General features: G+C 35.2%; 9 protein-coding genes across 11 annotated transcripts; 5 read left to right on the top strand and 4 right to left on the bottom strand.

The window, feature by feature from the left end:
- Positions 1 to 622: 622 nt before the first annotated feature.
- On the top strand, positions 623 to 1,496 carry LOC125196380. Its single transcript, XM_048094871.1, has one exon. The coding sequence runs from the start codon at positions 739 to 741 to the stop codon at positions 1,306 to 1,308; it is 570 nt and encodes a 189-aa protein (XP_047950828.1). The 5' UTR covers positions 623 to 738; the 3' UTR covers positions 1,309 to 1,496.
- A 2,830-nt stretch (positions 1,497 to 4,326) lies between these two features.
- Positions 4,327 to 5,771, top strand: LOC125193770 (protein RGF1 INDUCIBLE TRANSCRIPTION FACTOR 1-like). Of its 2 annotated transcripts, none has more exons than XM_048091645.1 (4): positions 4,327 to 4,485; positions 4,590 to 4,778; positions 4,860 to 5,075; positions 5,176 to 5,771. In XM_048091645.1, the coding sequence occupies exons 1-4, from the start codon at positions 4,432 to 4,434 to the stop codon at positions 5,392 to 5,394; spliced, it is 678 nt and encodes a 225-aa protein (XP_047947602.1). In that variant the 5' UTR covers positions 4,327 to 4,431; the 3' UTR covers positions 5,395 to 5,771. The 2 variants fall into 2 exon arrangements, with proteins under 2 accessions (XP_047947602.1, XP_047947601.1); XM_048091644.1 differs by having other exon boundaries at positions 4,336 to 4,500.
- A 3,647-nt stretch (positions 5,772 to 9,418) lies between these two features.
- Positions 9,419 to 13,379, top strand: LOC125193769 (29 kDa ribonucleoprotein A, chloroplastic). The gene is made up of 4 exons (XM_048091643.1): positions 9,419 to 9,817; positions 9,922 to 10,020; positions 11,254 to 11,550; positions 13,088 to 13,379. The coding sequence occupies exons 1-4, from the start codon at positions 9,434 to 9,436 to the stop codon at positions 13,220 to 13,222; spliced, it is 915 nt and encodes a 304-aa protein (XP_047947600.1). The 5' UTR covers positions 9,419 to 9,433; the 3' UTR covers positions 13,223 to 13,379.
- Positions 13,380 to 15,131: 1,752 nt separating this feature from the next.
- On the top strand, positions 15,132 to 21,578 carry LOC125194121 (ABC transporter B family member 2-like). Its single transcript, XM_048092171.1, has 9 exons — positions 15,132 to 15,184; positions 15,289 to 15,464; positions 17,125 to 17,585; positions 18,230 to 19,150; positions 19,244 to 19,683; positions 19,759 to 20,000; positions 20,083 to 20,330; positions 20,394 to 20,806; positions 20,880 to 21,578. The coding sequence occupies exons 2-9, from the start codon at positions 15,303 to 15,305 to the stop codon at positions 21,422 to 21,424; spliced, it is 3,432 nt and encodes a 1,143-aa protein (XP_047948128.1). The 5' UTR covers positions 15,132 to 15,184; positions 15,289 to 15,302; the 3' UTR covers positions 21,425 to 21,578.
- LOC125194123 lies at positions 21,530 to 24,978 on the bottom strand. Of its 2 annotated transcripts, XM_048092172.1 has the most exons (7): positions 24,820 to 24,978; positions 24,658 to 24,747; positions 24,400 to 24,554; positions 23,535 to 23,655; positions 22,122 to 22,241; positions 21,971 to 22,041; positions 21,530 to 21,899 (listed from the first exon to the last, which is right to left on the bottom strand). In XM_048092172.1, the coding sequence occupies exons 1-7, from the start codon at positions 24,925 to 24,927 to the stop codon at positions 21,650 to 21,652; spliced, it is 915 nt and encodes a 304-aa protein (XP_047948129.1). In that variant the 5' UTR covers positions 24,928 to 24,978; the 3' UTR covers positions 21,530 to 21,649. The 2 variants fall into 2 exon arrangements, with proteins under 2 accessions (XP_047948129.1, XP_047948130.1); XM_048092173.1 differs by lacking the exon at positions 24,820 to 24,978 and having other exon boundaries at positions 24,400 to 24,463; positions 24,658 to 24,710.
- Positions 24,979 to 26,182: 1,204 nt separating this feature from the next.
- Positions 26,183 to 28,843, top strand: LOC125193922 (plastoglobulin-1, chloroplastic). The gene is made up of 3 exons (XM_048091863.1): positions 26,183 to 26,720; positions 27,975 to 28,170; positions 28,268 to 28,843. The coding sequence occupies exons 1-3, from the start codon at positions 26,236 to 26,238 to the stop codon at positions 28,574 to 28,576; spliced, it is 990 nt and encodes a 329-aa protein (XP_047947820.1). The 5' UTR covers positions 26,183 to 26,235; the 3' UTR covers positions 28,577 to 28,843.
- Positions 28,844 to 29,070: 227 nt separating this feature from the next.
- Positions 29,071 to 35,378, bottom strand: LOC125193921 (lysine-specific demethylase JMJ706-like). The gene is made up of 11 exons (XM_048091862.1): positions 34,986 to 35,378; positions 33,570 to 33,945; positions 33,097 to 33,253; positions 32,795 to 33,014; positions 32,235 to 32,288; positions 32,076 to 32,155; positions 31,719 to 31,996; positions 31,200 to 31,595; positions 30,751 to 31,109; positions 30,394 to 30,657; positions 29,071 to 29,817 (listed from the first exon to the last, which is right to left on the bottom strand). Exons 1-11 carry the CDS (start codon positions 34,986 to 34,988, stop codon positions 29,458 to 29,460), a joined length of 2,547 nt encoding a protein of 848 aa, XP_047947819.1. The 5' UTR covers positions 34,989 to 35,378; the 3' UTR covers positions 29,071 to 29,457.
- A 1,736-nt stretch (positions 35,379 to 37,114) lies between these two features.
- Positions 37,115 to 37,661, bottom strand: LOC125191938 (syntaxin-22-like). Its single transcript, XM_048089375.1, has 3 exons — positions 37,580 to 37,661; positions 37,409 to 37,509; positions 37,115 to 37,325 (listed from the first exon to the last, which is right to left on the bottom strand). The coding sequence occupies exons 1-3, from the start codon at positions 37,659 to 37,661 to the stop codon at positions 37,260 to 37,262; spliced, it is 249 nt and encodes an 82-aa protein (XP_047945332.1). The 3' UTR covers positions 37,115 to 37,259.
- A 356-nt stretch (positions 37,662 to 38,017) lies between these two features.
- LOC125193708 (receptor like protein 22-like) lies at positions 38,018 to 48,423 on the bottom strand. Its single transcript, XM_048091575.1, has 8 exons — positions 47,955 to 48,423; positions 47,592 to 47,651; positions 46,468 to 46,830; positions 45,869 to 46,081; positions 45,519 to 45,740; positions 43,240 to 44,706; positions 39,227 to 39,467; positions 38,018 to 38,468 (listed from the first exon to the last, which is right to left on the bottom strand). The coding sequence occupies exons 1-8, from the start codon at positions 48,415 to 48,417 to the stop codon at positions 38,018 to 38,020; spliced, it is 3,480 nt and encodes a 1,159-aa protein (XP_047947532.1). The 5' UTR covers positions 48,418 to 48,423.
- Between the last annotated feature and the right edge of the window lie 5,386 nt (positions 48,424 to 53,809).

Raw genomic sequence — 53,809 nt, 5'->3', positions numbered from 1 at the left:
AAAAACTGTCTGCCATGTCAGCATTAGCCTTTCCCATTTCACTAGGACTTCCCACTAGGACTTCCTGCAATAAAATTAATAAATTCACAATTAAAATTAAAATTTACGGAATTAAAATTTCGACACGAGCCGTATTTATAGATTTTTTTTTTCAAAAAAAATTTAATTTTCGGTGGGACGTCCGAGTGGGACATCCTACCCACGCCACAGTGGTGGACGTCAGATAGGATGTCGGGTTGAGGGGCGAGGCCATCCGATGAGCACTCGGGATGGGCGTGGGCGCCCTTCCCGCTCCCTACGGCGGACGTCTGGTCGGACGTCGCCGACGAGCGACCGGAAGGGGCGCCGGTGGAGATACCCTAAATTATCTCGTGAACTAAACACACTACATGTTTATTCTTGGATACAATCTTGAGTAACCATGAATAATACTACTACATGATTCTGCATTATTTTTATATTGTTGTAAACTTAATGACGTGGAAACAATTTTTCTGTATGGAATTATAAAATTAAAAAAGAATAAAACGGTAACGCGTCGTTTAATGCACTACCAGAATTTAGAGTGGACAAAAAATCCTCCTATATATATATACCACACAAATACTTTCACAACAGTTAAACAAAGGGAAACAAACATATACATACAACCTCTTTTTTTTTTTCAAAAAAAAATTAACAACAACAAAAAAAAGAAATCCATTGATTGATTCATCATTTCCTTGACAGATACAATCAATGGCGGCGGCGGCTGCGTATCGCGTGGAGGAGGAGCAGGTCTGGAAATGCCCCAAGCACCCAACCAAGCGGCGGCGCCACGGCGTCTGCCCCACCTGCCTCCGCGACCGCCTCATCACCCTCTGCCCCAATTGCGGCAACGTCCGCCCCTGCCCCTGCTCCGCCGCCCCCTCCTCCTCCTTCTCCGCCTCCTCCTCCTCCTCCTCCTCCTCCTCCTTCGCCGCCGAGCCCTCCTTCACCCGCTCCCGCTCCCTCGCCATCCCCTTCTTCCTCCGCTCCAACCCTAGCCGCCTCCATTCCGCCTCCTTCCTCTCCGTTTTCAGGCGAAAGGGGAAGAAGCCCGGCGACGCCAAAAGCAGCGCCGGAGACGCCGATTCGGAGAGCCACGATAAAATTGAGGATTTCGCGAGGATGATTTCGCGGTCGAGGTCGGTCGGGGTGGGCTCGTCGGCGGCAATTGGCGACGGCAGCCCCTCGTCGGGAAAGGGGAAATTCTGGAATGTGAAGGCGTTTCGGAGCTCTTCGAAGAATCACAAGGCCGCTGATATTTCCGCGTTAAACAAAGGGTGATTATTATCTTTTTTTTATTATTTTTATTTTTCCTAACTTCATTTTTTATTTGTGTGGCATACGAATTTACTATGCTGAATTTTTTGTTTTTGTTTTTGTTTTGTTTTATTTTATGTGAATGTAAATATGAGTCGATGTAAATTTGTTTGCTGGCACTATTTAATTAGTTAAGGTGTATTTTACTTCTATTAAATTTTATTTTTTAGCGCACGAATAGTTATAATGGTATAAAGTAAAATATACAGATAATTTATAACCGGAGGGAAATAGTGTACTTAATTTGTACTTATAGCCTAAAATCAAGATATAGTCTATGTACCACTTAAATTTAAACTCCCACAAAAATTTATTGTCTAGATTAGATTAGGTTACCTATAATGGACATCTAATAAAAAATACAGATAATTTATAATCGGATGGAGAGAGATTAATTTGAACTAATACTTACCTCCAAGAATCAAGATATAGTCTATATTCAAGATATAGTCTATCTGTGGAGTGTTATATTGCTAACTCATAATTTAATTGATAACTATAATTAAATAATAGCCATTAGATATCTAAATTAAGGGTTTAGATCATTAATCCCTAAATGTTAATACGATCAACAAAAAACGTCAATAAGGCCATATGATTAATTCCAAAAAATATCAATAGGGATATTAATGTCAATTAACTACGTATTTAGTTATAACTAACTTTTAAAAGATATCCCAAAACTTGAAATTCATAAAACATGTATCAAATTAAAGATAATTTCATAAGGATTCCAACGATATCATACATGCATATGTTCCAACGTCAAAATTTGAAAAAAAAAATTATTTTTTTTTAATTTTTTCGTACAAGCAGAAATGTCAACATACTATATAAAATATGTCAATATAAGCGAATGGGTTAACATTCTTAAAACATCAAGTGTTGACATTCTCAAAGCATTGATTTGATATTTTCGAACACTATATTGATATTTTCATCCAAAACCTAATTTTGAGTTTGTTTTTATCTTTTTCGATTTAATTAATAAAAACGAAAATTACACGTGGCAAATTGTAGACCACATGTTTTCTAAAATCATATGGCCTTAAATTAGTTATAGTTAACAATTAAATGATGAGTTAGCAATTAACTATAATATATACCATCAAAATTTATTATCTAGATTCAGTGCAATTAATTTATTGGTTTACTTTGTTATTTAAACAAATACAACAATGTCTTTTCGAAATTCATTATAAATTAGCTCATAAAAAATACTCCCCAATATTCAAGTATAAGCCTATAAGGGCATGATTTTGTGATTGGGCCTATGTTACTATTTGTCGTGCATAATATGGATCGAGTAAATCGAAATCAATCTTCTTTGAGCTACACAAAATATTACTGGGCTTTAAAAATAATATAAATCAGAAATGAGTTAGGAAGGCCCAGGGAGGATGATATGATTAATAATCTTAAGTTGGAATTCAACCTGTATAATTATGGGATTTTAGATCACGAGATGAGATCAATTTAGATCTCATTTAGATTTGGAAATAAAAAGATACAATATGCACATTTAGAAGCAATGCAAATCACTCCATTTTGTCTCCATTTTACTTAAACTTGTTAATACTTTGTTTTTTTAATTAATATTCAGAATTATATGGAATTATCACATGACAATACTCATTTTAATTAATAACTTTCTAAGCACTTTTATAAATTATGTCACGGACTCATGAGACAAATAGCCCCGAATTAATTACTGAACTCAAATACGTCATGAACCAAAGTATACATGATTTTTTTTTTATAAATGATTCGTTATTTTTTATGTAATTTTAAAATATTTAGTTGTTGAAGTGATTTAAAATTGAATTGCCAATTCATCACACAATAATGTGCACAAGGCATGTAATTTTTTAAATGGTTTAGTCATTTAGTTAACATGTTTGTAAAACTAATGTGTCAACATAAATTATGCATGTGTGAGTGTGTAGAATACCACTAGTAGAAATTGTAATTTAGAAGAGGCCAAGATGGAAAGATTGCACCTCATAGTCAAAAGTTATTCTATAAGAATTCATAATTTACATATATTGTGATGATCATCATTTAGAAGAGGAAAGTATTGCACCTTTTTAACAAATCCGACGTCGTTTAACATGTCATTGTTCTTTTTAAGGGGAATTTATCAAAAGTATTATGTAACTTGTGTGGAATAACACAAATCTAAACAAAAAAAGGTCATATTTCACTACATTTGTTTCTTATATGCGATATTTTTTGTCTCAAAAAGAAGTAAAACCAAATGAAATTGGATACAAATTCATCGACATTGATTTGTAGATATCGGTTGACTCCAAACTTTTCCCTACCATAGTCTTCTCACACACACACTTTCCACCATTGACCCAACACCCCAATACACACGGACTGAAAATAAAATAATATTTTAAAATATGAATAAATATAAAGCATAATAAAATGGATGGACATTGTTCTCTCCTATAACTAAAAAACATAAAAACTTAGGCACTACCAATAATGCATGGAATCGGAACAATGTACCAACTCAATTATCTTTTTCCTCAATTAACAAATTCCCATTCAAGTGAAGGAAATTAAATAAAATCTAAAAAGGTAACGAATTTCCTCATAGATTCTTTTACAATTTACCACATTAGTAAAACGAGATTTAAATTTTTTCACATATAAAATTTTGTCATACGGCAAATCCCCATTAATTAATCATTGCTATATCCAAATTTATCTACTGTAGAGCACTCATAAAATAAAGACAAAACGAAAGACGCATTAGTTTGATTAAAAATAATAATTGTGCGATAAGACCGAAGCAAGAATGTGTAGCACATGATAATGAAAGGCAATAAAGAAAGTATTAGGAAAGTTAATATAATTAAGATGAAAAAGAAAAAGGAAAGAAGGAGGTCGGTTCCTTGCAGCCAACGTATCTCCAGGTTCAGCCTCGGAGCTAGGTTCGGACTTTGTTTATGTAAGAAGATAATCACGAACCTCCTCACCATTTACAATTTCAGTACAATTACAAACGAGTCTCTCTCTTCTCTTCTCTTCTCACCGCCTCCACTCTCTCTCTCACAGCCACCTTTCAATTGATCAATGGCGATTGATAATCAAGAAGCTGCTGCTCGTGAAATCAAGCCGAAGAAGATGGTACTAAAGCTGAATGTTTGTATCGACTTTTCGCCTTTTTGTTTGATTCCACATTTTGTTTGTGAAAAAGATTGGCTTTTTAACGATTCTTTTTGTTTTTTTAGGGGCCGAATGAGGAGAAAAATGTGTGGCCGCCATGGCTGAAGTCGCTGCTGAAGGAGAATTTCTTCGTCCAATGCGAATTCCACGCGGATTCTCACAAGAGCGAATGCAATATGTATTGCTTGGATTGTATGAATGGCCCTCTCTGTTCCCTCTGTCTGAATTCTCACAAGGATCATCGCGTGATTCAGGTTGGTTTTCTTTTTTTTTCCTAATTGGTTTTTCAATTCAATGGCGGAATTGGATTTTTAACGGCGGAATTGGATTTGCAGATTAGGAGATCGTCGTATCATGATGTGATCAGAGTGTCGGAGATTCAAATGTATTTGGACATCAGCTCGGTTCAGACATACGTAATCAACAGCGCGAAAGTTGTTTTCTTGAACGAGAGGCCTCAGCCGCGGCCGGGAAAGGGCGTCACCAACACCTGCCACGTCTGCCACCGCAGCCTCCTCGATTCCTTCAAATTCTGCTCTCTTGGTTGCAAGGTACTACTAAATTATTGAATTTGAATTGAATTTGGGTTTAATTTGAATTTGATGTGTGATTGGTTACTGAATTTGGATTTTAATTTTTAATTTTTTGTAGATTGTTGGGACGACGTCGTTGAGGAAGAACAAGCAGTGGCCGGGGAAGAGGATTAGCGCGGCCGCGGCGGTGTCGGAATCGGATGAGTCGAGCAGCAGCCACGGCCAGAGCTTTACGCCGTCGACGCCGCCGCCATCCGCCGTCAATTACCGGAATGCGAAGCGGAGGAAGGGAATTCCCCATAGAGCCCCTATGGGTGGAGTCACTATGGAGATGTAGTGGAATAATAATGCTCTTTTAGTATGTGAATGGTTAAAGTTAAAACCCTCCAAAAATAAATAAGGTACCAAAAAAAAGAGGGGTTATGGTTATCTGATTAATCATGATCTAATGCAATTACTGAAATAGTCTCTTGCCTGCATTGTAATTTGTTCATAGAAGCAGGTTGCATATAGGGGGAAATGGGAAATAATTAGAAGGGTAGAATTGGAAGAGATGCATATTTTGTATACTCTAGTTTTGTTTTTGGCTTTGGTTTTATAATGTGGTTTTGAAGTTTCCTATGTTTTCTACTCCTCTCTTTGTGTTTCTTGGAAGTCATGTGCAAAATTGTATATATGCCTATATTGAGTTAAACTAATGTAATTTTGGCGTTAGATTTTCCCTATTCCTTTTTAGTAATTCACATGATTTCAAGTGGCAAAATGTGAATGGGCAAGCATGGTCATTCTCATTGTAATTTCAAAGAGTCAAAGTCGCAATTGAAAAGCAATAATTCAAGAATGAATGAATAAAAAATTAATTGGGCAACCAGATTTGATCTTTGCAATGGTGGTTATCTAGGAATGAATGTTTTGACTAAAATTAAAAGGGAGTGGGGCAATGGCCGGCCGAGTTTGAAGAGGTCAGACCAATGGAGTTTCCACGGTGGGTCTGGTGTCGTTTTGGAATCAGTGGGATTCTTTCTTGGTGGAGGGGTTGGGCTACCTGTGGGGCTATGGCGTTTCTAGACCGTTTGATTGATTTCAACGGCGGAGATGGAATTGGTAGGCTTCTTTGCCTACTTTTATCTTTGTTTCGTGTTTCTCTTTCACATATTTAATTCTTTGTCTAACACATTGACAATGCGTTAAACGAGTTGCTCCAATTTCGTCTCGAAGAAATTTTGGTTTGATTTCCATCGAGATATGGCTATATTTACATTTTGAGGCTCTATTCTTTCATCAATGCACATTTGTAGTTTTTATATTTTAAAATGCATATTTCTCGTCTTTATACTTTGCAGCTTGCTCGTTTAAACTATTTTTGCACTTTTCGAACGCTTTTTTTTTTGACAAAAATGCCTTTGAATCTAAGGGACATTTTTGTATATTTCTTCTCTATTTACAGCCATTTTCATGATTTTGATTCTTTTTCTACCCTTTTGCGTTTGAAATTTTTGGGATTTTAAATTTATTATTTATTGATTTTTGCTTTTTTATCACTTCAAAAGAAACGGATAACTATATTTTGGTGGTGGGGATAGACATAATTTGATTTTATTGTTTTGTTAGCATGAATTTTTTATTGAATCATATAGTAGTATTTAATTCATGGTGTTATGAGATTTTTATTTATTTATTTTTATGGGAAAAGTTATAATAAGTGGGGTAGTGCTTATCTACTCATCGATTCCCATTTTAAGAAGTTACTGGCATTGTTTCACATTATGTGAATAAAAATAATATATACCACTCCAGTTTTTTTTTCTTTTTTTTTTTATGACGAAATAGATATGAAACACAATCTGCAGCGCATGAATTTGACGATGAATTTTTTTCATTGAGCAATATAATGATCGGGAGAAAAGTAGGAAAAATAAATCGAAATATGAGGAGATATTTATACATATGATTATAATTTTGGAGTATTAATGAAGAACCATTCCACTTATTTTTGGAGTATCTAATCCTTTGATTTTTGGCTCTACTTTTACAAAAATACATCAACTTCAAATAAAATTAATCACTCTACTGATAAAAAAAAGCACTACGGTTAATAAAGAATATATTGATCACAAAAATGTCAACTCTAAAAATGTTTGGAACGAATCGATTTGGAGATAACATCATTGAAGGGAATATACAAAAATGTTCCTTATAAATTTGGGGGAATTTTTATCAAAAAAGTACTATTGAAAAAGAGCAAAAGCACCTTAAATGAACTAAGTGTAAAATATATAGATCACAAATGTGCATCACTAAAATTATATGGCCTTAAAATGTACACAAGGCTAAGTTTGATACTCCATTTAACATGAAAAAGGCTGTAATAGTAAACTGAATATAAGAAACATGGATCCAAAAAAGACAATGATTTTTAGAACTCTCTCTAATAACTTTTAAAGTTGGATCAATTATAGTTCCACATCTATCTCCCACCCCATAATAATTCGAACCTTTGTCTTAGTGGTTGAGGGGAAACATGAACCTTTAACATATTCGTCAGAGCATCTCCAAGGAGAAAATGTATATTGAGAAGGTATATTTTTCTTTTACCTTCTCAAAAAAGTTATTATACCTTTTTAAAAAGCAATGGACTCCAAGGAAATAAGGTAAATTTAAAAGGCAAATAAAAATAACTAATTTTTTACCTTTTCTATCAAGAAGAGGTAAAGATACATTCTCAAAACGAAAGACGGTATAATACCTCTTCCAATACCTCTTCCCTTGGAGTAGTACATTTTTATGTAGAAAAGGTAAATATGGTAGTTATGTCCATTTACCTTTCCATTTACCCTTCCCCTTGGAGATGCTCTTAGAGGAGAAACGTCTTACCAACTGAGTTGCACTTCCGTCCCCAATTACTTAATGCACTTCCTCTCATCTTGAAATTTAAGAAAATTCATACTCCATTCGTCCTAAAATAGGAATTCTATTTAATTATGCACGAGTTTTAAAAAATGTAAAGAAAAGTGAGATGAATAAGCTAGTAGAATATGAGTCCCACTTATATATAGTTTTATACTATAATGTGAGTGGAATAAGTTGGTGGAATGTGAGGTCTACTTACTATTTATAGTAAAAGTGAAATAGGAGCATAAGACTCTTATTGTGGGACTGACCAAAATAACCAAATATAACTTTTATTGTGGGACGAATGAAGTAAAATAATGTAACAGAGAATAGATGGAGTAAAATAAATGATATTTGATATTTTGTTTTTGGGCATGACTAAAATAACTTGTAACTATAAAAAATAGAATACGACTAAAGTAATTTAGGACGAAGTGAGTATGAAATTCGAATATGTCATAAGTTGATGATAATGCTTGAATTAAATTTGAATTTGTGCGTTTTGTCCTTATGAATTTTGAAACTTATTCTCTCTTAGTACTACTACTTATGGCTTACTATAGTGACTATAAGTATATCATACTAATTATGGCTTAATTTAGTGATTGTGGTACAATCATCCGAAATTGAGCAAGAGCATACGAATGAAAAATCGAGCATAACTCAAATTGCACTTGTGCAAAAACAGCGGCAAATCGAGGGAGTGAGAAATTAAAATTGAGCCCAATAAAGGAAATCAGAATTAAAACCAAAATTCGTGCAATAACGAGAAACCAAACTGAGCCCACAAAAATCAATCACCTACTCAAAATTTAGTTTTATACGAAGAAACCCAAATCAACAATTTTCAAAATGGAACACAGATAATTATTCAAGGTTGTGAAACCCATATTAAATTAAGCCATAATTCAAGCAAAATTCCCCCAAAAAATCCTGTTGTCCACGTAGAACAAGGAAATAAAAATAATTCGACAACATACTACATTTTTTTTATTGAATTTGGGTCAATCAAACAAGCATCAAACCAAACCGAAATTATGTTTTGATGTTATTGCAATGCATATTTCTATCCGACCAATTTGGTCAGAAAAAAAATAAGGAATCATAGTGATTTAAATTACAAGAGCCAAATTCTAATTAGTGTAGTATGGTTCGAAATGAATATCAGAATATCAATCACAAATTTACAAAATTTTACAATTATTTCATTCAGATACTAAAGGATTTTTTTTTTTTGGCTAAAATGACCAATGTTTCATTAAAATGTTTTTTTTTCATTCATTTTTTTGTTAAAATGAAGCAATGAATATTATCAAAAGCGATCATTTTATATAAGGGGGCGATATAATTGAAATAATTTTTTTTTTGAAACTTTCTTGTATTTGTGTATAATTAAAATAATAATATTGGTAATTTAAATTATTATCCAAAATAGAAATAAACCCTTAAAATATGAGGATTGAATCCATCCGAGTGTGAAAGCCATGGCTTTGGGAGCAAAGGAGGCGGCAATGGCATCTTCCATCTTCTCATCTTTCCCTCCAACTTCACTCCATCTCCATTCATCCAACAAATCTTTATCTTCAATCAAATTTGCAGTCGCCAATTCTCCGCCCTCGCTCAAATTCAGTTATCGCTACACATCGAAAAGGTCTTCTTTTCAGTTGCAATCAGCTCCAGAAAGCCTTACAACTGTAGCAGAAGAAACAACTGTAGAAGAAGAAGGAGAAAAAGAAGGAGAAAAAATTGAAAAATCCGGAAATGCTAACATCAGAAGGAAGCTGTTTGTACTGAACCTGCCGTGGTCCTTCTCCGTCGCTGATATCAAGACATTATTTAGTGAATGTGGCGATGTTTCGGACGTTGAGGTTAGAACACCTTTTTTCTTTAAATTGGTTGAAGTGTGTGTGATTCTAATGTTTTTTGAATACTTTTATGGTTGTGGCTCTTACGGTGATGTGTAATTTTGAAGATTATAAAGCAGAAAGATGGGAAGAACAGAGGATTTGCGTTTGTTACGATGGCTTCTGGCGATGGTGCTCAGGCTGCTATCGAAAAGTTTGACTCTTATGTAAGTTTGAACTTTTCAAGTTGGTTTTTGAATTCTACAATTGAGTATATTTGCTTTAGTTTCTTGATTAGGCTGTGGATTCGATATTTTGTGTGAATGCTAAGTTTAGATGTCAAATGATTATACATTTACGGGTAGCTTCTCTAACTTAGTTGGAGTAACACTCTGCAGCAGCTTCAATTTATGTAGGATGGTTTCTGCATTGAAATCAAGTTGTAGATTTTGGTAGTTTTCATTTTCCCCAAGGTGATTTGGTTAACTCGTCGAGGAGAAATGGAAGCAACTCAAGGAGTCGATGATGAGAAAGATTGGAAGTAGTTATGGTTGTTGCCATTGGCCGACTCTGGTTTTACAGTTTCTTATCACATATTTTTCTGAGTTGGTTCAATCTTGCAAGCTGGTCTTTGGATATTCCGTGTTTCACATGTGCTTAAACTATGAAATGATATAAATTGTATCCCGGCTTGTGCATTTGATTTGTTCGACCTGATAGAATGCTATTGAGGCTTGAGCCAAGCTTGATGCTCTTTAATATTTATTGCTTTGTTTGAATTGACTTGTAATTTGGTTTTGTGATCTAACAGGTCCATTAGTTCATTGTTGTGTTTCTAGTTAAGCAGGATGATTGATATTGTGTGAAGCGATGATGTTATTTCTTGTTGAAACAGAGTAAGCTAAAACAAAACTGCTGCATTATGAAGATTCATGGAAAGTTGGACCTTAGAAGATGATAGTTTAACAAATTTTGTTGCATAGGTACTTTGATTCAAAAAGGAGTGTTTGGATCCATGTGATCAGGCACTAAGCTTTAGATAAAAGTGTTATGCATGGATACAGTTCGACACACTGCTTTAGGTTCTTGATTTCACGACCAGCATCTGTTATGTTAGATTGGTGGTATCAAAGGTGTGGTGTCTTCACTGTCCTGCAACTTAGCAATAATAGAGGAACTTGTAGAGTTCATTTTAACTGGAAGTATCTTGTTAATGCTCCTGAAAAGACCTAACTGTATGTATTTCTCGAAACTCTATCTTCCTACAGAATTATGGGGGTGAAAGAAACTGGTCACCTTTTCACTGTAGTCTGTAGTCTGTAGTCTGTAGTCATTTGAGTTTCAAGGGGTTTACAACTTCTCAGTCAAAAGAACTGAATTCTGGTTATGCTTTTTATTGTTGATCTCTTTGGTATCCATTTCTAAATTGTACTCCATTTGCATGATTATTATTTATGCAGGAAGTGGTGGGCCGAATTATCAGAGTACAATTTGCTAAGAGATTCAAGAAACCTGTTCGTCCTGCTCCTGTAATAGTCCCTCCGCCTGGAGAGACCCGCCACAGGGTTTATGTATCCAATCTTGCGTGGAAAGTGAGATCAAATAATCTCCGAGAGCTATTTTCATCCAACTTCAATCCTGTTTCAGCAAGGGTCATATTTGATAGTCATCCTTCAGGAAGATCAGCTGGTTATGGATTTGTATCTTTTGCCACCAAAGAGGAAGCAGAATCTGCAATTAATGAATTAGATGGGAAGGTAATCAACCACTGTTATCTTAAGGCTCATTTAATTCTACTTATTTTTAATTTCTCAGATAATATCAGCGTATCAACTACTTTAATAGCTCTTAAAGATTTCAAATTAGTTGTGTCTACTTATGTCACAGAGTTTAATGAGGTTTTATGGCTCAGTCATAAGATTTTGTTCTGAGACTGCTAGGAGGAAAATGTGCATAAATTTGTAATCTTTGCAATTTTTGTCCCTATTGTATCCAACAGTCAGCATATTGCTGTTGGCTCCACCCACACAGTCAGCACACAGAAATAGTTTGATTCTTATTAAGGCCATCCACAATGCCGTTCGTCTCTTAATTGGGCCTCACACCACTTTTTATCCCATCCATTACTTAAGAAACAACACCCACAACCCACCATCCCTTTCCTTACACTATTCATATGTCCCACCCTGTAATTTTTATTTATTTCTTATTTCTTTTATTATTATACATTCTAACTAAATTAAATCCGCAATTTAATTAAAATATGAAATTTATTATAATTTAAAATTACTTAATTGAAATCCTAAAAAAACCGAAAATTACATAATTAAAAATCCGAATCTTTCTTCAATGTTGTGAGCTCATAGTACTGGTGTATGTGTAAAGACTTTCTGCAAGACAGTATACAAGATGCCTTTATTTGCTTCTTGAATTTCCAAAAGATAGATGTTTTGGTGTGAAAACAATATGAGGGGATGTGGTATTTATAAGTGGGAATAGATGGAATTGGGGTACTGAAAAATGAAATACTTCACACCGTGTCCCCATTGTCCGAGGAGCGCATGGTGAGATGTCAAGCCACCCTTTTTTTTCGTTCCTTCCTGTGACATCCACCCTCCCGAATCGTGATGGTGTGGATGCTCTAATTGTTGTTTAGGAATGAAGTTCCATGTGGAGGACTTGATGAAATGCCATTTAAAAAATGCCACTGAAAAGATATATAAATGTGAACCTATACACAATAAGAAACATTAGTATGGTTAGGCTAAAGTGACAAAACTGGTAAATTTCCATTACCTCATTGTAGGCCAAACTGACAAAACTGGTAAATTTCCATTATCTCATGGCTTATTGTAGTTATTGTGTTATTTTCAGGAGTTTGAATTGCTATTTAGTAAAGTAGCTGAAATTTGTGGTGACCCTTTTCAGAAAGATTCGAAATTAGAATTAATTGAGAATGTCTTTTTCTTTATCAATAGTAAACACATGCATTTATACAATATCCTAGTAAATAGATGTAACTTGCCTCTGGATGATATCTGTGTCCATCATTATCATAATTATGGTAAGATTTAAAGCTGGCTAAAAAGTGGTGCAGTCCCTCTTGTTTATGCCTTTATGGTTATGCTGCTTTTATAGTCATATGAATGAAAATTGAAGAATTCTCATCATTACTAATATTATTGCTCGAAGGAAGAAACCATGCTTTCCAAATATACCAAATTACTTGATATTGCCATGATTCCTTTCCTTGAATACTGTGATGACATAATACTGTGAATGCTCTTTGCATAGGAATTATTGGGGAGACCAATTCGTTTAAAATTTAGTGAAAGAGGCTCTACTGCTTCCGAAAGTAAAGAAGAATCAAACTCCGATGCTGCTGAGAGTGAGGCGGAATCAAGTGCAGAACAGCCCGAAGAGTCTTGAGATAGGTTTAGCTCGTCCCGCTTCTTGAAGCACTGCTCATTTTCAGTCCTGCACATGTACTCTTGATGATAATGAGTAATGTTGGAAATTTATTTATCTGACTCAATTTTGTGGTCATGAGTAGTAAATTAATAATAGTACATTGATTGAATCCTCACTCATCAGTGTTACACCTCAACAGGGATTGAGATAGAAGAGTCATGTGCAGAAAGATCAAAGAGGTGTGTTACATATTCATACTGATATTGCTGATTAATTTATTTACATATTAACGATCACATAACATCATAATTATATAATCGATTCTTATATAGTACTAGCATGTTTTAGAAGTTCACCACTTATTTAGATACAGTGTATTGGTCAAAGGCTCAAAGCTATAGGATTGGGTATAGATTTAGTTAAGTTATAGGATTGGGTATAGATTTAGTTAAGTTATAGGATTGGCTTGTTAATTATCTTATCCTGCTACTATATTAGTGAACAAAACTGAATAATTCTTTAACTGCCTTTACGGCGAATTAATGTTAGGGATGATTTATTAGTTCTTAATTTATGCTGATAGTAACTTTTGCGTAGTACACGTGATTATAAGTTTGGGATGATTTATTATTTCTTAATTTATATAATAGGAGTAATAAATTATACACAATTAAGGTAATTTAGTCTTTTTTATATAATTAATTTCTAAAAATTAGGGATTAGTTTATTTTAAGTAAAACTAACATTTTTTCAGGAATCTAATTATGTACAAGATCGAATCCAATTTCAAAATGAAAATATACTTTTATTATCATAAATTATAGTAGTAATAAATAATTCACTATTAGTTACTTATACTTAATCATAGTATTTTTTTAAAAAAATGACAAAAGATATAGAAACAAACAAAAGTAAAATAACAAAACATAAAATACAAAAAAAAAACTAAAGAAACATATTGGAGAAAAAGTAACTCAAATCACACCGTGTTCCTAAAGAAAAGAGGTAACAAGATTACATGTTTAAACATATACGTTGATGTCAACGTGATTATTACAAGTGACGGGGAAGAAAAAGTCAAACATATTCTGATAATACAGTGCAAACTGCAATATGACCGAACTAAATATTGAAGTCAACAAACATTTCATCAAAAAATAAATAAATTAAAGAATGATTATGGATATATATTATGACCTCAAGAAAGTTAATCGAAGTATTAATTAAATTAAGTATCAGAACCCTGTTATTTAACTTTTGAGGGAAACGTTTAGAAAGTTTGACGAATGTTAATTAGGAAACAAAAATTAAGGAGCGAATCAAATTAATTAGAAATTGCCAAAGTTAGATAAGTATATTGGTACTAAATTCGTTTCTACGTTGTAAATTTATAGTGTGTTAAATAGGTATGTAAATTTTGCCAAATATTCAATAAAATTTGGTTCAAATGTCACATATAGTTTACTATTTCGACAGTTGGACAATTTTGTAAACTCCCACTAAAGGATAGATCATAGAGCCATGAGTAATTAATTCATTACTTAATAATAGACTTTTACACATAATACGTACTAAGTAGTAATTCAATAAAAGCGTGCAATTATTCATCAATTAATAGACATCACAGTGTTTCTTAATATGCTTAAATGCCAAATTTGAAAAGTAGGTGCCCCTTTTTTAATGTTAGCAACATTACTTCAAATTTGAAGTAGTACATATAATACACATATTTTATTGAATTTGTAAATATCATTGGACTCATTTAATAATTATTCTTTAGTTGGTTGTATGCAATGTTAAATCTGTGAAAGTCAAGACGACTTTGACGATTTTGGTTGGAGGAAGTAGTTGTATCATAAATTCTACAACTTCAACTTTTCTGCCCAAAGCTGTTAAAATTAAGAGCACATTGTTGTGTTTTGCAGTATTCATTGGACTTTCTGTACCTGAGCATTGTCATTCTGTTTTCCTCATGGACAGGTAAAATTAATTACACAGATAATTCATAATAGGAATACTTGTTTGTTAGTGTGTGTGTGAAGAGAGAGATGATATATAATTATATGTGTTTGTATGTATATTAGAGGTGGCGTGTTGGATGCATTCTGGGGAGAGGCAAGCGGCGAAGATGAGAATGGCTTATCTCCGATCAATGCTAAATCAAGATATTAGCATTTTCGACACCGAAGCCTCCACCGGTGAAGTGATTTCTGCGATTACTTCCGATATTCTCCTTGTTCAGGATGCCATTTCCGAAAAGGTTCGTTTTCGAATAAAGATAAATATACATAAATTGTAAACCAAAGTTAATTTTATCTAAATTGATTTACTATCTACCCCTACCCTATTTAAAAAAATAATTCAGCAAGCATATCAGCCTAATAATTAATAATTGAGTGCTAGTACTTTTGTAATTATGTGACGGGTAATTGTGTAAAATCTCTTAAATTAGGGAACTATAAAATGACAAAATTCCAATCATGTAATTTACTAAATTTATCGTTGCCCTTCATTTTTATTACTCTAACTAATTCATTCATTATTATTTGCGTCAATTAGTCACCTAATAATAGTCCTCCTAACTATTTTTGTGTGCTACATTAGGAATTACAGCTGTGTTTCCTAAACTACTCCAAAGTTCCTAAATTTAATCACGAAAAATACACATGTGACTTTGCTACATTTATTTTGTTTATAATAGGCATCTATTCCTAGTTTGAATTCGAACACCACTACTGTAAAAAAAAAATTACTACTCCACTACTAATTTCTCATTGAGGATTTTCTAATTTATAATTCAATTGGGTGGGGAGGTACATGCAATCTTGATGTTATGTTTCATTAATACTACATGTTTCCAAATTCCATTAGGCCCACAAATTTTACTTATAATTTAAATAATAGTACCATTTTCCAATAATACGGTATTTACCTATGAAAGTTAAAGCGCAAAATTTGATGAGTTGGTCGATGCGGTGTTCTCATTTACTACTATCTATTATTCATAGCCTATTTTATTTATTTTATTTTTTAGAATATTATACTACTAGTATATTTGCGTCTTTGACGAAGTACTTAGTTAATTAACTAGGTTTTCTCACAAAAAAAAATAATCTTAGATATTTAGGTTTTATTTATAGTGAATAGATGTGGGAGAGGCTGCCCCTCGTTTATTCGAGTGGCTTTAATTTCTCTGAAACTGACTTTTGTGGTGTATTTAATGCATATATGTTCATCTGCATTTATTTCATTTGGTTAGATGGTTGGGAAGGGTTTCAAATTCCAATCTCCCTTATTTGAATAGATCAGCACTCCCATAAATATTTTGGGTGCAGTTGGATAGTAGAGAAATAAACGTGACCATAATTTATTATTTCCATGTGGTCGCCTTTCTTGATATACCTTAATACCTGTCAAGTCGGATATTCAAATATATTTTCATTATTTTATACTAGTATTTTACTATCCATGTATTAAATATTATTTTATACTAGTTTATTACTATCCATGTATTAATTTATTTTATCTTGTAATTCTTGTAGATGGTATTGGAATAACATATGTTTAATGCAATTAAATTGTTATGAAAATAAAAATATTCAATTCATGTCAGTAAAGGCCAAATGGACAGTTTGGTAGGATAGATAATTTATTATAGGAACAAACATAACATAAAATGTGTGTTTTTATCATATTTGAACCCGATCCGATTGTACATCAATCGAACTGAAACCCTATTTCGAGCTCGAATTGACTAGACTCGATTCGAGCCCTAGGAACATGCATGGTCAAGGACAGTTACATATAGTATAACACTAAATTAAAACAAGCTCCACAAATCCTTCATCTTTACATGTAACTTCATGAGTTAATTAAAAAGTGTAGATTAATTTGTGTTCATGTACATATAATATATGCAGGTGGGGAAGTTTTTGCACTACGTGAGTCGTTTCATAGTAGGCTTCGCCGTTGGTTTCATGAGAGTTTGGCAGATCAGTTTGGTGACACTTTCCATAGTGCCATTAATCGCAATCGCCGGTGGGATTTACGCCTATGTGGCGACCGGCCTAATCGCCAGGGTTCGGAAATCTTACGTCGAAGCTGGAGAAATCGCGGAAGAGGTGATAGGCAACGTTAGAACGGTGCAAGCATTTGTGGGAGAAGAGAAGGCAGTGAAGTCATACACAGAATCCCTTTTGGGGACATACAAGTATGGGAGGAAAGCCGGGCTTGCCAAGGGGCTTGGGCTCGGGACGCTCCACTGCGTCCTCTTCCTCTCGTGGGCGTTGCTCGTGTGGTACACCAGCGTCGTCGTTCATAAGAACATCGCCAATGGTGGAGAGTCCTTCACCACGATGCTCAATGTTGTCATCTCTGGCTTGTAAGTTCATAAAATGATTATAAAAAATACTCTCTCCGTCCCCGATTAATTGTCACTCTTTTCTATTTCGGTCCGTCCTTCAATAATTGTCATATTTCACTTTTACCATAAATGGTAAATAGGTCTCACGTTCCACTAACTCACTCCACTCACTTTTCTTTATATTTCTTAAAACTCGTGCCCGGTCAAAGAGTGACAATTAATCGGAGACGGTTAGAGTATTGTTTTTTGATTGGTTTGGATCAACTCTTTGAATTAGTCCAAATTAAAGTCCATACTATTTTCTAATTGGTTTGGCCCCTCTCTCAAATTAGACCAGATTTAAATTCTAGATGTATATTGATTGGGACCAGTCCTATTTTGAATTAGACAAATTAAAGTCCAATTATTTTGATTGGTTTGGACCACCCTCCAATTAGAGTAGATCAAATATAAAGCCTAGATATATTCCAATTTAATTGGTTTGTCCATCTTTTAAATTAGACTAAATTTAAAGTCTAGATACACTTAAAGTATGATAAAGCTGAAATTTAATTTATATAGCGATTTCAGTTCTCTCTTTACACTGACACGGGATATATTTGTTATATTTATTTGTTTCATTTGCCCACACCCGAACTAATATGATCATGTGGTCATCGCAGGTCGCTCGGGCAGGCAGCGCCGGACATCACGGCCTTCATACGGGCCAAGGCGGCCGCGTACCCCATCTTCGAGATGATCGAGCGGAACAAGACGAGCAAGAGCAACGCCACGAGACACGGGAAGAAACCAAACAAAGTGGAAGGCCACATCAAGTTCAAGAACGTGAAGTTCAGCTACCCTTCCCGCCCAGACGTCGTCATCTTCAACAAGCTCTCCCTCGACATCCCACCCGGGAAAATCGTGGCCCTCGTCGGAGGCAGCGGCTCCGGGAAGAGCACCGTCATATCCCTGATAGAGCGCTTCTACGACCCGCTGTCCGGACACGTCATGCTCGATGGGAACGATGTTAGAGAGCTTGACCTCAAATGGCTCAGACAGCAGATTGGTTTGGTGAACCAAGAGCCTGCCCTGTTTGCAACCACCATAAGAGACAACATCCTCTATGGGAAAAATGATGCAACCAATGAGGAGATCACACGTGCTGCGAAGCTGTCTGAGGCTATCAACTTCATAAGCAACCTTCCTGATAGATTTGAGACTCAGGTGGGGGAGAGAGGGGTGCAGCTGTCTGGTGGACAGAAGCAGAGGATTGCGATATCGAGGGCGATTGTGAAGAACCCTTCGATCTTGCTGCTGGATGAGGCCACGAGCGCGCTGGATGCTGAGTCCGAGAAGAGTGTGCAGGAGGCTCTCGACCGTGTGATGGTCGGGAGGACTACCGTGATCGTTGCACATAGGCTTTCTACTATTAGGAACGCGGATGTGATTGCTGTTGTGCAGAATGGGGCCATTGTGGAGACTGGGAGCCATGAGGATCTTATGTCGAGGCCGAATAGCGCTTATGCTTCGCTTGTTCAGTTGCAGGAGGCCGCCTCGTCCACCTTGGCTCGCTTGCCCTCTCATAGCGGCCGCCCTCTCAGGTAATGAAGACCGAATCATCTTATTTGATTGTAAAAAGATAGGTTCAAAAAGCCCCTACTAACATATTTTTCTGCGTCTGCCACTGCTTGCAGCATTAGGTATTCGCGGGAAGGTAGCATAAAGTTTTCGAGGGAGCTGTCGCGTACAACAAGGAGCCTTGGTGCAAGTTTTCGATCTGAGAAGTCTTTAAGTAGGTTTGGTGGTGATGGAGGTGACAATGTTGTGAAGCCGGCTAAGGTGTCTTCGAAGAGACTGTATGCTATGGTGCGGCCAGACTGGTTTTATGGCATTTCCGGCACTATCTGCGCGTTCATTGCTGGGGCGCAGTTTCCTCTTTTCGCGCTTGGTGTCACGCAAGCTCTTGTGTCTTACTACATGGATTGGGACACGACGCGTCGGGAAGTCAAGAAGATCGCCTTCCTCTTTACTGGAGGTGCTGTCTTGACTGTGATCGTCCACGCCATCACGCATCTCAGCTTCGGGATCATGGGAGAACGCCTCACACTTCGTGTTCGAGAGAAGATGTTCACTGGTAGTACATTGCCACAATCTTGCTGTTTTTTGTCATGAAAAAATGGTGTCATTACACTTTTTTTGTCAATTGCAGCTATGTTGAGGAACGAGATCGGATGGTTTGATGATGTGAACAACACGAGCGCCATGCTAGCATCGAGGCTGGAGAGTGAGGCGACGCTGTTGAAGACGGTGGTCGTTGATCACTCGACCATTCTGTTGCAGAATGTAGGCCTTGTTGTGACTTCGTTTGTCATCTCCTTCATGTTGAACTGGAGGCTTACTCTTATTGTCATTGCAACATATCCTTTGATAATCAGTGGCCATATTAGTGAGGTACCTCTCAAACTCAACCAATCAGTGCTATCTACTTTATGTATATGTGTATATGTATACTGATTGCTGTTTTCAACTTCAGAAACTGTTCATGAAAGGCTATGGTGTGGACTTGAACAAAGCGTATCTCAAAGCGAACATGCTTGCTGGAGAGGCCGTGAGCAACATCCGTACAGTTGCAGCGTTTTGCTCAGAGGAGAAGGTTGTTAGTCTCTATGCGCGCGAGCTGGTTGAGCCATCAAGGAGCTCATTCAGGCGTGGCCAAGCTGCCGGGATCTTCTATGGAGTCTCGCAGTTTTTCATCTTCTCATCCTACGGTCTTGCCTTATGGTATGTATGTGTGTATATACATATGTTGATCTTCTTATATGAAAACTAACTTGTTGAAATTAGGTATGGTTCTACTCTCATGGAGAAGGGGCTTTCCGGGTTTAAGTCAGTGATGAAGACATTCATGGTGTTGATTGTGACGGCCTTAGCTATGGGCGAGACGCTAGCAATGGCACCAGACCTTCTCAAGGGGAACAGGATGGTGGCATCCGTGTTTGAAATGCTGGACCGGAGGACTGAGATTGTGAACGACGTGGGAGAAGAGGTTGTGCGGGTAGAAGGCTCAATCGAGCTCAAGGATGTCGAGTTTAGCTACCCGTCAAGGCCAAACGTGATGATTTTCAAGGACTTCAACTTGAGAGTTCATCCTGGAAGAAGTATGGCACTAGTAGGCCAGAGTGGATCAGGCAAAAGCTCTGTCATTGCACTAATCCTCAGATTCTATGATCCCACTTCTGGGAAAGTGTTGGTAGATGGTATGTTCCTTCTTATTTCAAGATTTGATATGATTTTCCTAGTCAAAATATGTAAGATACTATTCATATACAGGTAAGGACATAAAGAGGCTTAAGCTCAAGTCACTAAGGAAACACATAGGGTTGGTGCAGCAAGAGCCAGCTCTGTTTGCCACATCCATCTATGAGAATATCCTCTATGGCAAAGAGGGAGCCACAGAGGGTGAAATAATGGAAGCCGCGAAGCTTGCAAACGCGCATAGCTTCATCAGCGGGCTCCCAGAAGGGTACTCAACCCGGGTGGGGGAACGAGGGGTTCAGCTCTCCGGAGGGCAGAAGCAAAGAGTGGCCATAGCGAGGGCAATTCTAAAGAACCCTTCGATCCTGCTCTTGGACGAAGCGACTAGCGCTTTGGATGTGGAGTCAGAGCGCATTGTGCAGCAAGCACTCGACAGGCTGATGAAGAACCGGACGACTGTGGTGGTGGCGCACAGGCTGTCGACCATAAAAAATGCAGATCAAATCTCGGTGTTGCAAGATGGCAAGATTATAGAGCAAGGGACTCATTCAAGTCTAGTAGAGAACAAAGATGGTGCCTATTACAAGTTGATAAACCTACAGAGGCAACAGCAACACTAAATGCTTAAGCTATACACAATTTTTTTCAACAGATGTATGTGATTGTTTTTGTTGGAAAGTATTCGACGTGGTGTTTTTTATAATTAATATGAAATGTTTGCTATATGTTGAAATGGGAAAATCAATAAAAATCTTTTCATACGTGTTTTATACATATCCATTTTCTTGTAAAGAAGACTTTTACTGCATCATCTAAGCAATAAATCCCCAGGGAGCTATCATCTACTAATCATCATCTGCATTACTTTCTTCAACTTCTGGCTTGACAAAGAACTCAATATAGGCAATGCGGCTGGGCTGCTGATAGCCGGCCGAGTCAATGTGGGGATGGAGAACAGAGGGCTTCGCCACTGAAACAAGGTGCTGAATTTTGAGCATGCCACCTCTGCCAATTGTGGCCTTGCTCCCTCGATTGTCTTTCAGGACACTAGCCGGTATGTTTGAAGTTGTTGCTCGCAGGAACTTGTATTTGTACCTGACCAGACACGAATAAGCACTTCAGTAAGAGTCACGAAGCTGCGCATTATAGGCTAACAAGAAAGAAACCTGTGTGAAACTTGGCGATCACAGCTGAATGCAATCAGAAGGTCTGTATTGGCGTAGTAATTGAAATCTATCTGCAAGCAAACAGACTGTGGTAATCTTTGGACAAAGAATGGGCTCTTTGAACTAACTGAAAAGATTATTTAAGGTGTACCTGCAAGTCCCCGTGGCCTTCACCCCTGAAGATGACAGATGGGGGTGATGGCTGTAATGATATCTGAATGCTAGAGCCAGGCCATTCGAGGTCATCAATAGCTTCCTTTAGAGCTGCAGACTAATAGATTAAAAATCACTTTGCTGATAGAATAACCGTTCAACATTTTCTTAATTACCAAATAAAAGCCAAGTGTATCAACTATGGATCATAAGCATGAAGCATCACTATGTGGATAGTAGATAGTAGATACATTGGGATGATATGAGAAAAATAAAAATCAGTTTGGTCGGTACGAGTCTTATGACTATTTATCTCCATGATATAAGAAAATTAAAGAAATAAAAAACTAATGTGGATATGTTAGCATTTTTGTGTAGACATCTGTGCAGTAACTAATAACCAGTATATTTCTCCTGCCTTATCCAGTAGTATGAGACTGTTCAACGACTTCATGATAAATGCTGAAAAAGTAAGGGATGCGGGATGCCTGATACCTGCCAAGTTGCAGAGCATGGTTGAAGATTAAGATGAATTGTCTGTTCATCTCCTAGAATATCATGTGTTTTTATAATTTTCTCCTTGGGCTTACGTCTCAGACTTCCTTGAGGCTTATGGCTCATGGCTTAGAGCGCATTTTTAAACCTAGGCACTACTACTAAAATATGATTCTGTGATGCAAAAGAATACATGGTTCTCAACCTTGGTATACCCAAACAAGACCCTACAGCTTTCAAGGGAGCTTGCATCCTATAGGACTCGAACATGCAGGACCCAACAGCTTTTGTAAACTTTCAAGGACCATTCTGGGTATATCACTATATCTATTCTTCAAGTCACTTGAAACTCTTTAGAGACAATGGGAGGTAGCAAGAGTTTAAACTTTCAAGAATTTAAACCAAAAAATCCAAAAAAGATGCTTGACATGTCAAACTTTCATATACAAGTGTCAATAATATGAATATCTCTTTTGATCATTGGTTGTACACATACTTACTAATTGTAGCTATGGCAAGTTAAGTTATATGTTGAGTTGAAGCCATGAAGGAGAGATAGTGCGGAGTAATCAGCTCAAATTTATGTGCAAGTAGATGTAAGTTCTGGTAAAAGATCTTGGTGACAATGGCATTACCTTTTGCACAAGAGTGCTGAAGACTTTACAGCATATTAGGCTGGAGACTGGGCTCAGTGAATTTAGGCCACATATACAAGATTTAGCACATGGACATCACAAGAGTACTTATCTTCCAGAGGAGAACCTAATTTTACATTTCTTATTTCTTATTCCTTATGTTCAATATTTGGTAACTATATGTTAGGACATATTAGATCTGCTTACGTACAAGTGAGTAACTTATTCTGATCATTATACTTATAGAAATTAAAAATATTGCATAAGGGAACGAGAAATACTTTAACCGTGAAACTAAGAGGAGTGCTTCCTGCTGGTTCAAAGTTGTAGTCCCATGAGATTGTCTCTGGAATAATTGTCCTTATCTCTGCATAAATGCAGGCATCTGGAGAATCAACAGATCTGTAACATGCAAAATAAGTAAGCAGATCAGATTCTAATTAAAATAAATGTTTTAATAAACAAAAGACCTCAGAAAAAAAAAGTAATATGTTGAGCATATGACACATATTAATCGGTTGACATTTTTCAGATGCCTTCAACAGTCAACACTGAATGCAGTAGATTGCATTTATCAAAGATTGTTGTGATCTATCTCACTCACACATATTTTATCCTAGCACTTCACCTTATAACAGTCCATTGTAGTTTAGGTCCTCGTATTCCTATCGTCTTAAGTCTTGAATATTACAAATAAAACATTCCGTTGCCTAGGAGTTTTACATTTGCAAGACAAAAAATTAACAGGTTTAAGTTCATTAAAACTCAAAACCATATAAAATTCAAAATCAGAGAGTTTAATAACATAAAAGATGTTATGAATTTCTCCTTCCAACTTCCACTTATCTGCAAACTCGCCCCAAATCAACATTTTTATCAATAGTAACCTTTTAAGTTAGTTAAAAACTAATCTACACAACAAAATCCTCTCCTAAGAGTAAGGACAGAGACCAAATCCCTGATGACAAATGCACACTAAGAAAACAAGTCCATTAATTCCTAGCAATCACAGCATAAGGAATACAAACAACATGAATGCATTTAGTATCAAAATCAAAGTCGGAAAATTCCAAAACCAAGCACAATAGAGTGGCCGATGATATACAACACAAAAAAACAAAGCAGTGGAGATGTTAAAATCCGAACCGGAGCATGAGTTGCATATCGGGGCCTGGATAGCGAAGCTCGAGAACGTTCGACCTGCCCGGGACTGAAAATGTATTGAGGCAGTCAATAAAGAGCCCCAAGCTCACCCCAAATCGCGGCCGGCCGGTCGCCGCGTAATCATATTTGATAAATAACTACCAAACGAAGAAACAAACCACAAGTGTTGAATTAAACATAAAGTAATTTGCAGTTGTATAATAGAATAAATAAGACCTACAAAAAACGAATGAATAGTACCTCGCGTTGTAAGTAAACCTTGGCTTGAAGACAACCGGTTTCCTCGACGATTATCACTATACCGTGTTCGGATAATTCTACGAGAGCATCCTAATTGATTGTAGGCCGATTAAGATGAGCTTTTGTTGAAAATGAGAGATGGGAGAGAAGCGGAATAGAAACCTGAAAGCGCTTCCACCGAACGGAGCAGAGGGCATCTACAATGCCTCGTACGCTGTCCAATTCGCAGACCAAGTCAGCCTCAGTATCTACGGCCGCCGCCGAGCTCATTATGTCGCCGACGACGACCGTCTCCTTTTCCCCGCAAAAAATGAGGGAGGAGATTGCGGATTGCCTATTTGGGGATTTTCGAAGTATCCTTTAAAGTAAGTTACATATTGTGATTAGAAATTATAGTTGTATCTTGCATTGTTAAGAGCATTCGTAATAGGGGCGCCGATCGACCGCCCTTCAATTGTCGCCCAGATCGGCTCCTACTTCAGATAGAGGCCCAATCATCGACTGGCGGACGCCAGAGGAGTGGGCATAGCCGAAGCTTGATCTGCACCTAATGTGTGCGCCAATCTTATTTTCAGTTTTTCTTTCTTTTTTTTTATCATTTTATAATATTTTTCTATGTTTTTTCCTCAAATTTATTTCGTTTTTTATTTTAGTTGCCATGTTAATATTCAAACTCAATTAATACCACAAAGTTGTTTAACAACTCAATATTTTATTTGATCTTATTTTTATTAATTTTTTTATATTTTAAAGATGTCAAGAAGTAATAAAAATTTGAAAATCCATTGCATCGAATTAGTTCAAACGTGATATTTTGAAAACTTTTTAAGTAAAAGTCGTATTTGCATTTGCATTGTGCTAACCAGGGTCCTATTCTAATGCTTTTAGCACCCTAATCCAAAATCAAGACTAAATCTCCACCCTTGGATTTTAAAATGAGTGGATGAGATTAAAGCTCACAAAATCTCAATAAATAATAGACAAAATATCAACAAAAGTGTAATATCGTCATTATGTTATCATATGATAATTTTCATGAGTGTTTTTTTATATCAACATTGTGTATTACAAATATCAACAATATGACATTAATATCAACACATTTTTATCGAGATTGACATACGCATAATATTGAGATTTTCGCCTACAATATATCGAGATTTTTTATCGTGCATTTGTTAAAAATAAATTGCTTATCAACACGTATTCTAAAATTGAAATATAATTTATCAAATTTCATCACCCGAACATCGTCGGAACATATGCAATTGAGATCTCGTTGGAATCCTTATTAAATTATCTTTAATTTGATATATTTTTTTTTGCGAAAAAATAATTTAAATTGAGAGAGTTACGTAAATTTAAAGATTTGAGATGATTTTGATATAGAGAAAGTTAGTAGCTGGGCATTATAATTACTACATATAGTGATTTTGACATTAATACCCTTATAATTTAATTTCATAATTAAATTTTAAATAATTAGTGTAATTACTAAATTTGTTGAAAATATAGTGGTGTGTCCTTGCCTCCCAATCCAAACTCTCTTTCACAAACACAGATCACAAATCAACAACAATGTCTCTCCACCTAGCCCTCCACCCTCCTTCCTCTCTCACTCTCCTCAATCCATCTCACAGATTCCGCTGCTTCTCTCCTAAACCCCACTCTCTCTCCTTCTCTTCAAGCCCCAGGCGCGCCGCCTTCTCCATTCGCTCCTCATCCGATAATCCTGCCTACGTGGACGAATGGGGAGACAAATCGGAGCCCGAGCCCGAGCCCGTCTCCAGATTCTCGGCCGCCGATCCGCCCAAGGACGACGACGAGTGGGGAGGAGGAGCTGAATTGGGGAATGGAACCCCGGCTGCTGCCGACGGTGACGGGAAGCTCTGGGAGCTTAAACGGGCTCTCGTGGATACTGTTTACGGCTCGGATTCTGGGTTTCGGGCTTCGGCGGAAGTTCGGGCTGAGGCGCTTGAGCTTGTTACTCAGTTGGAGGCTGCTAATCCAACTCCCGCGCCTACGGAAAGCCCTGATTTGCTCGATGGGGATTGGATATTAGTGTGAGTTCGTTGTTTTATTCTTACTTTTGCTACTATGTGCATTTTCTGTGGTTAATTGATTTCATTTTCGAATTGAAAAAGTTGTGCATTTTCTGTGGTTAATTGATCTCATTTTCGAATTGAAAAAGTTGTTAGAGAAGAAGGTCGTTTATGTTTCATGAGAATCGGGTAAAATTAGATAGAAATTACTCTTGGACTTTTATTTTATCTATTTAGGCAAATCGTAAAGAGTAAATGATCACTGAATGAATTTGTACTTGTGCTAATATGAACATGTGGTTTGGGGGTCCAACAATCAATTAGACTACTTGCTTTTTACTGAAGAATTTGGAATTGGTGATTCCCTAAAGAGTCAAGCTTCCTTTTTCTCACCCACCAACTAATTATTTTGGTGCTTATCACAAACCATTTAATTTTTCCCTTGAAATTTGCTCTTATTTACCAATAAGAAGAGGGCACTGATCTTATTTGTAAAAGTGAGTTTTCATCTTGGAATAACTTTATTATGCAAAACATAGAGGAAGCATTTACTTTTGAGGATAAGCATAGGTAGATAAAAGGTAGTGTATTATTAATGCTTCAATCTTCATTAGTTGGATGAATTGAAATTTGGGGTATGTTGAGGTCGTTGATTACTGTTATCATTTGAGCTAGTTTAGTTTGATTCATATCTCATTGAAAGGGTGAGATTGGAAAAATCTTGATAATGAGGATAAATTGCTCAATAAATTACTGAAGCCTGCCTTTAGGTTGACGTGCCTGGTTGAGGCTCAGGTCAAGGCTCACTCTTTTTAGACTTTTGGCTGTTTAAATGACGAGAGTTGATCTGTCATACTAGCGAAGTTTATGGGGCTCATAAAACCATAAAGAAAGCTTTTTAAATCAGTGCAGATGATATTTGCAGTAACTGGGGCTAGCAAGATTGTTGGTGGGATTGTATTTGCCAGATTTTTCCTGGTATTTGGTGATGACGTGATGCTGAAAATATGTTGGTAGAAGGCGACAAACTTTTATCGCTGACTTAAAAATATTGTTAAAATAAGTCTGAAAACATGTAAAACGAATGGAGTATACAGATTTTGAGTACCTCCATATACTACTGCTGATCAATTTGGCTCTCTAGCCTAAGATTATGAAAAATGGATGCATTTGGCTCTTTTTTCTGGGATCATTATAGCCAGAAATTAAATAGGTGGGATATGAAGCTCTGTATATATGCTGCAATTCCTCAGATTTTCATTTATCATGCCTCAGGTACACAGCCTATTCTGAATTATTGCCTCTACTAGCGGCAGGCAGTATTCCGCTTTTGAAAGTTGAAGAGATAAGCCAATCTATTGACTCGAGCAGCCTTACCATTGAAAATTCAACCACATTATCGAGTCCTGTTTCCACCATATCGTTTAGTGCTATAGCATCCTTTGAAGTTCGGAGCCCATCAAGAATACAAGTAATTTTCTTACACCACCTGTATATAGATGAAGTGAGCTCCATGGTTGGAGATATGTGTTATCTAACTAACTACTCATCGTTCACAACTTGTGCAGGTTGAATTTAAAGAAGGGAAATTCAAGCCTCCAGAGATCAAGTCAAGTATAGATCTTCCCGAAAGTGTCAATATTTTTGGGCAGAACATAAATTTATCGCCAGTACAGCAGTCTCTGAACCCACTTCAAAATGCTATCGAGGGAATTGCACGCACCGTCTCTGGCCAGCCTCCCCTTAGCGTACGCATTCCCGGTGAACGAACAAAATCATGGCTTATGATTACATACCTTGACGAAGATTTCCGTATATCAAGAGGAGATGGTGGCCTTTTTGTGCTTGTGAAGAAAGGAAGTTCACTTTTGGATTAGCACCTATCATATGGGAGGCAGATTTGTTGTGTGTATATATCTTTATACATAAATCAGCATTTCCGTTGCTATTGATGATGTGATTTTTTGCAAATACACATCGCATTACGATGTTTGCAGCTATCTTTAGACTTGAGGCATATGCAGATTCAACTGAAAAATTGTCTGCTGCCCGAAACTGTGCACATTGAAATTCTAGTAACATTATTATCATACTTATGTCTATTCTGTGTTTCTGTAGTTCAATATATATTCCTGTTCGTTTCTTTTTGCTATCTCAATCCATTAGAGTCAAAGTCTTTGCAATAAGAAGAGTTTTATAAGAACCATGAAGACAGTAAAGGAGTAGCAATGCAATATAAATGGCACATTAAAAGAGGTTAATTTTTATTCATGTAGTTGTCTTAAGATGGCCAGTGTCTAAACAAAAAAGAATGAGGTGACAGTGAATCAGTGATCAGTCGTTACTATCAACGAGAAGAAGCAGACTTAGATCAGGCATTAGTGAGTCCATTGGCAGGAACTTTACCCGTCGCAACGTCCTCACAAAAATCAATCAACTGTTAAATGCCAATTACAAGGGATCTAATCTAATATCTACTCACCGTGTGTGCTATTCTCCAGCCAAAGACCGGAAAAAACACCCGGCTTCAGAACCCCCCATGAATTGTTTACACTGCACATCGCCCCAATTTGAGGCCTGCACAAAAAATTTGATGATGCATTTACTCTAAACTTGGTTAATTTGGTCGCTGCTCACCACCATGGAAACTTGTAAATTTCCCCAGATGTTAGACTCCCAATCGAGGCAAATGTCGTTAGCAAAGTCAGTTTGGTGAAGATGATCCCAGTGGCAGACCAGAAGCACTCTAATAAATAATTTAGTCCAGGCGCTCCTTGTGCCCTAACACTGATGGTCCTCTGATTTTAAGGCGCCTGGGCCCTATCTCAGTTTGCCGAGGTTCCCTCATGGTTTTCCCTAGTTCATTCACATGTATTCGATCTCTGTCAGTTTCTCCATGGTTACTCACAACTACGCTTTCTTTTCTCTTAAACTTGATTGAGATTGGAATTCTTCTTGCCGTCGGTGGTTTGTCACCACCAACCGAGGCTTCTTTTGAATCTGCAGAATTAGAATGGCCATGACGGATTTGATCATGGTCAGCAGTAGGACACCACTCATATGATGTTAATTGCTTGCAATGTACTTCAGGTTGGAGCTTCTTGAGACGCTTGAATCCCTGAATAGAGAAGTTGTATATTGTCAAAATCAAATATAATAAGACATGAAACGGGGATGCTCCCACTAAATTGCAACTGTTACAGTTAGTGTGAGGTGAAACATGGTTTGCATTTAAGCACATTTTCTGGACAAAATTTGATCAGTTAGGACAACAGGGTGACTACCATTCTAGTTTCGTGATGTCACTACATTTTACTAATAACTAGTACAAAAACACCATTTTTGTTTTGCAAAATAACAGTTTTACACCAAAACAGTAACATTCTGAAGGAGCAACAGATGCATAATAATCAGCAATAATTTAAATCAAGAAAAACAAACAGAGCCAACAGTAAATATATTTATATAAATAGTTGCTGCTGAAAGCCCGAATGCATTTCTTTAGTTCTTTTTATTTCTCTTTTTTTAGCTGATCATTTCTCCAAGTTTCATTCACGCCGTCCCTTTGCTATCATAAACTTATAAGCAAATTTAGAGATATTATACAAAACAAGCAATTTATTTATTTCCGTATTCAAGTCATAGAGCAGAATTGTAAATGCTCCAAAAATAACAAAACGGCTGAATTCTCTACCTGTTGTTCAGTATTAGCAGACTGAGAGAGACATTCAATCTTCTGGTCCACTTTAAAAGACCTCCGTTTGACACGGAAAATTTCAGAATCGGAATCATCACTTTCTTCAATGATGGTATCTCTGGTAGCCAGATAGTGACCAAGTTTGCTTTGGGAACTAACATATTCGCTGCATGAGGATTTTGAGACTTCAGAGCTATTTCCAACAATATGTCTGGACAACAGCTGAGACATTTGATTCTTCAAGTTGGGGACTGTGTGTTCCTATAGTGGCAACAAAAATTCACAACCATGTAAGTCTATACTTGGATGTATGTGTGTGTGGGAATAAACAACTCAAACGAGAATGAATCTTACATTAGTGTTATAGTCAGGATTTTCAGTTGACATTAGTGAAGATGAACCAAAACCAGAATCGTAATAACAATACGAAGTTTGAGTCCCAGCAGATCCAATGCCATCACAAAAGGGATGATTTGGAACTTGGGAAGTTTCACGAGAAATTTCGCAGTAAGGAATATAACTATCACTTTCAACTCCTGAGTATATGCTAGATAGCAAAAGAAAGTCCTCACTTGTTCTACAACATTTTTCAACCTTTTGTGACATACTCTCCTCCTGTTCAAACTGCCTTGCTGCACCTTCCATTTCCAAGATATCTTCCCTTACACACAGTGCTAGAATGCCTCCACAATCCAAATGAAGTGATTTTATATCTGATATAAACCAAAGAACTATCATCATTAAAATTTATTGCATAAATATCTTGGTGATGAAAGTTGACATTAATATGAAGTTTGTTATACCATGGCGAAGGCACAGAGGATGCGAGTAGCACCGGCAATTGAGATATGCTACATAACAATCGCGTTTGCATAGACTGCAAAGAATTGTTCCATGGGAAAAAGAAGAAATAGCAATCCATTCCTTCAACTGCATCACACACCAGCGAGCACGATGCTGAAATCGGATCAAATTTACAAATGAAACCTTAATGTTTTCATGACATATCAAGTCTTGATATGAATAGTCTCGGTCTTCGAGTTCTGCACTAGCATAAAGCAGCATTGCTTCTTTGCATAGCAGCTCCTCTTGAGGAAGGAGAGGTGTCCTGTTAAGCAAAGCATAGCGGCAGCTAGCTATTGACCCCAAAGGAAACCAATCACCAACAGCAAAGTTGACAGCTTCACCACAATTGAAACCTGAAAGTCCCAAGATCAAATGTATTTCACTGATTAGAAAGATCGGGAGACATCATTATTAAAGGTGTACCAAGTTCCAGAGAAAAAGTGCAAACCAGATATCTTAGAAGAAACAAAACATACCATGGCTGAATCCAGCATGATAAGCCCTGGGAAAAGTAATTACATATTCACCAGGCTTCTGCACAGCTTTATAAACAGGAACATCATGTTCGAGCAAAACTTTGGGTGGAAACAATGTCGTTTTGCCTAAAAGGACATCAAAAGCTCCATCCTCACCCTCAGCTGACAAAATTTCTTGAGTATAAACATGCTCCCTGACAACCTTTTCAAAATCCTGAGCTGCGGGACCAGGAATGCCATACCAAGTTTTTGCTGCACCACAATGATGATAATTGATGCTGCATATGCAAAAAATCTATCAGCTTAGAACTAAAGGAACCAAAATGGTAGTAGTATTTCAAGTAGGAGGGCACCTACCTGTACAAATAATGATCTTCCACATGCCATGCAAACATGCTAAAAAGCATTCCAATGTAAAGCATTGGTTCAGTGACTCCCTGGAATAGACCAAATATATTAAGTTAAACATTCCTAAACTCAGACTGCATAAAGTTCTAACAAAAGGATTCCATTTACCGGAATTGATGTTTCTAAAAGACGCAGTATGGATTTTGGCAGCCGTGAGAGTTTCTGAAATCAAATTATACAAGAATTACTTAAATATCCGTATAAATGTCCTGAAGAAACTTCAGAAAAGCAAAATATAATAGAAGGGAGGAGGTGGTTAGTATAGTTATGAAGTTGAGAAGTTCTGTAAGCAAATGAAGAATGGTAATTGATGGAGAAAATTTGTCGAAACTAGAAACAGCTTTGAAGGGAAGGATTGTGGAAGGCACTCAAGCTCTCTAATATTATGATATATACAAGGGTAACTAGTAGTAAAAAAAGTAGGCATACAATTGTCTTAAATATGAAGAGCTTTCAATAAGGAAAAGAGACAAGGTACTAGAATAAATTCATAAAAATCTTACATATGGGTTTCATAGAATACAAATTTATGCGACCCAGGATATGTAACCTCAGAAGTACTTATATCTTGTCCTATTTTCTTAGTAGAACTGAGATTTCAATATCAAGGGTAATAAGAGTATGACATGATAATTAAATAAGTGATTTTTTTTTGGTGGAGTCAAGACCTTCAAGTTCCATCTGCTTTTTCCAAGCGGGTCACTGGGAGAAGATGAAAATGCACTACCATCAACATCACATGCATATTCAACACTTTCGGTCTTTCCACAAGCTATTTCATGCCAAAATTCTTTTTCCATGAATGAGGGAGGAAGGCATCCAGCACTATAATATCTACGAGTGAAAATCTTGTTCGCCATTTTCTCGAAATCACGAAATGTATAGTTTCTGAAAAAGCACACTCGTGTTGAAAGCCTTAAATTAACTAAATAAGATTATCATATTTAAAAAATAAAAAACAAGTATGCACCTTCCACTCATGAAAAAGGTGACCTTGTCAACACTATCCCATTCAGCCAAACGAAGAGGCTGCACACTAGTTGTAAATTTGAAACCAGCTTTCTCTTTCATAAGAACTACACCAGCAGGCACAGAAGCACTCACAGGAGATACAATCTTGCAGATACCTGAAGATGAAGCAAATTTTCAGCAGTAGGTTTTCGATCCAAGGGCCTATAACATCAAATTATCAAATAATGATGAAGTATAATGTGAATGAAGGAAGAAATGGACCACTGGAACACTAGAGCAGGACAAAACATATTATCGTTCAACAGGCCAAACAATATAAACCTCCACTCAGTTATGCAATAAAAAACCTAGGAAACTTGAGTAGAACTTGAGCAGTGTACAAGATAGATTTTTTACTTATCAAAAAGAATAGATATAGTAATTGAAAGAGAAAACATTTGCATAAAACCAAGAACCTAAAATTAGCCCTACCATATTTTGAGGCTTCTGGAGCTATCTTTTGCAAATAAACTAAAGGATCCTGGAATTCCTCCATACTTGGAGTGTACAACGGACATTCCGGAATTTTCTCAGTCCATTCAAAGTCAGGTGTATCAAACTTTTCAACTTTGCGCTTAGAAATTTCAGCTCTTTCATTTAAATTGCTGCCAATATTTGAGGACATAAAGGAGTTTCTGTGCATCCTCACACCACATGATGCAGGTCTTAAAGCTTCCCCACCACTCCTATGCATCATGTTAGTCAAACAGGGGGAATCATCTTCCCTTTCTATTTTCATCTGATCAAGCCTTTTACGCTTCAAAAAATCCAGTTTAGATTCTCTTGGAATACATGCCCTTCCTTCCACCTGCCAAGTAAAGCAATAAAAATAAGATATATGCATGTGCATACCTTAGACTAGATTGAGACAAAACCATCTTTTCAACTACAATTTAACAGGCAGAAACATTATCGAAAAACCCATTTCCATGAATTTGGTAAGCAAAGCCATGAGAGGATAACCTATTTTCATCATTCACTTTCGTTTGTTTCCTTGGTTGGCAAAACTCAAATACAATTTTCAGCCATCATATCATGGGTCTATCCTTCTAAAAATCAGCATACACTGAAAAACAGCAAGTCTTCTCTAGCTATCTCATCAGTCATCAGGTGAAGCTATATAGTACTTCACTACCTTATGAAACACATTATAAGCAGAGAGAGATATAATAAAACAACTTCAAAAAAACACAAACTACGAAATTGGTCAAACAATGATCATGAAACTTGCGCGATACAGTCTCACCTAATTTTTTTTTTTAAAACACCTGCATGAACACATCCCTAAAGATCTGTTCATTAACAAAAAACTAAATTTGCAAGATCTGAAGTTTCATGGAAAAAGCAAGATACATTACAAAGTGTGGCACTTTGCCGCTGAATATATGTAGAAAAAAGAATTTGGATGGAGTATGACTACCAATTTAGTTATCCAGTTATCAATCAGGGGACGAAGATTTAAACAAAAAAATCACCAACAACAAAAAAAATAAAATGAAGCAGAATAATCATTGAAAGCGGAGTACAACATCAAAAATCCCAAAGTTTTAGTACTAATTGAAAACAGAATGCAAAAACATGTACATTTGTATATACACATATACATAGAGAGAGGGAGAGAGAGCTTCGCGAAGAGAACAGCAAATATTACTAAAAAAACATAATAGAAAGACTGGATGACAGTTGTGAATATCATAAGAATGCTTAAGATCCAAACGATCAAAAAGTCAGCCATATGAGCTACCAGAACCTACATTGAGCACAGAAATTGAAAACGGAAAACAAGAGAAATTAAAACAGAAGAGGCACGATTACTCCATCAACTAACAAACTATTACTCATACTCACCATCTCATTCCCGAAAACTCCACAATTAGACTCCGTCTTGTCCAATTTTTCGCCGGAAGTAGAATATACGCTTGAAAAACCGACTACAGCTGCCCTATACGACACTCCAGGGCAAACCAAACCATAAAAAATCGATTACGCATCCCACATTCTCCCTCAACCTCCCGGGACCGAGTCAAACTCAGATCCGAACGATTCCACCCACCTGGTCACCCAGCCAGCGAAACAGACGTCGGCGTCCTACGAAACGGAGTCCGAGTCAAATCATCCGGCGCCACTGTTTCGCCGGCGAAAGAGTAATTTTCCGGCGGGTGTAGAGACAACACAGAAGCGCGTTTTGTAAGTATAGAGAGAGAAAGAGAGAGAGGAACAGTAGATGGAATCTTTCCAAAAAGTGGGGTTTGGAAACCGTAAAAGAGAACTGGAAATGATAATTTTATTAATTTCAATATATAATTTCTGTAATTAGTCTTAAATTAATCACAGCGGATAACATAAATTAGATTATTAATTCCGTAATCCTATTTTTCTTAAACAAAAGGGCTATATAAATTAGTGGTGGTGGTTAAGTTGGTTCAACCAAATGCCTGCAGATCGAAACGACGACGTGGGCTTCATATTCTGCATCCCGATTTTGCCCCTCGAGGGGATCTATATTTACGGGGAGCAACGCAGGTGGTTGGGGGAGGATAGAGCTTTCTCTGAGGGGCTGAAATGGAATGACGGCATTACCGAAGAGTTGGTCAGAAGGTAGTAGTCACGTGGGGTGAGGAGCAGGTAATGAGTATAGGGATGCGGTTTTGTGAGCCGTTGGATGTCAATCTGTTACTCCGTATTAACGGCGCAGAAACGGAAATGTGGACAAAAGTTTACGCATTTGCCACGTAAGGCTTCTTTTTAGACAGCTTTACGTTGGTTTCAGCATCCACTAATTACGTTTTAAAAGCTGTTGATAATAAATTAACAATAATGATACAATGGTAGAGCTCTATCTTCCTTTTTCTATGGGACCCAATATTTAAATAATTATAGCATGTACAATTAATTGCTAAACATATGTACTAGTAAAATTTAAACTACGAAGAGCATCTCCAAAGTTTATTAATTTATTTTTAGATTCATACAAATCTTTAGTTTTGAAATAATGGCATGCATGCTCCTCATTTACTGTTTAAACTCTTGTACAAGCTTCTTGTTTTGGTTCAATTTTAAGCATGGAATTTCTAATTTGCTGTATTTTTGTTCGTCGCAATGTTGAGATAATTTAATATACTTGGGTGTTCGATTGTCAAGATTAAATCTCATGATTAAATATGTATCATGTTTGGTTCATAATATTGAACCCTACAACTTAATCCTAGATGGATAGTGACGTGATAATTAGTCATAGCCTCTCCCCTCTAACTAAAATAATCTCATAAATTAATCCTAGATGGATAGTTACATGATTATTAGTCATGGCAACCGAGCATCACCTTACTATTTATTCCATGATACCTTGCAGTGATTATTTTTTCTTTTCAAAACGTTCTTCCATAATAAGTGGATTATTTTTTAAGTAAAAATAGATACTAGTACTAGTATTTTTCATTTCATTTTATTTCATTCACTACTATTTTATACTCCTACCATTTTCTATTTAATTTTTTCTTCTACTTTATAATTAATGGGAGTATTTTTTTTGTATTCTCTCTAATATATAGAAATAAAACATAGTACTAGTACAAATAATAAACATTAAATATCATGCTAAATTTGAATATTTTCATTATTATAGTTGAATACTCCACATTTTGAATAAACCAAATCAAGAATATTCCTGATATTTATAAAATCAATAATTAGTCACCTTAGGCTATATTTTCAAGATTGAGTTTCCGGTCACACATTACAATAAAAACTAATCTCTAAATATTAAAACATGTAGAAACTTATGAAAATAATAACAAAGAAATATTATTATTGTTGTTGTTGTATTTGCTGAAATGTATATCAGCTAAGTACAGTAAGAAGCTTTGTAAGACGAATACTACAGAGAATCTCATGACAGTCAAGCACACCATAAAACCATCAAAATCAGAAGATGGAAGCTAATTAAATGTGAAGCTCACATCCTTCCTCACTTTCTGTTGAAAACGGAGTAATTTTTATTGCAAGAAGCAATATAACAAACTCTGAAAGCTGTAATTTATGTGAATTGAACTGAAATGACAATTAAACGAAATTAATACTTCTATATTCTCGTACCATGCTTTCTGGTCTTTCAGCTCCTGATCAGACAGCAAGCACTATAATTACTATGAGAAGCACGATTCCAAAAATCACGAGCAACAAGCAAGTCTGCGGAGGAAAAAGGAAATATGAGAAACCAACTACAGTCTGCATTGCTATTTAGTGGAGGTGAATTGATGTCAATAACTCACCAGTGATGAATTCGACCGTTGGGTCTTAGCTGCTTTGATAAGCTGTGATTTTGCATGAGCAGTTGCAGCATGTGAACCCTCAATGTTGGAGCCAATATCATCTGGGAAGATGAAAAAACTATATCAGGCTCCTTGATGCATTAACATCAAATGCAATGCAAAATCATTTACCAATCATTGTCCCTTGCTCGTGAACAAGTACAGCAAGGTCCTTGAAAATCTCATTTACTTCACCAATTTCAAGTTTTTCCATTTCATATAAATCTCAAATATTGATTGAAAATATTCTCCCACAGATAACACATGAAAATGGACAAATTTTTTTTACTAGCACAGCAAAAACGTCCCAAAATATCTAACACAGAACAAAGGATAGGCAGTTAACTGATCAAGCCAGAGTATGATCATGATATGAATTCCATTTCTAGACACCTAGCAGTTAGTATAACAAATGACAAAACCCTAACAAGTAAACACACAAACAAGGCTTCATTCAGTGACACCATACCAATCCTCAAGGGGCATCAGCCACTGCGTAAACACACACACGAACACAATCATACTCGAATTTCACAAAAACCTCAAACAAACATCACAAACATTTACTCGTCAATTCAAAGCACAAGCTAGGGCATTGTCGCAAACAAGACCTTGATCGTTACTAGCCGTAAAGAGAATTGTCCCCGTCTCGTCTCCGATTAGGCACTCAGCGATCCTCGTTGCACGGCTGGCTGGCAGACCCCAACATGATGGCTTCCACGTGGGTGGCTGTTCGTATGCTGACCAACTGAACTGCTGGTGTTGGTATGGTGGTTCCCAGCACGACGGCGGTAGTGACTGCCCCTGCTGGAGCTGTTGTGGCGGGTTCGGTGGATACCAACAAGAGTTAGCTTTTGATCGAGGGGGCTGCTGGTGGGTGTATGGATACGGCAGCTGGTCGGTGTTTGGAGGCGGCAGCTGGTAGCCGGAGAACTGGAATTGCGGCTGTGTAGCTGCGTACAGTGGTGTTCCATCGAGTGGGTCAGGTTCTGGGCGCAACAGAGGGAGCGTAGCTGCTGCCCTACGCTCATGCTCAATCAATCGAGTCTCGAGTCAGGCATGCCAAGCGAGGATATATTCAACGTTGCAGCTATTGAATTCAGTTGCAAGCCTTCAGATGCTTGCGATATCTCCGGCCATGAGCAAAGATTGACTTCGGCCATGAGTTTGAGGATGAAAGCACCAATTTGATAAAATAACAATAGTTGTATTTATAATAAAGATACTAACTTAATGAGCAAGACAAAAGATATGAAAAAGATAAGCAATCCCTAAATTATCTAACTAAATAATGCAACTAATATCTAACTAAATAATGCAACTAAATAATAATGAAAGATATGATAGAGATATGGAATAATGAACGATACCTGTCATCTTGTTACCATTATATAACTCTCTAAGTACTCTCAGTCTCCCGATTTCACGCGGGATGTTTCCATTGAAATTGTTGAAGGATAATGATAACACCTCAAGATGTGTGCATTTCCAGATATTTGGCGGAATCTGCCCTTCAAGTCGGTTCCTATAGATTGACAATCTTTTGATTTTGGGCATATTGTTGCACATATCATTTGGAAGCTGTCCTGATAAGCTATCATTTTGATTTCTTTAAGGGAAGACACGTTGAAAATAGCATGTGGCATGAAACCACTCAATTGATTATGGGACAAGTCTAATACTTGTAACATGAAGATGTTAAACAAAGACGCAGGAATTGTACCGAAAAAAGTGGTGTTGTACAAATAGAGTTCTTCCAGTTGAGGTAAATTACTCAACCATGTCGGTATTTCTCCGGTGAATGAATTGACTCCCGCATTCATCACCTTCAAACGACGCAGTTTAGAGAGCTCAAATGGTAAGATCCCCGTGAAACTGTTGGAACTGATGTCCAAACATCTTAGAAACGTTAGGTTTCCGAGACGTGGATCAACAGTTCCAGCAAGGTCGTAGCCAGAGAGATTGAGAGCAGTGACACGGCCGTGTTTGAGGCCACACGACACACCAACCCAATTACAAACTGACAGTAGTGATTTAGAGACATAATGTCTCCAAGCCATAATAATATTGTGACTAATTTACCCTAACATTAAAATATTAAATAGATATATACCTAATTAAGGAAAATTTAACCAAATTAATTATTCTTATCTAAATGCATATATGTTAATTGGAGATAAACTTAATCATGCAACTAGAGTAATGAATTTAAAATTTTTTCAATCAAAACCATTCTTGTCGTGTAAATTTTTAAAACAATTAATTAAAAAATCAGTAATTTAGATTACCAGTATTAATTAACACACTACATAACTAAATTATTATATTTAATTGTAAAATAATTTGATTACTTAAATAGCATCATATGCTTTTTCAAATAGATTTTACGTTGTGCTATTCTTTCATAACTTATTTTTTTCCTTAAATTTTCTGAAACATTTTGTCAATGTAGTAACAATGAAATCATTCATTTAATAGTATATGAAAAAATATGTAAAAAATTAAACATTTATCTTATTCAGATTGGTTTATATAATAAAATAATATACTATTTTTTCATTATCTTTTCAATTTTTTTGTTATTTTTCTTTGCTTTAACTAAATTTAATATTTTTTATTTAATTAAGCTAGGGCGTCTAATATTTTAATATAACTATATAGTTTTAAAATATTAAATAGATGAGTTAAGAAAATACAATTAATTTTTATTCAGATTCAAATCTATCGTTTTAAATGTTAAAAATCAAAGAAATTATTAATTTAATACAAAAATAATTGGATGAATCTACTTTTCTCATTTTAGATTATTTTAATATACCACATGTCAACTACTACTAATTGATTAATAATTAAAAGTAATAAGAATCATAAACTCTGCTAATATTATAAGATAGTGCGGAGTATTATTTGTTTAGAGTTAGGAATTCTAATATTTGCAAAAAAAAGAGAGAGGGAATATTAAATATGTAGCTTTAAAATGTTAAATATATAAGTTAAGAACATGCGATTATTTATTGATCACTGTTAAACATAATCTTTCAAAAATTATAAATTAAAGAAATTATAATTTTGTAAAATAAAGAATTAAACTTAAAATCATAAACACTAGACTCAATTAGCATTCGTACACCATGTATCAAATTTAATTTATTGCATGTTATAGTTAAATATTTTAATATATTTAAAATATGAAATAAATGATATAAGAACATATGATTTTATCGAGGTTCAACTGTAATGGTCCAAGATTTAAGAATTTAAAAAAATCAAAATAAAAAAATAAAAAATTAGAACTAGAGAATTCTTAAAATCAAAACCATATACTCACTTAATTAGTAGTATTAATATATAATATAGTATTATCAAATTTTAATGTGTTGGGTGTTATATTAAAGTGAGCTAAAAACTTTATTATTTTTTAAAGATTATTGTGAATAAAAAGTGATTAAAAGAATAAGTTTATCAATATTGAAGATTATAGTATTATAATTACAAAGTAATTATTTTTTGTCACATGTTATAGTAACTCTAAGTATTTACAGTTCAAAAATATTAGATAACTAATTATTTATATTTTATAGCGCTAATTATTTGTTAAAAATTATTTAAATTCACATTTATAAAGACTAATTCATTAAGAAGTCTGAAATTATTTGTTTGCTGATAAATCTTATTTTATTTGTAGACAAAATGTACACTAAATATATAAAGCTAATAAAATTAATATTTAAAATTTTAAAGAAATATCTTTAAGTAAATGCATTAAAATGGGCATATATAAAAAAAGTTATCCAATCATGTTTTAAATGATTAGATGATTGCAACATGTTATTAAATGCATGCATCATCTATGCATAATCAAAATTTATATCCTTAAATAGGTGTATTTAGTAAACAAATTAATGTAGGGGTAATAAAGTACATATATAAAATATAAATTTAATTAAAAATATAATATAATATATACTTACCATTTTAAGCATTATGGCTTGGAGACATTATGTCTCCAAAACATTTTCCTATAAAAAACTCTATAAATACGGCTCGTGTCGAAATTTTAATTCCGTAAATTTTAATTTTAATTGTGAATTTATTAATTTAATTGCGGGAAGTCCTAGTGGGAAGTCCTAGTGAAGTGGGAATGGCTAGTGATATGGCAGTGGAATGGGAAGGGCTAGTACTGACGTGACATGCAGTTTTTGTGGGAAGAGATAGTGGAAGGGCGACCGGGAGAGGCGCCATCGGAGATACCCTAAACGAATGTGTTTCTTAAACTTTACCGTTGTGGTCCCAAATGCTAACTAATTAAATTAGGTGATTCAATTGTTTGTGCTAAATAATCTAACGAAATAACTAATCGGATGATACATAATTAATTTACTACAAAAACTAATCACATGGGAATTAGTTCGTTATTTATTAATGGGATATCGGCAACTAATATCACGAAACTTTCAAAAAGTTAGGTTTTTCCCACGGATTTTTAAATTGGCAAATAATATCACGAACTTTACTCCGGGTTTGTTTTTTTCCCACGAATGAAAAAATTCATGTTATTTTAATAGATTGAAGAACAATTTTGGAGGGTGTGCTTCAAGAAAAAACTATCTTCAATGATTGAAAAACTTGAATCTTCCAAAATTGTTGTCGAGAAATTACGAAAAAAATCCGTATCATAATATTATTTGTGGGAATATTTCATTCGTGGGAAAAAATAAAAACGGAGTAAAGTTCGTGATATTATTTGTCAATTTTAAAGTTCGTGGGAAAAATCCAACTTTTTGAAAATTTCATAATATTAAATGCAAATATCCCACTATTAATTATAGTCCAACCTCATAATAAACCTTTATCCCAAAGCTTAACATACGATAAATGGCACAACTCTGAATTTGGAGCTCATTTGACTTAGTCATACAAATCCCTTCTCTGATTATGCTTCTCTCTCTCAAAAATTTGGAGTGGAGAGGGTAATCAAGAGTTTACTCTTGGGCTTATTGGGCTTCTCTAAGTGGACTTCATCAACATGAGTTGAGCTGAAGAGAGTCTTAATTCCCTTTATTTATTTGCTAGGCCCAAATATATACACACTTAATATCTTAGATTTTATTCCTTTGAGTTAGCTTAATTCATGCCTTTTTCAACATTTCATTTTGCACATATCCTTCATTGGATCCTTTGAGGAATTCCCATCATTTGCTCATTCGAGTTCGAGTACTTAAAACGCGAACCGAACTTGAGTTCTTTAGGCTAAATGTTTGGCGTTCTTTCAAAAATAACTAAAAGAAAAAAGGCCAGGGTGTTACAACGTTCTCTTCTATTTTTTTTCTCTCTTCTAATTATTCAACCTCAATTAACAATATTATTTGTAGTGTATGATGTATTTTGAAAATAACTAAAAGAAAAAAGACCAGGATGTATTTTGAATTCAATCAAAAGTTGTAACTCATTCACTGAAAGAACCAACATTTCAAACCGATGGGGTTAAGATATTTCATAGCTTCATTATGAATTTAATCTTGAAATCAACATACAAGTTAAATTTACACTTGTTTTTTCATATTGCAATGTGAAATTTGAGTGTGCTATTGGAAAGCACTCACCTATGTGGTACATCAATCCAAATTGGCAAATTCCAACTAAACAAAAGAAAACATATAGTTTCATCGCAATAATATTCAAGATTTTTTTACCACTTTCGGTTATAAACCCAACCTTATAAATAACATATAACTTGCCAATGAATGTGAGAAAACAGCAAAACTCATTACTATTATACATCAAATCTCAACCTTCTTGTCTCCTTGTTCTTCTTCTTCTTCTTTGTGGTTCCACATTTCCTCTACGGCTTCTCATCTTTATCCTGTAAAATCTGTAGATCCATTCCACCAACCATTTAGGCCTTCCATACCCAAGAATCACACAACCCACAATCAGACCAATTACAAATCCACATCCATACCCGGAAACAACAGCCTGCCAACAGAATCCTTCTAGAATACCATAATCACCATCATCATCTTCTTGCAGCATCCCTGTAGGCGAAGACTCTTCACATTTTTGTGATAACGGAAATCCACACAGTCCAGAATTTCCAACATATGATGTATTGTCGAATGTGGGAAACTGGCCACTGGATTGAGGTATCATCCCTGAAAGATGATTCATGGACAGGTTTATCGCCGAAAGAAATTTGAGCTTTGTAAGCTCTGTTGGAATTTCCCCTTCCAATCGGTTTGAAGACAGGTCCAACGACTCGAGTTGTGGCACATTTCCAAGAGATGCAGGTATACCTCCTGTGAGGCAATTGTGAGACAGATTCAGATATATCAAGGAACTCAGATTTCCTATGATGTTTGGGATACTGCCTGAGAATCTGTTGGATGACATGTCGATGGTTGTCAAGGTTTTCAGAATTCTCTTATATTCTCTATCAATACCTTTCACTGTTAATGTCATTGTTATTGTCAATGAATCTATGTATAATCGAGACAGATCTCGTTCTCCTCGGTGAATCTCCCATGCATCCATCATCGCTTTAAAATTCATCAAATATTCATGGGGCAGATTGCCGATGAATGCATTATGGGATATATCAAAAACTTGCAGCATGGGGAATGGAAGAGTAGCATTGGAAGTGTGAGAAGGAATGGTACCACTAAAGTTGTTGGATCTCAATATGAGGACACAAAGATCAATGAGATTTCCAGTCCAAACTGGAAAGGTGTCTTGTATTCTATTGTTTCCAATATCGAGAACTTGCAGATTTGGACAATTGGAAAGGGATTGGGGAAAAGATCCTGCCAATTTATTAGAATTTAAGTCTAGTGACTCGAGACTACAACCCATTGGAAATGTAGTTGGGATGAATCCTGTGAGATGATTCTTGGATAAATCCAAAACTTCCAAATGCCTCAAATTTCCAGTTTCAGGAGGAATTATACCTCTGATGCTGCAATTAGATGCTCTAAAGCTGGAAAGAGAAGTAGACAAGTTCCGAATGGAAGCTGGAAGGATACCATTCATCATCGGATTGTTACTGATATCCAACCAAAACAAATTTGGGCAGTTTGTTAAGGAAGAGAGAAATCCCAATTCTTGATTCGGCGAGTCTACTCCAGTCAGATTATTTTCGCTGAGGCTAAGGACTTGCAGCTGTCTTAGATTAGCAAAGTTGGGAACGGGACCAGTGAATGAGTTACTGCTCAAGTATATCGCAGTAAGCTGAGAAGCATTGGTGATAGAGGTTGGAATTTCACCTGCGAGTGTGAGTCTGTTATAATATAAATCAAGCAATAGGAGATTGACTACCAGTTGAATATGGAAGAGCGGATAGTAATAATTCAAGTTTGATAAATTAAGGTTGCATTCGTTTTCCTAGATATATTGAGGGTTCAACTTAGTCACTTCCTATTGTTAGTCTGTTAATCGCTCATGTAATTACTGCATTCACAAAAAAATTACCTAACTCAGAGGTGGAAATATTTTAATTTTTTTCAAGTGTTAAAATATACAACGAATTCACTAATTTTACATGTGTGATGCTCTCCATCTCAAGGTAATTGAGTCGTATTCTTTTTTTGTTTGTTTCAAGATAGTTGAGTCATTTTCTTTTTTTTTTTGGTAAAAACTTTATTTCCTCGTTTACTTTACTTTCTCTTATATTATTCCATCTCTTACTTTCCTCTATCTACTTTAACCTTTAACAAATCAATTTTTTAAATCACGTATCCAAAAGAAATGCTCCAACTACTTTGGGACGGATGGAGTATGTATAAATGTGGAGATGTTCATATAGTACTTTTTGTGCAGTGAGAACGTGAAGCTTTTTCAACCCATGGATCACATTCACAATGATCCATGGCCGTAGTTGCATATGTTGGAGTGGTCATTTTTTATAACAACTCGGCTGAAATTCCGCCTGAAATTTTGTTAATTAACGAATTTCCCATTGATCATCGCAAGAATTATATGCAATTTCTGATATGCAAGCTGTAAAATGAAATATATTTGAATATCCAAAATAAATACTTCTACAAATCATTAAGGAAATAAAAATAGATCTGCATACCTTGAAAGTCGTTCTCACCCAAATACAACTCCCTAAGCATGCTCATGTTCCCAATTTCGAATGGGATGTTACCATTGAGATTGTTGTCGACTAATAGCAAGGTCTCAAGATGTGTGCATTTCCATATATTTTGTGGAATATGCCCTTCAAGTTGATTCCCATAGAGCTCAAGTGTTTTGATGTTTGAGATATTGCTGCTGCACAGATCACTTGGGAGCCAACCTAATAGTTTGTTAACCCTAATATAAGTAATATACCACAAATTTGACAGAGTTAAAGAACAAAGTATTAAATAGTTTTATTTTTCCACGAAGGGAGCGTGGATCGGATATTTCAAATTATGGACATACCTTGTAAGTTGTTACGAGACAGATGTAATTCCTCTAAGTTAGGAAGACTGTGAAAAGTTGGGATATTTCCAGACAAACCGTTGTTGGACAGGTTTATGATTTTCAATGAAGATATGTTGAATAGTGAAGATGGAATGTTTCCGGTGAGAGAGGAGGCTGAGATGCTCAACTTCTCTAACCGTGAAAGATTCCCTATTTCTTCAGGGATCATTCCTGCATTTTTGGAAGTAGAAAGATAACATGAGACTATGAGAGGATGGCTTTTTCAACACGTTTATAAAAAAGAATTACTCCCTTCGTCCCGAATAAGGAGTCCATAGTTGACTTGACAAGGGCTTTAAGAGAAGTAAAGTAAAAGATGAAACAATTAATGGAATATGAAGTCTCACTTGTGGGACGGAGGGAATTTATATTTTAATAACGACCATTCCTCCATTATTATTCTCTCTCATTCATGCTAACTCTTACTCCGTGGTAACAGAGTAGAAAGAATTGCATGTCAAATGTGTATGTTGAATGATTTTATATAGAAACGAAATATAATATAGAAATCACACCCCATATATATCTAATTAAAAATAGAGGCATATGCATAATACCTCTGAAATCATTAGAGCCGAGCCACAACATTTTAAGCATACTCAAATTTCCAATTTCACTTGAGATTTTTCCACTGAAATGATTGAGAGCTAATGCTAACCGCTGAAGCTGTGTGCATTTCCATATGTTTGATGGAATTTCTCCGAAAAGTAGGTTGTTCCAAAAATGAAGTACTTGAATATTTGGAAGATTGTCGCATATATCACTTGGGATATTTCCAGACAAACTGTTGTTAAAGAGTTTCATGCATTTCAATGAAGATATTTTGAACACTGAAGATGGAATATTTCCTGTCAGAGAGGAGGATGGGATGCTCAACACCTCTAACTGGGAAAGATTCCCTAGTTCTTCAGGGATTATTCCTGCATTTTTAGACGTAGGAAGAGATTAGGAAACTCTTTGATTAATCTTCCCATTATGCTTATGAGTAAGTTTCGTTTGAATAGGCGTTTATGGGCTTAGTACATGTTTGAATAGTACTAAAACTGATTTAATTAAATATTCCTTCCCTTCCTTAAATTTCGTCAGAGAGGATCTTAAGAAATGTAATGAAAACTGGAAAGTGAGTTGAAAAAGTTAGTGGAGAGCGTGAGTTCTACTTTTATATATTAGTTTTACAATAAATTGTTAGTTGAAATGAGTTAATGGAATATGAGTCTACTACAAAAAATGGTAAAAAAGTGAAATGTGACAAATTTTGGTGGGACGGACATCAATGAAAACATATGACAAAATTTAAGACACGAATGGAGTAGTAAATATTTTGACAATGACATTCATCCTTTATTGCTTTTTCATATGAATATAATATTCATGGAAGTGTATGGAAACATACTACGAAAATGACCGAATTCATAGGAAAATTAAAGAAATTCCAGTTTCTTGAAAATAAAATTTATTAATATTGTCAAGCTGACTGCAAAATAATAAAACTCACATTCTCTAAGTCATCTAAAATCCCTAGGATTGTAAAAGGAAATAAAAAGAAATTACAAAAATAAAAATAAAATTTGCAAAAACTATAAATTGGAAATAATAGCTTTCAAATAATTTATCCATTTCAAATTATGGAATTGTATTATAGAAATTATATGTAGAGGTAGTAAAAAGGAGATGCGTTTACCTGTGAAATCGTTAGCACCGAGCAACAACTCTCTAAGCATACTCAAACTTCCAATTTCACCTGGGATTTTTCCATTGAAATGATTTTTAGATAATGCCAGCTGCCGAAGATATTTGCATTTCCATATATTTGGTGGAATTTCTCCAGAAAGTTGGTTGTTCCAAATATATAGTACTTCAATATTTGGGAGACTATTGCACATATCACTTGGGAGCAAACCCGATAGACTATTATTGTTAAGTCTAATTTCTCTAAGGAAAGACACGTTGAATATACCATGTGGTATGGATCCACTCAATCGATTATTGGACAAGTTTAACATTTGGAGCATCGAATTGTTAGACAAAGATGCAGGAATTGTACCTAAGAAAGTGTTGTTGTACATATAGAGTTTCTCTAGTTGAGGTAAACTGCCCAACCATGTTGGAATTTCACCGGTGAACGAATTCACTCCCAAATTCATCACCTTCAAACGACGCAGTTTAGAGAGCTCAAATGGTAAGATTCCCGTGAAACTGTTGGAACTGATATCCATATATTTGAGAAACGAAAGGTTTCCGAGATGTGGAGATACAGTTCCAGCAAGGTCGTAGCCTGAGAGATTCAGAGCAGTGACACGGCCGTGTTTGAGGCCACACGACACACCAATCCAATTACAAGCTGAAGTATTTTGAGACCAATTGGTGCTCAAGATAGCATAAGGGTCGGATGTGATGGAGTTTTTGAAGGAAATAAGTGCATTTTTATCAGTAATAGAATCCAAGGAGAGGGTAAAGCTATTTAAGAATAAGATTGAAAAAAGAAAGGAAAAAATAAAATTTCCCATTAATTGTCTGCTTAGTTTTATTTGATAGACGGCGTTCTCTATAACAGACTCTTTATATATAATTATCATTTGATATAAATGGAGTATGATTTTTAATTTTTTTTTTGTTGATATTTATTTTATTCCATTTGATTTGTAAGTATTCAATTTATTTGCGTCTTCGTCAATAAAATATACGCCAAAATATGCATGTGGAATTTATTAATGGGATTCTAGTGAACGTACATATGACGATGAGAAGGATATTCTAATGTGGAAATTTATGTGTACTTACATAACTAAGAACAGGTTAAGAAACAAATGAAAACGATGACTATATATGTGTCGTGTATTAAATGGGGTAAAGCGATGGTCGTCATAAAACAAATGGAGTATACAAGATGTGAAGATTTTATACTCCCTCCGCTCCACAATATGAGTCGCTCTTATTGTGTACACGTATTTTAAGAAATGTAAAGAAAAGTCAGTAAAGTGAAATATGAGACTCATTTTTTTATATTAGTTTTATAATAAAATTTGAATGAAGTGAATTAGTGGAACGTGAATCCTACTTACCATTTATGATAAAAATGAAGTGTGACTCTTGTTGTGGAACAAACCAAAATTACAAAGTGCGACTCTCATTATAGGACGGAGGAAATATATGATTTCAATTAAATTCACAAATATGAAAATAAAAAGATTGAGTAAGCAATGTGAGTCGTCGTCGTCAACTCGATCTGTGATTAGATGGAAGATAATTTCGTATTACGAGAAAAGTTTGGATAGAGAAACAATTAAATGTATTGACGAAATTTTGGAAAAACAATTTCCATAATGTCTACATTTTAACATTACATGTTCAATAGGGAAAATGAGGCTGGGTCGTCATCAGCTCAAGTCTTTCGACAATTGTTTTTATGATATTCCTTGTTGCATATATATGTGCTGTGAATTAATTTCAACGAAAAGTGCAAGCTTCCTCATTTCATTATTTGATTGGGATATACTACTCATATATCGGCATGAATTTATATGAGCAAACTACAAGAATAGGCCTTTCTAGTGTGGGCTGAATTAGAACTTGAGATCTTGTCAGCCCAGTTATAAATGGTTTTGCCTAAATAAATGCGGAGTATTGATCAACGTATCAATCATATAGGCCTATTAGCGGTATAGTCTTGCACGAAAACAAAAAACAAAAAAAAACAAAAAAACATTGATATAATTATTATTGATCAACCCACCTTCTCAGGTTAGAAAAATATAAGTAGTGATCAAGAATGTCTCTCCATATCATACATACGGATCCAATTTTATTATTTCGGTTTGTCCATAAAATATTATCCACTTTATTTATTTATTTATTATTTTTAGTAAATGAACCTCACTTGTTAAAATGAAGATTTGAATTGGAATGGAGAAACCTCCGTTGAAAGAGGACGATGAAATTGGAGAAACTTGTAGAAGACGAAACTGTCGACTAAAGAAGGAGAGAAACCTGAGAGAAAAGGGGATATTCATGAATGACTACATTTTGGCAAAAGTTACATCAAATTACAATTAAAAGCCTTATATATGGTCTAAGTAAAAAGGCTAACTAACTAATAACAACTAATTACATTTGATTTTTCTAATTTCAACATCACTTTCCAATAACTCATTACACTCACATATGATTTTACACTACGATCATCTTAACTTATATTTCAGACATGTTTAAAAATACGCTGTGATTTATCAGCAAAGTTTATGGTGGATAGAACTACTTTTATATGACATTACATACTTTAATCGAGGAAATTGAAAATTGTAGAGATCCGAACAAAGTTAAATATAAACTAGTTGAATAACATCAAACATCAAATCCTACGCAACTAATACAATGTTTATTGTGTAGATTTATCTGAACATTATGGATTGCTACATGAAGCAAACATACGGCAGTTATCAGCATTCACTTGACATATGGAATTCTACATTGTATCATTTTCTTTGTGTTTCATATCGTGCTGTTTGTTATGATACTTGACAAAGCTATCCATATTGAAAGAATAAAAAAAAATCAATAATAGACAAGTACAAAGGGACAAAAATTATACATGGAAATATTGAATGTGTCGCATCTTTTTTGAAGACAGTCTTCAGTACATAGCTCCTTACTTGCACATGATTTATGAAAATTTAATCATTTATTTGTTTTAAACGGAGATATTTTTAGCAGTAAATAATACACTCTCCGTCTTAAGAATATACAATTTTTTCCTTTTTATTCCGTCCCATACGAATATGTATTTTCCAATTTTGGAAACTTTTTTCTCTCCATTGAGGTGAGACTAATTCTCCACTAACATTAATACTTTAATTACTTTTTCTTGCTACATGTCTCCTATTTTACCAATTGCACATTAAAACTCGTCTCCAGCCAAAATTGAATGTTTTTATTGGACGGAGAAAGTAAGATGCAACGTTGTAGATGTTATTGGGACTTTATTTATCTTCATGTATGGACTAAGCCCATCACTGTTGTTCATCCTCGCTAGTCGCTATAATTTTCATTTTCAAGAGAATCAATACTTGTAATATTTGTCATTTTAAAGAAATTTAATGCTAAGTATGATTTTCAATATTACCTATAAGAAAGTAATTTTAATTATTTTTGTCTTGAACACTAATAGTTTAGATGGTATTAGTATGATTTAAAGGTATGTAGGATGTTGAAAAATATGCAAAGGATAAAGCATACTAACAAAATATGAAGAAAATCTGTATATATATTGGTTCGTCTTCGTCAACTAAACTTGTCATATTTCTATTTTTTCCTTTAAAATTATCAATTAGAAGTATTCAAGTATTACTATTATATGAGGTGTCTATGAATTTCTAACAATTTGAAGATAAATAGATTGACTTGTGTAAATTTATTCGAGTCTTTTTTGGGGCTTCCCAATCAGTCAAGTCATTATTCCGAGCAGCGGCGATGAAATGGGCCACTCACCCCTTAAAAGGCCTCATAAGGGGGAGGGTTATCCACGCTTATATAGATTAGATTGGATCATCACCAAGTCGATGTGGGACAGAATGAGAGAATTTAACACGCCCCTCACGTGTGGGCCAGAAAGGACATCGGTCTTCCATCACGTGGGTAGGCAATGCAAGAGATATAAGAGAGAACCATCATCGATGTGGGCCGGAAAGGACATTGGTCTTCCACTCGTGAGGTAGATAAGAGATAAAGAGAAATTCATCATCGACTTGGGCTCGCTCTGATACCATATTAGAAATGGGTCACTCACCCCTTAAAAGGTCTCATAAGGGGGAGGATTATCCACGCTTATATAGATTAGATTGGATCATCACCAAGTCGATATAGGACAGAATTGAGAGAATTTAACAAAAACAATTTTCAGATTGTCATGATCTGCATAGACTATATTGTATTACGTGATCAACACAGGTCGTCATCGTCAAACTTCTATTTTTGTTTTGAAATTTTGCGAAAAAATCTATCTCAGAACAAATATCTATCAAATTTGATAAAACTAGCTAATACAATATTTCTTTTACATTTAATAGAATTAATTTTAAAGGTATAAAGATAAATGGATAGACTTGTATAGATTAATATCGACGATTTGACTCTATAAATTAAACAGCTATTCACTGTGAATAACAATCACAAACCTATATAATAAACAAATTACTACTAGTAGTATATAATTTCGTTAAGACATGATGTTTGATATTTTTATCTTTATATTATTTTATATTAATTCGCAATGGTCAAGTCGTCTATATAAATCTTACAAGTCCATATTTGGTACTTTTTTTTTCCAAAATGTATTTAATCCGTCCGGAAGAATAGTCAATATTTGGAAAAAAAAAAAAAAAAGATTTTTGATCATCCAGATATACGTGTAAAGTGTTTAACTTCATTTAATATTGGTAAAAAAACATAAATTTTTAAAGGTTAACGTCCTAATGTGGACTCGAACTCGTAAGTTATTGTTTGAACATTAACCACTTTACTTATTGGTCAAGACACACACTAGTCTGTTAATTTCTAATCCTAAAAATATTTTGTTTCATATTTAATGGTCGCATAAAAAATAAATGATCAGATATGATTTGACCGTATTATGATTAAATGTTAATATATTTAATCAAATTAAAGTCCGAATTGATCTTATACATTTATACAATAAGTCTACATCTACACATCATATACGTAAATGTGTAAGATTCCGATTCTAGATAATATGTTTTGATGAATATTTAACATATATAATCTGAATACGACTTCAGATAAAGAATTAACACAAAAAACTCAAGAAATTAAACATGAATTAAACCTAATCGAAAGACTCAATGTTGAAATTAACGTGCTGTGATCTATTACTTGGCGACATAATCTTTCCACTGTGCGCGCAGGCCTTGTAGTTACACATTTCGGACGTGCGTGGGCCGGTGTGCGTATGCTTCTATGGTGTCTTGGACTTCGACATGGTCATTCTTGGCTGCTCCTCGGGTCCGTATGTATCACTATTCTTTTGGTCCAAATCATTCCATCTTTCGTTCAAAGTCTATTTCAGCTCATTAATTATAAGTTAAATATTTTAGGTTGAATGAAAGAAATAAGCAATTTTCAGATTGTGAAGATGTCTATATATACAATACGTGATCAACGGGGTAAATGAGGCTGTGGGTCATCGTCGACTCAAGTCTTCAAACACTTTTTCTACGTTAAAATATGAATAAAGAAATCTAGCATTAAATGTAGTTCATTATATTGCAATTATATGTGCTGTGAAAATTATTTACTTTTACCAATTTTGCAAATGGATGGTTGGTACAAGTTAACAGATGAAATAAAACTAAGATAATGGATGGCTGGTTCTTATTTAAAGGGGCACATATGATATTATTGTCAAATGCTTGTTCATTTTGGTGCGAATTATTTTCAATGCTCAGACTGTCGATACATCTTCCTTGTTGGATTTTGCAGACTCAGGTTAAAATTATAGGAGAAGCAAAAAAATTTTATTTTCAGCGTAGTTATCTTTTCAGAAGTTACTTTATAAAACAATTTTAATAAAGTAACTTTCGAAATTGAACGAGCACAACCCGGCCACTTTTCTTAACAAAATTGAGTAATCTGCGACTAAAGGATGGATATAATTTAAAAGAGGGCAATAGAAAGAGGGAGAATTTAATGTTCAAACAACCTAACAATAATGGGCTATAAAAATTATATCACACCTTAATTAAATCGGGAGATTTAATCACTTAGAATCCATTAAGTCGGAAGATTTATTTTCATCTAATTAATTAATAACCCAATTTTGGAGATTTAAACAGAATGAAATAATTAATCAGGCAAATTAACAACATAATTAAATTTGAAAAGTTTGTT

This window comes from Salvia hispanica, chromosome 6 (assembly GCF_023119035.1).
Source record: "Salvia hispanica cultivar TCC Black 2014 chromosome 6, UniMelb_Shisp_WGS_1.0, whole genome shotgun sequence".
Taxonomy (NCBI): domain Eukaryota; kingdom Viridiplantae; phylum Streptophyta; class Magnoliopsida; order Lamiales; family Lamiaceae; genus Salvia; species Salvia hispanica.
The sequence above is the reverse complement of the archived record's forward strand: the minus strand, read 5'-3'. Positions and strand labels throughout refer to the sequence as shown.

What these genes read in the sequence shown, in the direction of transcription:
- LOC125196380 (XM_048094871.1), top strand. Translation starts at nt 739, where the DNA reads ATGGCGGCGGCGGCTGCGTATCGCGTGGAGGAGGAGCAGGTCTGGAAA.
- LOC125193770 (XM_048091644.1), top strand. Translation starts at nt 4,432, where the DNA reads ATGGCGATTGATAATCAAGAAGCTGCTGCTCGTGAAATCAAGCCGAAG. An exon ending in AGATGGTACTAAAGCTGAAT is followed by an intron (nt 4,501 to 4,589) that starts GTTTGTATCGAC and finishes TTGTTTTTTTAG; the next exon opens with GGGCCGAATGAGGAGAAAAA. An exon ending in AGGATCATCGCGTGATTCAG is followed by an intron (nt 4,779 to 4,859) that starts GTTGGTTTTCTT and finishes TTGGATTTGCAG; the next exon opens with ATTAGGAGATCGTCGTATCA.
- LOC125193769 (XM_048091643.1), top strand. Translation starts at nt 9,434, where the DNA reads ATGGCTTTGGGAGCAAAGGAGGCGGCAATGGCATCTTCCATCTTCTCA. An exon ending in TCGAAAAGTTTGACTCTTAT is followed by an intron (nt 10,021 to 11,253) that starts GTAAGTTTGAAC and finishes TTATTTATGCAG; the next exon opens with GAAGTGGTGGGCCGAATTAT. An exon ending in TTAATGAATTAGATGGGAAG is followed by an intron (nt 11,551 to 13,087) that starts GTAATCAACCAC and finishes CTCTTTGCATAG; the next exon opens with GAATTATTGGGGAGACCAAT.
- LOC125194121 (XM_048092171.1), top strand. Translation starts at nt 15,303, where the DNA reads ATGCATTCTGGGGAGAGGCAAGCGGCGAAGATGAGAATGGCTTATCTC. An exon ending in AGGATGCCATTTCCGAAAAG is followed by an intron (nt 15,465 to 17,124) that starts GTTCGTTTTCGA and finishes TAATATATGCAG; the next exon opens with GTGGGGAAGTTTTTGCACTA. An exon ending in TCCTACGGTCTTGCCTTATG is followed by an intron (nt 20,331 to 20,393) that starts GTATGTATGTGT and finishes TGTTGAAATTAG; the next exon opens with GTATGGTTCTACTCTCATGG.
- LOC125194123 (XM_048092172.1), bottom strand. Translation starts at nt 24,927, where the DNA reads ATGAGCTCGGCGGCGGCCGTAGATACTGAGGCTGACTTGGTCTGCGAA. An exon ending in CTCTTAGTTTCACGGTTAAA is followed by an intron (nt 22,242 to 23,534) that starts GTATTTCTCGTT and finishes TTAATCTATTAG; the next exon opens with TCTGCAGCTCTAAAGGAAGC. An exon ending in GATCGCCAAGTTTCACACAG is followed by an intron (nt 21,900 to 21,970) that starts GTTTCTTTCTTG and finishes GTGTCTGGTCAG; the next exon opens with GTACAAATACAAGTTCCTGC.
- LOC125193922 (XM_048091863.1), top strand. Translation starts at nt 26,236, where the DNA reads ATGTCTCTCCACCTAGCCCTCCACCCTCCTTCCTCTCTCACTCTCCTC. An exon ending in GATGGGGATTGGATATTAGT is followed by an intron (nt 26,721 to 27,974) that starts GTGAGTTCGTTG and finishes ATCATGCCTCAG; the next exon opens with GTACACAGCCTATTCTGAAT. An exon ending in GGAGCCCATCAAGAATACAA is followed by an intron (nt 28,171 to 28,267) that starts GTAATTTTCTTA and finishes CAACTTGTGCAG; the next exon opens with GTTGAATTTAAAGAAGGGAA.
- LOC125193921 (XM_048091862.1), bottom strand. An exon ending in AAAGCAGATGGAACTTGAAG is followed by an intron (nt 32,289 to 32,794) that starts GTCTTGACTCCA and finishes ATTTGATTTCAG; the next exon opens with AAACTCTCACGGCTGCCAAA. An exon ending in TTTTAGAAACATCAATTCCG is followed by an intron (nt 32,156 to 32,234) that starts GTAAATGGAATC and finishes GGTCTATTCCAG; the next exon opens with GGAGTCACTGAACCAATGCT.
- LOC125191938 (XM_048089375.1), bottom strand. Translation starts at nt 37,661, where the DNA reads ATGGAAAAACTTGAAATTGGTGAAGTAAATGAGATTTTCAAGGACCTT. An exon ending in CGAGCAAGGGACAATGATTG is followed by an intron (nt 37,510 to 37,579) that starts GTAAATGATTTT and finishes TCATCTTCCCAG; the next exon opens with ATGATATTGGCTCCAACATT. An exon ending in AACGGTCGAATTCATCACTG is followed by an intron (nt 37,326 to 37,408) that starts GTGAGTTATTGA and finishes TTTCCTCCGCAG; the next exon opens with ACTTGCTTGTTGCTCGTGAT.
- LOC125193708 (XM_048091575.1), bottom strand. Translation starts at nt 48,417, where the DNA reads ATGGGAAATTTTATTTTTTCCTTTCTTTTTTCAATCTTATTCTTAAAT. An exon ending in CGGCTCTAATGATTTCAGAG is followed by an intron (nt 46,082 to 46,467) that starts GTATTATGCATA and finishes CCAAAAATGCAG; the next exon opens with GAATGATCCCTGAAGAAATA. An exon ending in ACCGGAGAAATACCGACATG is followed by an intron (nt 38,469 to 39,226) that starts GTTGAGTAATTT and finishes GCATGAGCGTAG; the next exon opens with GGCAGCAGCTACGCTCCCTC.